The sequence below is a fragment of the Mytilus californianus genome, unplaced genomic scaffold, assembly GCF_021869535.1.
Source record: "Mytilus californianus isolate M0D057914Y unplaced genomic scaffold, xbMytCali1.0.p SCAF_50, whole genome shotgun sequence".
Lineage (NCBI taxonomy): Eukaryota > Metazoa > Mollusca > Bivalvia > Mytilida > Mytilidae > Mytilus > Mytilus californianus.
In genome coordinates, this window is record NW_026262702.1 from 486,508 (window position 1) to 558,596 (window position 72,089).

Genomic DNA, 72,089 nt, shown 5'->3' on the forward strand with positions numbered 1-72,089 from the left:
TTGCCGGCCAATAAATATGACAGTATTGATTGATTGTAATATTTCTTACTCTTTTATAGTCTATAATTTATTGATATCACCCCGATCTGTCTTTTTTCAATTTTCCACAAGTCTTCGACGTCTAGCATAAGCTTTTCTTACTTTTTATATTAAACGAGATCGGAAATTATTTAGTTCACTTTATTTTTCTATCCATAAAAGTGGCGTACATAAATAGCATGCCAGACTGGACAAAAATATTATCTGTTTACACTAAAAAGGGGATTTCTTTACCCAAATCAGTAAAATTGCTATTTTCTCACTACTACAATAAATGTCTTAAAAAGAAAAAAAAGATACCAAAGGAACAATCTCAAATCATGAATGAAGGAAAGTAAGACAACAACATGAACAGTTCAAAATAGTCAAACAGTAGTCCACTAATTATATACCGAAATGTACAAAATGAGACGACCGGTTAAACATTTGAATGAATTAAATTGTTTTCACCTGAAGCTGTTAAAACACAAATGCAGGTAATGGTGTATGAAACAACATTATTAGTAGTTATTTTATTAAATATGACTTCAAATCAATATAGTGAAAAAATTGAACAACCGAGTAGATGGGATCATTCCAGGCTTTAGAACATATCAAATATTTAACGGCAATAAACACGTCTTTCAAGTCCATACTTTTTTAATTGAAAAAGCAGCAGTATTATTTCTAACTCGTTGATATCGTGCGAAAGCTAAACGAATGTATTTAAATTTTACTACCGATTTAGGAGCAAGGTTATGTTGGCATTTTCAAAATGCCATCAAAAGGTAAAAAAAATGTACTTCGATGTTGACAATAATCAATGTGCATTGTAAACATAGAAATGCAAAATGATCGCTATTCGCCTAGACGGTATTTTGCGCAACTGCAGAACAAGATACATAAGTTGCATCTTAAAACTATAGAAAAAAAATTCCTTGACCTAAAAACCATACATTTATTTTGTTTTTGGGCATTTAGATATCGATCCCCTAGGATATATTTTCCTTGTAAAGAATTTTTTTTCAGTTTTGGATTTTTTTTAAATTGAAAAATATTGTGCAACTAACGTCTTGGTTTTTTTTATGATTTAGAATAAGTGTATCATGTTCTTTCAGATACATATGATAATCTATAATTTGTTATCCTAAAAGAACCAGAAAATAACATTTTGTTAAAATCTGGCAAAATTTTTGCAATGTTTATTTTTAACCTTTAAGTCTGGTTTATAAGAAATTGTACCGTACGATTTTTGTACGACCGGGCAAAACAGAAAATACAGATCAACAGCTTTTGAATGGTATTTAACATAGCTGTATGTTCGGTGCATGCATTATAGTTCCTAACTAATAGTCTTTATGAAAAAATGTCACTCGCCTATTAAACAATGAAAACAACACGTTACAAATGTATACGTCTGAAGCGCTTTTCTGGATTCACCTTCATCGGGAACCCTCAAAGCCGAAAATTTGAAAGCCAAGGATGTATAAGAACCGAAACAGTTGAAGAGCTATATTACAAAAAAGGACCTTAACAAATAGCCAAATCCATCTAAGGTCAACTTTGCCCGAGGGAGTTAAAATCTTAGTTACTTATAATTTCAAAATTTATTAATGGACTATAGAAAGGTTTGTGATAAATTATGTCAGTACCGAAGTATTGACTAATGAGCTAATGATACCCTCGGTGTAACTAGTCAAAAACATTAGGAACTAAAAAGACAACCACTGTTGAGGTGTCTGACTTTAAACAGACAAATTATCATGCGACTGGGTTAGACTAGTACTTTATAGATCACATTATTTCCATTGTAATATCGATTAGTATTCTTATTTACCAACCTCTCGTGTTATATGCACGCTCGATAGACAAACTTTTGACTACTATTTTTCTAAAGAAGGCAATTCTAGAACTGCAAATATTATCGTCATCATATATAAGAGTTTCGTGTATTGCTATTTCTATAAAAAGTCCAAGAAAGTCGGCTAGAGGCTGTTACACCAGCCCAATGGGAAATGGAGAATTTCAATTTCCACACAGTAGTATCCACCTAATCACCTACAAATTGAAACCGTCTTAATGTTTTTAGCTATACTGTTGTTCACGTGAGTTTATAAATGTTTTATATGTGCATTTAAAGACAAATTCTTAATGATATTTAAAGAATATTATTACCAAAGAATTCTTATGTAGCGTTCAAAATGCCACTGAACAACAACCTTCCCCTCTTTTAATAGCTTTGATATTTATTCCGCGATTGCTCACCTCTGTGGCGGTTCCAACTCTAAAACAATGCGATTTAGGGTTAGGAATGTTGCAAATCTTTAGTGATTTTCTCAACATAGCTGACACTTGATATCGGGTAAGCAATGACCTGTCTAAATCTATAACTAAATGATTACAATCTGAAACCGAAGGACTTTCATGAAAAACTCATTGAACATACCAGGCTTATGTTGAGTACTTTTTTCAAAGTGACATAGTTGCATTATCTGTATATTTATTTATGAGGATGCACCTTGAATGACCTGTCTGATCTGTTTTACTTTTCTTAATGTTAATTTTGATTTGATGATCCTAGCAATTGCAGTGTTACGGTACTAGAATCAGAATTATGTTTTGCTGAAAACTCACTCACACGTAAAATAGCGAAGAATGCTAGAATAAATGAAGATTTGAAATAATAAAGATTCATAGATAAATGTACAAAAACTAGGAAGTGCTGTCGTAGTAATGATAATGTTATCGGGACTGTCTTGTGTCTCTGTGGGATTCGTCCATATTAACTTTTAAGCATTTTAGATAAAGCAAGGTTCTAAGAAGTATCCTCTAAATTACGCGACTAGTGAGAACAAGATATGCCACTTATATATATAATCGACATGTAGGTGCAGAGAGATGCTTCAAAAATAAATAAGCTATGATTTGTACTAACTGTTTAAAAGGAACTTGCCATATTTTCAAAGTGTATATTGAAGTTGGAATGAGACAAGAACAGATCTTGTAGCTTTTTAACTGCCTTTCCGTGTATTTCCGAATAAAGAATTGGAAAATAGTCGAGGAGATTTTTCTGTTATATATTCCATACTTGCTTCGGAACAGGAGTTGGTGTCATAAATGCATTTGGTGCTAGGAACCGGAAGCTGGACCACTTGGTGAAATTCAATCTTATACTTTTTGCAAATATTTAACAAGGATACGTTTGTCTTCACACCTTGAAACTGCTTGTTATGCTGGTAGTAATAGGAATGAAAGAAATTGTATTATTCGTGATTTGATAGTGACAAAAGATGAATCTCATTTCTACAATGTAGCAGATAAACTGATTTACATCAAATTGTATAAAGAAAACTATTACTGGTCTTGGCCGTCAATTTTTAAGTTAATATTATTATTGTTGTGTTTGTGAAAACACAAAACAGCTTTGTTACTTAGGAAAATATATATAATTCTCTTTTAAGTCAAGAAAAAATTTATTGTAAAGATATTTTGTGAACTTGAAATTTCTGACGTCACATATTGTTATTTAAACATATTGTTAATATTGTTTGTAATATGCCATATCTATATAGTATCATAATATTTGAATACACTGATGAGCATAATTTGGAATATGAAATTGTTAGAAAGCAAGAATAAAACATGATACGATGATTACATTGATAACTGATATATATACCTAGATCTTTTTATTATCGGTTATAACTTATAAGAACGGAAAAACGAAACTTTCAGATAGTAGAAACTTATGTGTTTTAAGAAATAAATGAAAACGTCACCTGTTTCCATTTTATTGTGGTCATGCAACAAAAGAGGCGTGTTTGTTTCAGACTTCACCCTTGTATGGTCAATCCCATTACTTGACCTTATGCAGCAAACAAACTTGCATACGGTTTAAAAAAAAGGAAGTAATGGCAATTATATGCTATATGTCAATGAGGTGGAAACCCTTCGAGACATAAACCGAGCCGCACATTGCCGCTAGCATTAAGAGGTTATAGAAATTGAAGTTGATTTGTATATTTATAATTGGCAAGTCAAACTTCGAGTTACAATCTCTTTGATGTGTTGATTCATTGTAAATTTTTAATGCACAATTTTGCCTAGTATTTCCACAAGTTGGTAATAGGAAAACGTGCCTTTCATCTCAACTACAATTAACATAGACAAGTAATGTAAATATTTGAATATGATACATTACAGATGTTAGTATGAACTAAAGCTGACAAGTTCGAGTATTTCTACGGAAAATTCATAGCATGTTTCAGTGCGGGTTGGAAAGTCTCAAGAAGTAAAGTTGGATGCTGGGTTTCGGTTATTTTTTTTTAGATCAATTCAATGTAAAATGAAATTGCATGAAACAACTCATCCAATATACACCACCCAATAAGCCAGACGCACGTTTTGTCTATATATGACTCATCAGAGACGATTGAATTAAAAAGTTTGGAGCCAAATCAAAAACTAATATGAAGAGCCTTAAAAACCGAAATTCGAAAAAAATGTTGTGCCAATTATGGCTAAAGCAATGTTAACCTGGGGATAGAAAATCTTCAGTGTTTCGAATAATGCAACATTATATATATAGCCAATTTTCAGAACATATAAACATTTTCGAAGTCTATTGAAATCTTCAAGCTATTCCATGACAGTGCTTGTACCAAGTCATGAATATGGCAGTTGTTTTTCACTTGTTCTGTTGATTGATAGCGTTTGAATTTGTCAGTTTTTATGGATTTCCTCTTTTTGATTTTGCTTTAGAGTCTAGTATTTTTGTTATACTTTTTTTGCAAGCTTTGGTGTTTAAGGTAAATAGATTCAAAAACAGTTCGATTCGGAAACTATTCAAGTACCCATTCAAAATGAATGAAACATATGTTTTTGCCTCTTTGATGAGATTTTGTTTGTGCGGTTTTTGGGAGGTATTTTGATGGCAATCTTTTGACTAGTTATCAATTGTCTGGTTTTTTGGAATTAAGTCTATGAGAGATATTTGAATAAAAGTTAACTTCTCACTCTTTTAGAATCAGAGTGACCATGATATTTACAGTTCAGTGTTATTCTGACAAGTAAATTGCAGTTGAAATTTCAGTGCGAAACCAATGCATACTTGAAATATATAAGAACTCCTACTTTAATCTGGACTGAGTGACGTGTAACCCCTTTTTATTGCATTAGCTAAATCACTTGTTATCTGCAATCCTAAACCACAAAATAATGTGTTTAGTTTTAATTAAGTTTGCATGGTCTCCTGTCAGATTACGTGTGGCAGGATGAATATAATTGGACAATGCATTCTTTACGGCCCATCAGCAACCTAGTGGAGTACAAATGTTACTTCATGTGATTTAGAAAGGCGAAGGGACATAAAACTCATAAGTTGAAAAAAAACTGACAACGCCATGGCTAAAAAAGAAAAAGACAAACAGACAAACAACAGTAAATAAAACAACATAGAAAACCAAAGACTGAGCAACACGAACCCCACCAAAAACTGGCGGTGATCTCAGGTGCTCCGGAAGGGTAAGCAGATCCTGCTGCACATGTGGCACCCGTCGTGTTGCTCATGTAAGTACAAACCCGGTGATATGTCTAATTCGGTAGGTCACATTCGGGGGAATGGTGACGAGATTGTAGTTACAACAATTGGAACATATCTACACTAAGAGTAGATGTGAATGCAGACACAGGACTTTAAATATTTCAATCCTTTATGGGTTGATTTAAAATACATATATAAGTAAGCAATGAATGTGGTTGTTAAATTTGATAGATGCTTTTTGTGCTTCTTTGTTAATTGTTTGTTTGTTTTGAGATTGTGACACAGTGATGACTGCTGTACCCATATTTTGACGATGTTACCTATTATGTCTGTTTTGTTCACGCATCGTTGTAAATATAATAGAATTTGATGCGACTGTCATACAAGTTATAGGTTAAGCGCTATAAAACCAGGTTCAATCTACAATTTTCTACATTTGAAAATGCCTGTACCAAGTCAGGAATATGACAGTTGTTGTCCATTCATTTGATGTGTTTTATCATTTGATTTTGCCATTTGATTAGGGACTTTCCGTTTTGAATTTTCCTCATAGTTCAGTATTTTTGTGATTTTACTTTTTATCCGTCATCATCTGTGAAATAGATATTCCATAACGATCAACCAACTCATGATGGCGTTCGTAAAATTTACGAATAAATGAATTCAACTTCACCACTTAGAACTCTTGTTTTAATAGCTTCCTTGTGAGCAGCAACCCTCTATCAAGGAAATCATGATAGAAAACACAAGCACTGAAATATCGTATCAACTGGGATATATATACTACGTATGCAGGTGCTGCTGGAATGTTGCTTCATAGAAATGGAAAGTTCACAATTGGGAAGCTGAAATCATTTCTTTTGTCGTGAAGTTTTGTTTTCAACTGACCCTCATTGTCGATAACCTATCAAAGCAAGTGTCATTTCTATGGTTAATTCTGCCTGACAGGTTTACATTTTTAGTTTTTGTGAACAGTGGCAGTAAATAAATCATACAAGTGAGATATTTAGCTAGTTATAAAACCAGGTTTAATCCACCATTTTCTACATTAGAAAATGCCTATACACAGGCAGAAATATGAAAGTTGTTTTCTAGTCGTTTGGTGTGGTTTAGATTCTGATTTTGCCATTTGATAAGGGACTTTCCATTTTGAATTTTCCTTGGAGTTCGGTATTTTTGTTATATTACTTTTGAACAATGCAACGTGCCAACTGTTGTTCGTTTAATATCTCTTTCTTATTTAATTGATCAGAACCCCAAATAAAGTACATTTTGAAATGTTATCCGTGCTGGAGTTTTATATGTTGAATTTAAGAAAAAAAAGTAAACAATCACTGCTGCTAAATAATTTATTTGAAATCATTATCAAGTGTTGAGTGGACTTTTTGATGTTCTCTTCGACAAACTGTCAATATAGGCTCGACCTTTAGTAACCTGTAAAATGAATAAAAAATCATAGACGTATAACAAAATGTATCGAATTGTCTATCATGACAACCATGTCCATTTCTTTTGAAATATAAAAAAATGCCAGTAAATGAAAATGTCATGGCTTTTTTTTTTCTTCCACATTTTGATAGTCTCTTTTGTGTCTTCCCCTCTTATATGAAGATTGAGTGTTGTATTTAATGCAACTGATATTAAAAAAAAAACTTTTTCATATACACTTTTATTTCAATGACTTATTATCAATCAGTGTACATTTTGGAAATTTCTTGCAGTTAGGTTTACTGAATTGAAATCAACATTATTCAGTTGTTGTCTTGGTTTATATCGGTTTAGTTATACTGCTTAAATGAATGGTCCAAAATTTCAACATTAATATTACAAATGTCCAACGAGTAAGATTGTGTTTAAAGTATATGGCTAAATTTAATTTCATTAGGTGTTCTTTCTTAAGTTTTGCTGTTCTTTTTTTTCTGTTTTTATTGTTCTGAGATGTTTCCATGTAATCAAGATCGAGAAATATCAAAAGTGTTCCTGTACAAGCCAAATATTTAATGTTGGCAAAATTGGAAAGCTTGACAATTTATTTTATTTAAATTAACCCTTTTTTCAATTAGTGAATTGTTTTAATATCAGAACTGAAATATCTCTATATGTAATTCATCTTTACGATCACAATTTAACATGCATAACCAGCAGTTGTTTAGTTAATTTCGGAAGTGCACACTAACGTTGCAAATGATTTTTGAATAGATTTCATCAGTGGATTGTATATGTCAAAAGGTGCAAAAGTTTATTCATTTCAAACCATGGATTACAATAATTTGTGATGTTTAAATGATATGCTTATAAGGGTTTTTAGGATTTCGTGAAAGCAACTTTACATAACAGTTTTTTAAGTATTGTACGTTTCATGAACGAGTATTTTAAGGTCAAGTCAAACAGGTTGATTTGGTGATCAAAAATTAGTCAAAGACTAAAAAGCTGGGTTGTGCAGATCGTTTCGTAAACAATATAGAATGGTCTTATGGACATTTAAATTTATGGAAAAGGTAAGATGTGAAAATGGGGAATATAATCTTTACACAACTCCATAATGGAATATCCACAACCTCAATAAGTGTGTAAACTCTCAGTGAAGTTCCAAAGATCTGGATTAAAAACAAAGATTATTATCATCTTTTGAAAATGTTGGCTGAAAATCACTGATTAAGCGCTCAAAAAATATGTTTAACTCCGACAAATTCTCTATGTGTCTGTCCCAAGTCAGGAGCCTGTAATTTGATAGGGCTTTTTTGTTGCTTGCTATTATATATCTGATTTTCATTTGTTTTTTGTCAATAATGAGGCCAAAGTGTTTGTGTTTTTTTATTATTGGTTCACATTTTGTCATGTGGGTGCATTTAATAGATGACTGTGCTGTATGGATTTTTTCATTGTTGAATGCCGTTTTATCATTATTGCTTATATCGATCTTATTTAGACTTTGGTAGATAGATGTCTAGCTACATCTCCTTATTTAATATTACTACTTACCACTACGAAGACAACATCCATTGTAAGAACCACAATTGTAGTAATCTTTCTTATTATAATAATAGTAGCCTTTGTTGTTATAATAATAAAAATCGTCAGGACAGCTGTATTTGTTTGTGCAGTAATATTTTACTCTGCCGTATGGGTTACCTATGGGACAAAAATAAATGATAAAAGAAAAGTTGAAAAAGATTACTGTTTAAATTACGCAAATAAAACCAAAACCATTATTTATACCTTCAATACAAAAGGAAATGAATTACTAGATAAAAATAGTAATCGTCAGGACATCCGTATTTGTTGGTGCAGTAATATTTTACTGTGCCGTATGGGTTACCTATGGGACAAAAAAAAGATAAAAGAAAAAGTTGAAAAAGATTACTGTTTAAACTTCGCAAATAAAATCTAAATCATTATTTATACCTTCAATGCATAAACAAATGAGATACAAGATATATATTGTGGATGAATAAAACGGTAACCTATATTATAAACTTTTTCATCATTCGGTCTCTAATAACAAGTTGTCTCATTGGCAATCATACCACATCTTTTCTTATTTTTATACACACACGTTTTCATTTGCATTTGTATTTTTATTTTTTTAATTATATATGTTAAACAAAACCACGATAGATAGCAGTCTATAATGTTGTACACCAGACGCGCGTTTCGTCCACAAAAGACTCATCATTGAGATTTGGATCAAATGATTGGAAGGCCAAATTAAATTGTAGAGGTGTAAGGAATGGGATTTCAAAGAAGGAGCAAAAAACCATATACAAAGCTTTAAAAGGCCCCGATATGAAATGCACAAGTTTCAAATAAACGAACATTTTGAATAAAAAGATTGATTCTGATGTGATTTGATGCAATGATTTATTGTTGTACTGTAACAGTTTATTTTTTATCAATTTGCAGATTTTCCTTGTAGTCGTTCAACAAAATAGTAAGAAAAGGGGGGACAACGATCTGAAACTTAATCCATCACCACTATGAAAAAAGCAATTTTAAGAAAATGATATTAATATATATATGAATAATGATCGTGTTGTTTTTCTCGTACTTCGCCCGTGTATTGCGGTATAAATTGTTATTATTTCATTTTGTCAAAAAATATTCTCAGCTGTATCAAACACTCCCAAACAGGTAACTATAATGACTGATTAACTTTGTCTTTTGAGATGGTCACCACTATAGGCTGCAGTAGTATTGGTAGTTACCATCGTATTGACTTTTCTAACACGTCTTATAAGTTGAATAGCAGTGACGATCCAAAATTCCGAAAGGTTTGACAAATACAGCAAAGTAAATACAACTCAGAAATCTTTTTTAAAAAACACATCAGGTGAATACATCAAGCATTGAACACAGGTACGATCAAAAGACATCAACTGCAACATATCAAATATATCTTGGCATAGTTGACAAGTCAAATATTTTAATTTCAATCTCTTGAGGTAATGTATTGACTAAAGCAAATACATTTTCTATGTTCACGATTTAGAGTTTTTATCGCTTCGAAATGATTGAAATGAAGTTTATCATTCATGCAGTCGAACAAGCTTTTATTGTTGGTGTGTCTTGCATCTGTTCTTTAAGTTTTCTATTTCAGTTTGAATGAGGTCTTGGATACAAGCACTGCGGTAGTATCTATTATTGTCATTGCTGTTGGTAAACAGGTGATATCTAAAGATGGTTATACTCACGCGGAAGACAGCATCCAGCATAAGAGTTGCAATCATACTTGTAAGACCTAGTGCCATAATTACAATATCCTGTGTTGCCATAAAAAAAATATCCTGATCGACAACCCTTATTAGAGCAATATCCTCTGTAATCATAATCACCGCGTCCAGATTTAACTACAAGCAGACATTTAAGACATTTGTAAAAAAAAAAGGAAATGAAAATGAAATTGCATTTTTATACAAAAACAATACACTTCTTTTTTACAGACACCAGGTGTGTAATAAGTACATTTGTATAATGTGCAAATGTTCGTACCGCTACGTACAACGGAGACAACATTTGCTTCTCCTGAACAAGCTCAAAGAAATATGTGTAAAGATAGAGGGATAGACGATTTTAATTTCTTATGCCTTCCAAATCATTTTATTGCATGGTCATTTTTTTGGACTGTTTTCTGGCAATAATGAGACCTTACTTTATATCTCAAGATAGTAAAGAAAAAAATATGTAGACTATAGACTTACGAACTCTAAGACACTGTATTAAGAATGTGTTGTCACCAATACTATTAAAATGGAATCCGCTTGTATTTAGGCTGCGTTATGAACAAAGTGTAGTAGTCAGCCGAGAACCAGCTTACAATACAATAATCATTAATCATTTTTCTTGTCTGCAATAACGTTAATTTTTCTACACTAGAGACGGATTTCGGCAATAAATATCTTCTTCATTGATCATCGAATCGAACATATTTGAAAATACAACACTTAGGAATGAAATGCAAATTATGAAACTTCTGCGAAATAGGAAATAAAATTATGAAATTTAAACAGTGAACGATTTTTTTTGCCTTTACAATTTTTTCAGATTCGTTCATCGGAATCATAGGCCCTTATCAAAGGTCAAAATTTTTAAAACCATTCCTTTTAGAACTCTACAGAATAGATATATGAACAAACATGAAAAACTACTTGAATAATAAATACAGAAAATGTGAAAACTAAAGCTCTCTTACCTATTCCGCACAGAGCGGTGATCACAAAGACTGCGAGTATCATCTGGATTGACTTCATCTTGCAATTGGGTGAACTTGCATGTTGATGCTGCTTTAAATATGAAATAAAAGTCTTTTTTTTTTCAAACAGATGTTTCGCTTATCATATGCAAGAATTAGCATGACATAATTAAAAATTGGATTTAGCTATGAAACAACTACACATGCATGTCAAAACTTAAATGAGAAATTCCTGTAATAATAAAAAAAAATTAAATCTTTCTTTGTTAGTATATAAATCGTGTCTGGACACAATTTTAGTGTTGATGTATTTACATATTGAAACAGGGTGATAGCATATTACATGTATAAGTAATTTTATTTTACAATACATTAACAATACAAGCAATTACAATTATGATATTGGATTAAATCGGCTTTTAAAGCGCATACTCAATCTGCAGTTTCTGCAGTTATGAAAATATGAATACACAGAGATTAAACATGACATTCAGGGAGAAATCTAATGAAAGCTAATTTTAAACACTACATTATCTGGGTTACCGGCAGAAGACATGTGAATATTTACTAAACCAGGCTTAAAAATAAACTTTGACTCTCTGACGATTTCATATTTTTTGGAATGAGAAAGTCATACCTGTTTTAAAAAAGTCTTATTTGATTATGCCGTTTTTATGAGGATTTGTTTCCATTCAAACTAACAGGATTTTTCTGTTTGGAGGACCCTTTTTTTCCTTTGAATTTGGTAATTATCATGTTTTTGGTTGTTGATCTTTAATTACTTCTATATTGGATACCAAGTACAAAAAGAAAACGAACTTTAAAAAATGCATTGTTTTCTCGTTTACATTATTTCCTATTTTTAATGTCGGGGCCTTTTATAGCGGATGATACGGTATTCGTTTCTCTCATTGTTGAAGGCCATGTGGTGACCTATCATTGCTTTCATCGACATAATTTGAACCCATTGGATGGTTATCTCATTGGGAATCATTCCATATCTTCTTTTTATTTTTTATATTGATGGCGATTTAAACGCGACATATTGAATAAACACTTTTTTATAGTTGAAAATGATATGTCGACCCTCTCATGTCCTTTAGATTTATGGATCGTATTGTTGCTGTCTATTTTGCGTATAATCAGTCTCTTCTTTTATTCAAAAACACACAGTACATTCCATAATGCAAAAACATCTTCAAATTGGTATATAGCCAGTCAACACTGAGGTTGTGAGTTCGAATCTCGCACGGGGCAGGTGCACTCGACTCAAATCTTAATTGACTAGGATTGTCAGTTTTCGATGGTCGATGGTTCTCTCCGGGCACCCCGGGCTTCCTCCACCAATAAAAACTGACCGCCACGAAATAGCACAATAGTGTTGAAAGTGGCGTTAAACACCAATCAATCAATCAATCACCATATTTTATATTGTATTTAAAGTCTTAGTCATAATTTTGATTATATTTCTGAAATTCTAACAGTATTCTTTTTCGGGTTTTCTTTGTGTTTTATTTTATTATATAGGTAACCCATGCAGCAAATTCAGTTATTACTGCACCATCGATTTCGGATGTCCGAAAGATTACTATTTTGATAAAATCAAATGGTACGATTATGATGATACCAATAAGTACTACAATTGTCGTTTCTACAATGAATATTGTATTTGTTTGATGTTGTTTTATCTTCATTAGTCCGTTTTCTCAGATAAAATTACAAGCAATCGTCACAGGCCGTATTAAAGCCTTTTTACGCTGATACGGAGTAAAGTAAACACCAATCCATCACAGAGACTAGCATGTTTTTTATGTATACACATGTTATTTGTCAAGTTATCAAGCATATCAGGACGCCTTCCGTATTTTGTTTTATTTTTGAAAGGTTTATTAATCTTAACGCTTAGATTGTCGGCCAATGAATATGACAGTATTGATTGTTTGTAATATTTCTAACTCTGTTATAGTCTATAATTTATTGTTATCACCCCGATCTTGTTTTTTTTTTTAATTTTCCACAAGAGTAGCGTATTCGACGTATAGCATAAGATTTTCTTACTTTTTATATTAAACGAGAGCGGAGATTATTTAGTTCGCTTTATTTTTTTACCCATAAAAGTGGCGTACATAAATATCATGCCAGATTGGATAGAAATATCATCTTTTTACACTATGAAGAAATCCCCTAAAACTTTACCCAAAACAGTTAAATTAATGAATTAAAGAATGAAGGAAAGTAAGACAACAACATGAACAAATCAAAATAGTCAAACAGACAAACAGTAGTCCACTAATTCTATACCGAAATGTGCAAAATAACACGACCGGTTCAACATTCGAATGAATTAAATTGTTTTCACCTGAAGCTGTTATTAAACTAATGCAGGTAATGGTGTATGAAAGAACATTATAAGTAGTTATTTCATTAAACATGACTTCAAATCAATATAGTGAAAAATTGAACAACTGAGTAGATGAGATCATTCCAGGCTTTAGAACATATCAAATCGAATATTTAACGGCAATAAACACGTCTTTCAAGTCCACACTGTTTTAATTGAAAAAAACAGCAGTATTATTTCTAGCTCATTGATATCATGCGAAAGCTAAAGGAATGTATTTAAATTTTACTACCGATTTAGGCGCAAGGTTTTGTTGGCATTTCAAGATGCCATCAAAAGGTAAAAAAATTGTATTTTGATATTGACAATAATTAATGTGCATTGTAAACATAGAAAAGCAAAATGAACGCTATTCGCCTAGACGGTATTTTGTGCAACTGCAGAACAAGATACATAAGTTGCATCTTAAAACTATGGGAAAAAAAATTCCTTGACCTAAAAAACATACATTTATTTTGTTTTTCGGCATTTAGATATCGATCCTCTAGGTTATATTTTCCTTTTCAAGCATTTTTTTTAGTTTTGGATTTTTTTTTAATTGAAAAATATTGTGCAACTAACGTCTTGTTTTTTTTCTTTATGATTTAGAATAAGTGTATCATGTTCTTTCAGATACATATGATAATCTATAATTTGTTATCGTAAAAGAATCAGAAAATAACATTTTGTTAAAATCTGGCAAATTTTTTGCAATGTTTATTTTTAACCTTTAAGTCTGGTTTATCAGAAATTGTACCGTACGATTTTTTTTACGACCGGGCAAAACAGAAAATACAGATAAATAGCTTTTGAATGGTATTTAATATAGCCGTATGTTCGGTGGATGCATTATAGTCCTTAACTAAGTCTTTATGAAAAATGTCACTCGCCTATAAAAAAAAAAATGAAAACAGCACGTTACAAATGTATGCGTCCGAAGCGCTTTTCTGGGTGTTTGACTTTAAACAGACACATGATCATGCGACTGGGTTATACTAGTACTTTATAGATCACATTCTTTCCATTGTAATATCGATCAGTATTCTTATTTCCCACCCCTAGTGTTATATGCACGTTTTGATAGACAAACTTTCGACTACGATTTTTCTAAAGAAGGCTATTCTAGAACTGCAAATATTATCGTCATCAGATTTGCAGAGTTTTGTGTATTGCTATTTCTACAAAAAGTCCAAGCAAGTCGGCTAGCAGCTGTTACACCAGCCCAATGGAAAATGGAGGATTTCAATTTCCACACAGTAGTATCCACCTAATCACCTACAAATTGAACCTGTCTTAATGTTTTTAGCTACACTGTTGTTCACATGAGTTTATAAATGTTCTTTATGTGCATTTAAAGGAAAATTCTTAATGATATTTAAAGAAAATTATCACCAATGAATTCTTACGTTGCGTTCAAAATGCGACTGAACAACAACCTTCCCCTCTTTTTAATAGCTTCGACATTTATTCCGCGATTACTCACCTCCGTGGCGGCTTTAATTCTAAAACAATGCGATTTAGGGTTAGGAATGTTGCAAATCTTTAGTGATTTTCTCTACATAGCTGACACTTGATATCGGGTAAGCAATGACCTGTCCAAATCTATAACTAAATTATTATCTGAAACCGTATACGTTCATGAAAAACTCATCTAACATACCAGGCTTATATTAAGTACTTTTTTTCAAAGTGAAAACTGTGCACATAGTTGCATTATCTGTATATTTATTTATGAGGATGCACCTTGAATGACCTGTCTGATCTGTTTTACTTTTCTTAATGTTAATTTTGATTTGATAATCCTGGCAATTGCAGTGCTACGGTACTAGAATCAGAATTATTTTTTGCTGTAAACTCGCTCACACGTAAAATAGCGAAGGATACTAGAATAAATGCAGATTTGAAATAATAAAGATTCATAGATAAATGTACAAAAACTAGGAAGAGCTGTCGTAGTAATGATAATGTTATCGGGACTGTCTTGTGTCGTTGTGGGATTCGTTTATATTAACTATTAAAAATTTTAGATATAGCAAAGTTCTAAGTAGTATCCTCTAAATTACGCGACTAGTGAGACCAAGTTATGCCACTAATATATATATATATATATATATATATATATATAATCGACCTGTAGCTGCAGATAGATGCTTCAAATATAAATAAGCTATGAAATGTACTTACTGTTCAACAGGAACTTGCCATATTTTTTTTAGTGTATATTGAAGTTGGAACAGGAACATATCTTGTAGCTATTGAACAGCTTTTCCGTGTATTTCCGAATAAATAATCGGAAAATAGTCGAGCATATTTCTCCGTTATATATTCCATACTTGGTTCGGAACAGGAGTTGGTGTCATTAATGTATTTGGTGCTAGGATTTTTTTATCTGATTTGATAGTGACAAAAGATGAATTTCACTTCTACAATGTAGAAGATATACTGATTTGCATAAAGTTGTATAAAGAAAACTATTACTGGTATAGGCCGTTAATTTTTCAGTTAATATAAGTATTGTCTGGCGAAAACACAAATCAGCTTTGTAACCTAGGAAAATATAAACAATACTATTTTAAATCAAGAAAAAGTTTATTGCAAAGATATTTCGTAAACATGATACTTCTGACGTCACATATTGTTATTTAAACATATTGTTAATATTGTTTGTAATATGCCATATCTATATAGTATCATAATATTTGAATACACTGATGAGCCTAATTTGGAATATGAAATTGTTAGAAAGCAAGAACAAAACATGATACGATGATTACATTGATAACTAATATATATACCTGGATCTTTTTATTATCGGTTATAACTTATAAGAACGAAACTTGCAGATAGTAGAAACTTTTGTGTTTTAAGGAATAAATGAAAATGTCACGTGTTTCCAATTTATAGTGGTCATGCAACGAAAGAGGCGTGTTGGTTTCAGACTTCACCCTTGTATGGTCAATCCCATTATTTGACCTTATGCAGCTAACCAATTTGCATACGGTTTGAAAAAAGGAAGTAATGGGAATTACATGTTATATGTCAATGAGGTGGAAACCCTAATAGACATGAACCGAGCCGCACATTGCCACTAGGATCAAGAGTTTATAGGAATTGAAGTTGATTTGTATATTTATAATCTGCCAGTCAAACTTCAAGTTACAATGTCTTTGATGTGTTGATGCATTGTAAATTTTTAATGCACAATTTTGCCTAGTATTTCCACTAGTTGGTAATAGGAACACGTGCCTTTCATTTCTAATACAATTAGCATAGACAATTAATGTAAATATTTGAATATGATACATTACAGATGTTTGTATGAAATAAAGCTGACAAATTCGAGTATTTCTACGGAAAATTCATAACATGTTTCAGTGCGGGTTTGAAAGTTTCAAGAAGAAGCAAAGTTGTATGCTGGGGTTTGGTTATTTTTTTTTAAGATCAATTCAAATTGCATGAAAAACACTCATCCAATATACCTCATTGAATAAGCCAGACGCGCGTTTTTATCTACATAAGACCCATCAGAGACGATCGAATCAAAAAGTTGGGGGCCAAATCAAAAACGAATATGAAGAGCCTTAAAAACCGAAAATTCAAAAAAAAAGTTGGTCCAATTAAGGCTAAAGCAATGTTAACCTGGGGATAGAAAATCTTCAGTGTTTCGAATAATGCAACATTATATATATAGCCAATTTTCAGAACATATAAACATTTTCGAAGTCTAGTGAAATCGTAAAGCTATTCCACGACAGTGCTTGTACCAAGTCATGAATATGGCAGTTGTTTTTCACTTATTCCGTTGATTGATTGCGTTTGAATTTGTCAGTTTTTATGGATTTCCCCTTTTTGATTTTGCTTTAGACTTCAGTATTTTTGTTATACTTTTTTTGCAAGCTTTGGTGTTTTAGGTAAATAGATTCAAAAACAGTTCGATTCGGAAACTATTCAAATACCCATTCAAAATGAATGAAACATATGTTTTTGCCTCTTTGATGAGATTTTTTTTGTGCGGTTTTTTGGGAAGTATTTTGATGGCAATCTTTTGACTAGTTATCAATTGTCTTTTTTTTTTGGAATTAAGTCTATGGCATATAGAGATATTTGAATAAAAGTTAACTTCTCACTCTTTTAGAATCAGAGTGACCATGATATTTACAGTTCAGTTTAATTCTGACAAGTAAATTGCAGTTGACATTTCAGTGCAAAACCAATGCATACTTGAAATATATAAGAACCCCTACTTTAATCTAGACTGAGTGACGTGTAACCCCTTTTTATTGCATTAGCTAAATCATTTGTTATCTGCAATCCTATACCACAAAATAATGTGTTCAGTTTTAAATAAGTTTGCGTGGTCTCCTGTCAGATTACGTGTGGCAGGATGAATATAATTGGAAAATGCATTCTTTAAGGCTCACCAGCAACCTAGTGGAGTAAAAATGTTACTTCATATGATTTAGAAAGGCAAAGGATACCAAAGGGACATAGAAACTCATAAGTTGAAAATAAACTGACAACGCCATGGCTAAAAAAGAAAAAGACAGACAAACAACAGTAAACAAAACAACATAGAAAACCAAAGACTGAGCAACACGAACCCCACCAAAAACTGGCGGTGATCTAAGGTGCTCCGGAAGGGTGAGCAGATCCTGCTGCACATGTGGCACCCGTCGTGTTGCTCATGTAAGTACAAACCCGGTGATATGTCTTATTCGGTAGGTCACATTCGGGGGAATAGTGACGAGATTGAAGTTACGACAATTGGAACATATCAATCGTCATCTGTGAAATAGATATTCCATAACGATCAACCAACTCATGATGGCGTTCGTAAAAATTACAAAGGGATGAATACAACTTCACCACTTAGAACTCTTGTTTTAATAGCTTCCTTGCGAGCAGCAATCTTCTATCAAGAAAATCATGATAGGAAACACAAGCACTGGAATATCGTATCAACTGGGATATATATACTCCGTATGCAGGTGCTGCTGGAATGTTGCTACATAGAAATGGAAAGTTCACAATTGGGAAGCTGAAATCATTTCTTTTGTCGACAAGTTTTGTTTTCAACTGACCCTCATTGTCGATTACCTATCAAAACAAGTGTCATTTCTATGGTTAATTCTGCCTGACAGGTTTACATTTTTAGTTTTTGTGAACACTGGCAGTAAATAAACCATACAAGTGAAAGCTTTAGCTAGTTATAAAACCAGGTTTAATCCACCACTTTCTACATTAGATAATGCCAAGGCAGAAATATGAAAGTTGTTTTCTAGTCGTTTGGTGTGGTTTAGCTTCTGATTTTGCCATTTGATAAGGGACTTTCCATTTTGAATTTTCCTTGGAGTTCGGTATTTTTGTTATTTTACTTTTGAACAATGCAACGTGCCAACTGTTGTTCGTTTAATATCTCTTTCTTATTTAATTGATGAGAACTCAAAATAAAGTACATTTTGAAATGTTATCCGTGCTGGAGTTTCAAATGTTGAATTTAAGAAAAAAAGTATACAATCAATGTTGCTAAATAATTTATTTGAAATCATTATCAAGTATCGAGTGCACTCTTTGATGTTCTCTTTACCAACTGTCAATATAGGCTCGACCTTTAGTAACCTGTAAAATGAATAAATAGTCATAGACGTATAACATAATGTATCGAATATTGTCTATCATGACAACCATGTCCATTTCTTCTGAAATATAACAAAATACCAGTTAATGAAAATGTCGTGGCTTTTTTTTTTTTCTTTTTTTTTCTTCCACATTTTGATAGTCTCTTTTGTGTCTTCCCCTCTTATATGAAGATTGAGTGTTGTATTTAATGCAACTGATATTAAAAAATATGCTTTTACATATACACTTTGATTTCATTGTCTTATTACCAATCAGTGTACATTTTGGAAATTCCTTGCAGTTACGTTTACTGAATTGAAATCAACATTATTCAGTTGTTGTCTTGGTTTATATCGGTTTAGTTAGACTGCTTAAATGAATGGTCCAAAATTTCAACATTAATATTACAAATGTCCAACGAGTAAGACTGTGTTTAAAGTATATGATTAAATTCAATTTCATTATGTGTTCTTTCTTAAGTTTTGTTGTTCTTTTTTTCTGTTTTTATTGTTCTGAGATGTTTCCATGTAATCAAGATCGAGAAATATTAAAAGTAGTCCTGATACAAGCCAAATATTTAATGTTGGCAAAAATGGAAAGCTTGACATTTTATTTCATTTAAATCAAATAATCTGAAAAAAAAATGTAAAGGAAAAAAAATCCTTCACTGTTTAAATTTCATAATTCTATTTCCTAATTCGACTAAGTTTCATAATTTGCATTTCATTAAGTCTGGGATTTTCAAATATGTTGGCCTCTATGATGACTGCAGAAGATAATTATTGCTGAAATCCGTATCTAGTGCAGAACAATTGGTACCGTTAACGTTATTGCAGACATGGGAAAAGATTAATGATTATTGTATTGTAAGCTGGTTCTCGGCTGACTACTACACTTTGTTCATAACGTAGCGTAAATACAATCGGATTCCAGCTTAATAGTATTGGTGACAACACATTCTTAATACAGTGTCTAAGAGTTCGTAAGTCTATAATCTACATATTATTTTTCTATATTATCTAGAGATATAAAGTAAGGTCTCATTATTGCCAGAAAACAGTCCAAAAAATGACCATGCAATAAAATGGTTTGGAAGGCATACGAAATTAAAATCGTCTATCCCTCTATCTTTACACATATTTCTTTGCGGCTGTTCAGGAGACGCAAATGTTGTCTCCGTGGTACGAACATTTCCACATTTTACAAGTGTACTTATTAAACACCTGGTGTCTGTGAAAAAGAAGTGTATTGTTTTGTATAAAAATGCAATTTCATTTTCATTTACTTTTTTATTTACAAATGTCTTAAATGTCTGCTTGTAGTTAAATCTGGCCGCGGTGATTATGATTACAGAGGATATTGCTCTAATAAGGGTTGTCGATCAGGATATTTTTTTTATGGCAACACAGGATATTGTAATTATGGCACTAGGTCTTACAAGTATGATTGCAACTCTTATGCTGGATGCTGTCTTCCGCGTGAGTATAAACATCTTCAGATATCACATGTTTGCCAACAGCAATGACAATAATAGATACTATCGCAGTGCTTGTATCCAAGACCTCATTCAAACTGAAATAGAAAACTTAAAGAATAGATGCAAGACACACCATCAATAAAAGCTTGTTCGACTACATCAATGATAAACTTCATTTGAATCATTTCGAAGCGAAAAACTCTAAATCGTGAACATAGAAAATGTATTTGCTTTAGTCAATACATAACCTCAAGAGATTGAATTTAAATATTTGACTTGTCAACTATGCCAAGATATATTTAATATGTTGCAGTTGATGTCTTATGATCATACATGTGTTCAATGCTTTATGTATTCACCTTATGTGTTTTTTAAAAAAAAGATTTCTGAGTTGTATTTACTTTGCTGTATTTGTCAAAACCTTTCGGAATTTTGGATCGTCACTGCTATTCAACTTATTAGAGGTGTTAGAACAGTCAATACGATGGTAACTACCAATACTACTGCAGCCTATAGTGGCGACCATCTCAAAAGGCAAAAATAATCATTCATTAAAGCTACATTTTTGGGAGTGTTTGATACAGCTGAGAATATTTTTTGACAAAATGAAATAGTAACAATTTATTCCGCAATACACAAGCGAAGATCCAGAAAAACAACACGATCATTATTCATATATATATATATATCAATATCATTTTCTTAAAATTACTTTTTTCATAGTAGTGATGGATTAAGTTTCAGATCGTTGTTCCCCCTTTTCTTACTATTTTGTTGAACGACTACAAGGAAAATCTGCAAACTGATAAAAAATAAATGAACAATAAATCATTGCATCAAATCACATTTGAATCAATCTTTTTATTCAAAATGTTCGTTTATTTGAAACTTGTGCATTGCAAGTCGGGGCCTTTTAAAGATTTGTATATGTTTTTTGTTCTTTCTTTGAAATCCCATTCCTAACACCTCTATAATTTTATTTGGCCTTCCAATCATTTGATTCAAATTTCAATGATGAGTCTTTTGTAGACGAAACGCGCGTCTGGTGTACAACATTATAGACTGCTATCTATCGTGGTTTTGTTTAACATATATAATTAAACAAATGAAAATACAAATGCAAATGAAAACGTGTGTGTATAAAAATAAGAAAAGATGTGGTATGATTGCCGATGAGACAACTCGTTATTAGAGACCGAATGATGTAAAAGTTGATAATATAGGTCACCGTTTTATTCATCCACAATATATATCTTGTAACTCATTTGTTTATGTATTGAAGGTATAAATAATGATTTTGATTTTATTTGCGAAGTTTTAACAGTAATCTTTTTCAACTTTTCTTTTATCGTTTTTTCTTGTCCCATAGGTAACCCATACGGCACAGTAAAATATTACTGCAAAAAAAATACGGATGTCCTGACGATTACTATTTTACAACAAAGGCTACTATTATTATAATAACAAAGATTACTACAATTGTGGTTCTTACAGTGGATGTTGTCTTCGTAGTAGTAAGTAGTAGTATAAAATAACGAGATATAGCTAGACATCTATCTACCAAAGTCTAAATAACATCGATATAAGCAATTATGATAAAACGGCATTCAACAATGAAAAAATCACCAAATCAACCTGTTTGACTTGACCTTGAAATACACATTCATGAAACGTACACCACTTAAAAAACTGTTATGTAAAGTTGCTTTTACGAAATCCTAGAAAACCCTTAAAGGCATATCATTTAAACATCATAAATCATTGTAATCCATGGTTTTAAATAAATAAACTTTTGCATCTTTTGACATCTACAATCCACTGATGAATCTATTCAAAAATCATTTGCAACGTTAGTATGCACTTCCGAAATTAACTAAACAACATGCATGTTAAATTGTGATCGTAAAGATGAACTACAAGCAGAGATATTTCAGCTCTGATATTCAAACAATTCACAAATTATAAAAAGGGTTGATTTAAATGAAATAATATGTCAAGCTTTCCATTTTTGCCAACATTAAATATTTGGCTTGTATCAGGACTACTCTTGATTACATGGAAACATCTCAGAACAATAAAAACAGAAAAAAAGAACAACAAAACTTAAGAAAGAACACATAATGAAATTGAATTTAATCATATACTTTAAACACAGTCTTACTCGTTGGACATTTGTAATATTAATGTTGAAATTTTGGACCATTCATTTAAGCAGTCTAACTAAACCGATATAAACCAAGACAACAACTGAATAATGTTGATTTCAATTCAGTAAACGTAACTGCAAGGAATTTCCAAAATGTACACTGATTGGTAATAAGACAATGAAATCAAAGTGTATATGTAAAAGCATATTTTTTAATATCAGTTGCATTAAATACAACACTCAATCTTCATATAAGAGGGGAAGACACAAAGGAGACTATCAAAATGTGGAAGAAAAAAAAAGAAAAAAAAAAAAGCCACGACATTTTCATTAACTGGTATTTTGTTATATTTCAGAAGAAATGGACATGGTTGTCATGATAGACAATATTCGATACATTATGTTATACGTCTATGACTATTTATTCATTTTACAGGTTACTAAAGGTCGAGCCTATATTGACAGTTGGTAAAGAGAACATCAAAGAGTGCACTCGATACTTGATAATGATTTCAAATAAATTATTTAGCAACATTGATTGTATACTTTTTTTCTTAAATTCAACATATGAAACTCCAGCACGGATAACATTTCAAAATGTACTTTATTTTGAGTTCTCATCAATTGAATAAGAAAGAGATATTAAACGAACAACAGTTGGCACGTTGCATTGTTCAAAAGTAAAATAACAAAAATACCGAACTCCAAGGAAAATTCAAAATGGAAAGTCCCTTATCAAATGGCAACATCAGAAGCTAAACCACACCAAACGACTAGAAAACAACTTTCATATTTCTGCCTTGGCATTATCTAATGTAGAAAGTGGTGGATTAAACCTGGTTTTAAAACTAGCTAAAGCTTTCACTTGTATGGTTTATTTACTGCCAGTGTTCACAAAAACTAAAAATGTAAACCTGTCAGGCAGAATTAACCATAGAAATGACACTTGTTTTGATAGGTAATCGACAATGAGGGTCAGTTGAAAACAAAACTTGTCGACAAAAGAAATGATTTCAGCTTCCCAATTGTGAACTTTCCATTTCTATGTAGCAACATTCCAGCAGCACCTGCATACGGAGTATATATATCCCAGTTGATACGATATTCCAGTGCTTGTGTTTCCTATCATGATTTTCTTGATAGAAGATTGCTGCTCGCAAGGAAGCTATTAAAACAAGAGTTCTAAGTGGTGAAGTTGAATTCATCCCTTTGTAATTTTTACGAACGCCATCATGAGTTGGTTGATCGTTATGGAATATCTATTTCACAGATGACGATTGATATGTTCCAATTGTCGTAACTTCAATCTCGTCACTATTCCCCCGAATGTGACCTACCGAATAAGACATATCACCGGGTTTGTACTTACATGAGCAACACGACGGGTGCCACATGTGCAGCAGGATCTGCTTACCCTTCCGGAGCACCTTAGATCACCGCCAGTTTTTGGTGGGGTTCGTGTTGCTCAGTCTTTGGTTTTCTATGTTGTTTTGTTTACTGTTGTTTGTCTGTCTTTTTCTTTTTTAGCCATGGCGTTGTCAGTTTATTTTCAACTTATGAGTTTCTATGTCCCTTTGGTATCCTTTGCCTTTCTAAATCATATGAAGTAACATTTTTACTCCACTAGGTTGCTGGTGAGCCTTAAAGAATGCATTTTCCAATTATATTCATCCTGCCACACGTAATCTGACAGGAGACCACGCAAACTTATTTAAAACTGAACACATTATTTTGTGGTATAGGATTGCAGATAACAAATGATTTAGCTAATACAATAAAAAGGGGTTACACGTCACTCAGTCTAGATTAAAGTAGGGGTTCTTATATATTTCAAGTATGCATTGGTTTTGCACTGAAATGTCAACTGCAATTTACTTGTCAGAATTAAACTGAACTGTAAATATCATGGTCACTCTGATTCTAAAAGAGTGAGAAGTTAACTTTTATTCAAATATCTCTATATGCCATAGACTTAATTCCAAAAAAAAAAGACAATTGATAACTAGTCAAAAGATTGCCATCAAAATACTTCCCAAAAAACCGCACAAAAAAAATCTCATCAAAGAGGCAAAATCATATGTTTCATTCATTTTGAATGGGTATTTGAATAGTTTCCGAATCGAACTGTTTTTGAATCTATTTACCTAAAACACCAAAGCTTGCAAAAAAAGTATAACAAAAATACTGAAGTCTAAAGCAAAATCAAAAAGGGGAAATCCATAAAAACTGACAAATTCAAACGCAATCAATCAACGGAATAAGTGAAAAACAACTGCCATATTCATGACTTGGTACAAGCACTGTCGTGGAATAGCTTTACGATTTCACTAGACTTCGAAAATGTTTATATGTTCTGAAAATTGGCTATATATATTGTGTTTTCGCCAGACAATACTTATATTAACTGAAAAATTAACGGCCTATACCAGTAATAGTTTTCTTTATACAACTTTATGCAAATCAGTATATCTTCTACATTGTAGAAGTGAAATTCATATTTTGTCACTATCAAATCAGATAAAAAAATCCTAGCACCAAATACATTTATGACACCAACTCCTGTTCCGAACCAAGTATGGAATATATAACGGAGAAATATGCTCGACTATTTTCCGATTATTTATTCGGAAATACACGGAAAAGCTGTTCAATAGCTACAAGATATGTTCCTGTTCCAACTTCAATATACACTAAAAAAAAATATGGCAAGTTCCTGTTGAACAGTTAGTACATTTCATAGCTTATTTATATTTGAAGCATCTATCTCCAGCTACAGGTCGATTATATATATATATATATATATATATTAGTGGCATAACTTGGTCTCACTAGTCGCGTAATTTAGAGGATACTACTTAGAACTTTGCTATATCTAAATTTTTTAATAGTTAATATAAACGAATCCCACAAAGAAACAAGACAGTCCCGATAACATTATCATTACTACGACAGCTCTTCCTAGTTTTTGTACATTTATCTATGAATCTTTATTATTTCAAATCTGCATTTATTCTAGTATCCTTCGCTATTTTACGTGTGAGTGAGTTTACAGCAAAAAAAAAATTCTGATTCTAGTACCGTAGCACTGCAATTGCCAGGATTATCAAATCAAAATTAACATTAAGAAAAGTAAAACAGATCAGACAGGTCATTCAAGGTGCATCCTCATAAATAAATATACAGATAATGCAACTATGTGCACAGTTTTCACTTTGAAAAAAAGTACTTAATATAAGCCTGGTATGTTAGATGAGTTTTTCATGAACGTATACGGTTTCAGATAATAATTTAGTTATAGATTTGGACAGGTCATTGCTTACCCGATATCAAGTGTCAGCTATGTAGAGAAAATCACTAAAGATTTGCAACATTCCTAAACCTAAATCGCATTGTTTTAGAATTAAAGCCGCCACGGAGGTGAGTAATCGCGGAATAAATGTCGAAGCTATTAAAAAGAGGGGAAGGTTGTTGTTCAGTCGCATTTTGAACGCAACGTAAGAATTTATTGGTGATAATTTTCTTTAAATATCATTAAGAATTTTCCTTTAAATGCACATAAAGAACATTTATAAACTCATGTGAACAACAGTGTAGCTAAAAACATTAAGACAGGTTCAATTTGTAGGTGATTAGGTGGATACTACTGTGTGGAAATTGAAATCCTCCATTTTCCATTGGGCTGGTGTAACAGCTGCTAGCCGACTTGCTTGGACTTTTTGTAGAAATAGCAATACACAAAACTCTGCAAATCTGATGACGATAATATTTGCAGTTCTAGAATAGCCTTCTTTAGAAAAATCGTAGTCGAAAGTTTGTCTATCAAAACGTGCATATAACACTAGGGGTGGGAAATAAGAATACTGATCGATAATACAATGGAAAGAATGTGATCTATAAAGTACTAGTATAACCCAGTCGCATGATCATGTGTCTGTTTAAAGTCAAACACCCAGAAAAGCGCTTCGGACGCATACATTTGTAACGTGCTGTTTTCATTTTTTTTTATAGGCGAGTGACATTTTTCATAAAGACTATTAGTTAAGGACTATAATGCATCCACCGAACATACGGCTATATTAAATACCATTCAAAAGCTATTTATCTGTATTTTCTGTTTTGCCCGGTCGTAAAAAAAATCGTACGGTACAATTTCTGATAAACCAGAATTAAAGGTTAAAAATAAACATTGCAAAAAATTTGCCAGATTTTAACAAAATGTTATTTTCTGATTCTTTTACGATAACAAATTATAGATTATCATATGTATCTGAAAGAACATGATACACTTATTCTAAATCATAAAGAAAAAAAACAAGACGTTAGTTGCACAATATTTTTCAATTAAAAAAAAATCCATAACTAAAAAAAATGCTTGAAAAGGAAAATATAACCTAGAGGATCGATATCTAAATGCCGAAAAACAAAATAAATGTATGTTTTTTAGGTCAAGGAATTTTTTTTCCCATAGTTTTAAGATGCAACTTATGTATCTTGTTCTGCAGTTGCACAAAATACCGTCTAGGCGAATAGCGATCATTTTGCTTTTCTATGTTTACAATGCACATTAATTATTGTCAATATCAAAATACAATTTTTTTACCTTTTGATGGCATCTTGAAATGCCAACAAAACCTTGCGCCTAAATCGGTAGTAAAATTTAAATACATTCCTTTAGCTTTCGCATGATATCAATGAGCTAGAAATAATACTGCTGTTTTTTTCAATTAAAACAGTGTGGACTTGAAAGACGTGTTTATTGCCGTTAAATATTCGATTTGATATGTTCTAAAGCCTGGAATGATCTCATCTACTCAGTTGTTCAATTTTTCACTATATTGATTTGAAGTCATGTTTAATGAAATAACTACTTATAATGTTCTTTCATACACCATTACCTGCATTAGTTTAATAACAGCTTCAGGTGAAAACAATTTAATTCATTCGAATGTTGAACCGGTCGTGTTATTTTGCACATTTCGGTATAGAATTAGTGGACTACTGTTTGTCTGTTTGACTATTTTGATTTGTTCATGTTGTTGTCTTACTTTCCTTCATTCATGATTTGAGATTGTTCCCTTGGTATCTTTTTTTTTCTTTTTAAAACATTTATTGTAGTATTGAGAAAATAGCAATTTAACTGTTTTGGGTAAAGTTTTAGGGGATTTCTTCATAGTGTAAAAAGATGATATTTCTATCCAATCTGGCATGATATTTATGTACGCCACTTTTATGGGTAAAAAAATAAAGCGAACTAAATAATCTCCGCTCTCGTTTAATATAAAAAGTAAGAAAATCTTATGCTATACGTCGAATACGCTACTCTTGTGGAAAATAAAAAAAAAAAACAAGATCGGGGTGATAACAATAAATTAAAGACTATAACAGAGTTAGAAATATTACAAACAATCAATACTGTCATATTCATTGGCCGACAATCTAAGCGTTAAGATTAATAAACCTTTCAAAAATAAAACAAAATACGGAAGGCGTCCTGATATGCTTGATAACTTGACAAATAACATGTGTATACATAAAAAACATGCTAGTCTCTGTGATGGATTGGTGTTTACTTTACTCCGTATCAGCGTAAAAAGGCTTTAATACGGCCTGTGACGATTGCTTGTAATTTTATCTGAGAAAACGGACTAATGAAGATAAAACAACATCAAACAAATACAATATTCATTGTAGAAACGACAATTGTAGTACTTATTGGTATCATCATAATCGTACCATTTGATTTTATCAAAATAGTAATCTTTCGGACATCCGAAATTGATGGTGCAGTAATCACTGAATTTGCTGCATGGGTTACCTATATAATAAAATAAAACACAAAGAAAACCCGAAAAAGAATACTGTTAGAATTACAGAAATATAATCAAAATTATGACTAAGACTTTAAATACAATATAAAATATGGTGATTGATTGATTGATTGGTGTTTAACGCCACTTTCAACACTATTGTGCTATTTCGTGGCGGTCAGTTTTTATTGGTGGAGGAAGCCCGGGGTGCCCGGAGAGAACCATCGACCATCGAAAACTGACAATCCTAGTCAATTAAGATTTGAGTCGAGTGCACCTGCCCCGTGCGAGATTCGAACTCACAACCTCAGTGTTGACTGGCTATATACCAATTTGAAGATGTTTTTGCATTATGGAATGTACTGTGTGTTTTTGAATAAAAGAAGAGACTGATTATACGCAAAATAGACAGCAACAATACGATCCATAAATCTAAAGGACATGAGAGGGTCGACATATCATTTTCAACTATAAAAAAGTGTTTATTCAAATGTCGCGTTTAAATCGCCATCAATATAAAAAATAAAAAGAAGATATGGAATGATTCCCAATGAGATAACCATCCAATGGGTTCAAATTATGTCGATGAAAGCAATGATAGGTCACCACATGGCCTTCAACAATGAGAGAAACGAATACCGTATCATCCGCTATAAAAGGCCCCGACATTAAAAATAGGAAATAATGTAAACGAGAAAACAATGCATTTTTTAAAGTTCGTTTTCTTTTTGTACTTGGTATCCAATATAGAAGTAATTAAAGATCAACAACCAAAAACATGATAATTACCAAATTCAAAGGAAAAAAAGGGTCCTCCAAACAGAAAAATCCTGTTAGTTTGAATGGAAACAAATCCTCATAAAAACGGCATAATCAAATAAGACTTTTTTAAAACAGGTATGACTTTCTCATTCCAAAAAATATGAAATCGTCAGAGAGTCAAAGTTTATTTTTAAGCCTGGTTTAGTAAATATTCACATGTCTTCTGCCGGTGACCCAGATAATGTAGTGTTTAAAATTAGATTTCATTAGATTTCTCCCTGAATGTCATGTTTAATCTCTGTGTATTCATATTTTCATAACTGCAGAAACTGCAGATTGAGTATGCGCTTTAAAAGCAGATTTAATCCAATATCATAATTGTAATTGCTTGTATTGTTAATGTATTGTAAAATAAAATTACTTATACATGTAATATGCTATCACCCTGTTTCAATATGTAAATACATCAACACTAAAATTGTGTCCAGACACGATTTATATACTAACAAAGAAAGATTTAATTTTTTTTATTATTACAGGAATTTCTCATTTAAGTTTTGACATGCATGTGTAGTTGTTTCATAGCTAAATCCAATTTTTAAGTATGTCATGCTAATTCTTGCATATGATAAGCGAAACATCTGTTTGAAAAAAAAAGACTTTTATTTCATATTTAAAGCAGCATCAACATGCAAGTTCACCCAATTGCAAGATGAAGTCAATCCAGATGATACTCGCAGTCTTTGTGATCACCGCTCTGTGCGGAATAGGTAAGAGAGCTTTAGTTTTCACATTTTCTGTATTTATTATTCAAGTAGTTTTTCATGTTTGTTCATATATCTATTCTGTAGAGTTCTAAAAGGAATGGTTTTAAAAATTTTGACCTTTGATAAGGGCCTATGATTCCGATGAACGAATCTGAAAAAATTGTAAAGGCAAAAAAAATCGTTCACTGTTTAAATTTCATAATTTTATTTCCTATTTCGCAGAAGTTTCATAATTTGCATTTCATTCCTAAGTGTTGTATTTTCAAATATGTTCGATTCGATGATCAATGAAGAAGATATTTATTGCCGAAATCCGTCTCTAGTGTAGAAAAATTAACGTTATTGCAGACAAGAAAAATGATTAATGATTATTGTATTGTAAGCTGGTTCTCGGCTGACTACTACACTTTGTTCATAACGCAGCCTAAATACAAGCGGATTCCATTTTAATAGTATTGGTGACAACACATTCTTAATACAGTGTCTTAGAGTTCGTAAGTCTATAGTCTACATATTTTTTTCTTTACTATCTTGAGATATAAAGTAAGGTCTCATTATTGCCAGAAAACAGTCCAAAAAAATGACCATGCAATAAAATGATTTGGAAGGCATAAGAAATTAAAATCGTCTATCCCTCTATCTTTACACATATTTCTTTGAGCTTGTTCAGGAGAAGCAAATGTTGTCTCCGTTGTACGTAGCGGTACGAACATTTGCACATTATACAAATGTACTTATTACACACCTGGTGTCTGTAAAAAAGAAGTGTATTGTTTTTGTATAAAAATGCAATTTCATTTTCATTTCCTTTTTTTTTTTACAAATGTCTTAAATGTCTGCTTGTAGTTAAATCTGGACGCGGTGATTATGATTACAGAGGATATTGCTCTAATAAGGGTTGTCGATCAGGATATTTTTTTTATGGCAACACAGGATATTGTAATTATGGCACTAGGTCTTACAAGTATGATTGCAACTCTTATGCTGGATGCTGTCTTCCGCGTGAGTATAACCATCTTTAGATATCACCTGTTTACCAACAGCAATGACAATAATAGATACTACCGCAGTGCTTGTATCCAAGACCTCATTCAAACTGAAATAGAAAACTTAAAGAACAGATGCAAGACACACCAACAATAAAAGCTTGTTCGACTGCATGAATGATAAACTTCATTTCAATCATTTCGAAGCGATAAAAACTCTAAATCGTGAACATAGAAAATGTATTTGCTTTAGTCAATACATTACCTCAAGAGATTGAAATTAAAATATTTGACTTGTCAACTATGCCAAGATATATTTGATATGTTGCAGTTGATGTCTTTTGATCGTACCTGTGTTCAATGCTTGATGTATTCACCTGATGTGTTTTTTAAAAAAGATTTTTTGAGTTGTATTTACTTTGCTGTATTTGTCAAACCTTTCGGAATTTTGGATCGTCACTGCTATTCAACTTATAAGACGTGTTAGAAAAGTCAATACGATGGTAACTACCAATACTACTGCAGCCTATAGTGGTGACCATCTCAAAAGACAAAGTTAATCAGTCATTATAGTTACCTGTTTGGGAGTGTTTGATACAGCTGAGAATATTTTTTGACAAAATGAAATAATAACAATTTATACCGCAATACACGGGCGAAGTACGAGAAAAACAACACGATCATTATTCATATATATATTAATATAATTTTCTTAAAATTGCTTTTTTCATAGTAGTGATGGATTAAGTTTCAGATCGTTGTCCCCCCTTTTCTTACTATTTTGCTGAACGACTACAAGGAAAATCTGCAAATTGATAAAAAATAAACTGTTACAGTACAACAATAAATCATTGCATCAAATCACATCAGAATCAATCTTTTTATTCAAAATGTTCGTTTATTTGAAACTTGTGCATTTCATATCGGGGCCTTTTAAAGCTTTGTATATGGTTTTTTGCTCCTTCTTTGAAATCCCATTCCTTACACCTCTACAATTTAATTTGGCCTTCCAATCATTTGATCCAAATCTCAATGATGAGTCTTTTGTGGACGAAACGCGCGTCTGGTGTACAACATTATAGACTGCTATCTATCGTGGTTTTGTTAAACATATATAATTAAAAAAAAAAAAATACAAATGCAAATGAAAACGTGTGTGTATAAAAATAAGAAAAGATGTGGTATGATTGCCAATGAGACAACTTGTTATTAGAGACCGAATGATGAAAAAGTTTATAATATAGGTTACCGTTTTATTCATCCACAATATATATCTTGTATCTCATTTGTTTATGCATTGAAGGTATAAATAATGATTTAGATTTTATTTGCGAAGTTTAAACAGTAATCTTTTTCAACTTTTTCTTTTATCTTTTTTTTTGTCCCATAGGTAACCCATACGGCACAGTAAAATATTACTGCACCAACAAATACGGATGTCCTGACGATTACTATTTTTATCTAGTAATTCATTTCCTTTTGTATTGAAGGTATAAATAATGGTTTTGGTTTTATTTGCGTAATTTAAACAGTTATCTTTTTCAACTTTTCTTTTATCATTTATTTTTGTCCCATAGGTAACCCATACGGCAGAGTAAAATATTACTGCACAAACAAATACAGCTGTCCTGACGATTTTTATTATTATAACAACAAAGGCTACTATTATTATAATAAGAAAGATTACTACAATTGTCGTTCTTACAATGGATGTTGTCTTCGTAGTGGTAAGTAGTAATATTAAATAAGGAGATGTAGCTAGACATCTATCTACCAAAGTCTAAATAAGATCGATATAAGCAATAATGATAAAACGGCATTCAACAATGAAAAAATCCATACAGCACAGTCATCTATTAAATGCACCCACATGACAAAATGTGAACCAATAATAAAAAAACACAAACACTTTGGCCTCATTATTGACAAAAAACAAATGAAAATCAGATATATAATAGCAAGCAACAAAAAAGCCCTATCAAATTACAGGCTCCTGACTTGGGACAGACACATAGAGAATTTGTCGGAGTTAAACATATTTTTTGAGCGCTTAATCAGTGATTTTCAGCCAACATTTTCAAAAGATGATAATAATCTTTGTTTTTAATCCAGATCTTTGGAACTTCACTGAGAGTTTACACACTTATTGAGGTTGTGGATATTCCATTATGGAGTTGTGTAAAGATTATATTCCCCATTTTCACATCTTACCTTTTCCATAAATTTAAATGTCCATTAAAGACCATTCTATATTGTTTACGAAACGATCTGAACAACCCAGCTTTTTAGTCTTTGACTAATTTTTGATCACCAAATCAACCTGTTTGACTTGACCTTAAAATACTCGTTCATGAAACGTACAATACTTAAAAAACTGTTATGTAAAGTTGCTTTCACGAAATCCTAAAAACCCTTATAAGCATATCATTTAAACATCACAAATCATTGTAATCCATGGTTTGAAATGAATAAACTTTTGCACCTTTTGACATATACAATCCACTGATGAAATCTATTCAAAAATCATTTGCAACGTTAGTGTGCACTTCCGAAATTAACTAAACAACTGCTGGTTATGCATGTTAAATTGTGATCGTAAAGATGAATTACATATAGAGATATTTCAGTTCTGATATTAAAACAATTCACTAATTGAAAAAAGGGTTGATTTAAATAAAATAAATTGTCAAGCTTTCCAATTTTGCCAACATTAAATATTTGGCTTGTACAGGAACACTTTTGATATTTCTCGATCTTGATTACATGGAAACATCTAAGAACAATAAAAACAGAAAAAAAAGAACAGCAAAACTTAAGAAAGAACACCTAATGAAATTAAATTTAACCATATACTTTAAACACAATCTTACTCGTTGGACATTTGTAATATTAATGTTGAAATTTTGGACCATTCATTTAAGCAGTATAACTAAACCGATATAAACCAAGACAACAACTGAATAATGTTGATTTCAATTCAGTAAACCTAACTGCAAGAAATTTCCAAAATGTACACTGATTGATAATAAGTCATTGAAATAAAAGTGTATATGAAAAAGTTTTTTTTTTAATATCAGTTGCATTAAATACAACACTCAATCTTCATATAAGAGGGGAAGACACAAAAGAGACTATCAAAATGTGGAAGAAAAAAAAAAGCCATGACATTTTCATTTACTGGCATTTTTTTATATTTCAAAAGAAATGGACATGGTTGTCATGATAGACAATTCGATACATTTTGTTATACGTCTATGATTTTTTATTCATTTTACAGGTTACTAAAGGTCGAGCCTATATTGACAGTTTGTCGAAGAGAACATCAAAAAGTCCACTCAACACTTGATAATGATTTCAAATAAATTATTTAGCAGCAGTGATTGTTTACTTTTTTTTCTTAAATTCAACATATAAAACTCCAGCACGGATAACATTTCAAAATGTACTTTATTTGGGGTTCTGATCAATTAAATAAGAAAGAGATATTAAACGACCAACAGTTGGCACGTTGCATTGTTCAAAAGTAAAATAACAAAAATACCGAACTCCAAGGAAAATTCAAAATGGAAAGTCCCTTATCAAATGGCAAAATCAGAATCTAAACCACACCAAACGACTAGAAAACAACTTTCATATTTCTGCCTTTGTATAGGCATTTTCTTATGTAGAAAATGGTGGATTAAACCTGGTTTTATAACTAGCTAAATATCTCACTTGTATGATTTATTTACTGCCACTGTTCACAAAAACTAAAAATGTAAACCTGTCAGGCAGAATTAACCATAGAAATGACACTTGCTTTGATAGGTTATCGACAATGAGGGTCAGTTGAAAACAAAACTTCACGACAAAAAAAATGATTTCAGCTTCCCAATTGTGAACTTTCCATTTCTATGAAGCAACATTCCAGCAGCACCTGCATACGTAGTATATATATCCCAGTTGATACGATATTTCAGTGCTTGTGTTTTCTATCATGATTTCCTTGATAGAGGGTTGCTGCTCGCAAGGAAGCTGTTAAAACAAGAGTTCTAAGTGGTGAAGTTGAATTCATCCCTTTGTAATTTTTACGAACGCCATCATGAGTTGGTTGATCGTTATGGAATATCTATTTCACAGATGATGACGGATAAAAAGTAAAATCACAAAAATACTGAACTATGAAGAAAATTCAAAACGAAAAGTCCCTAATCAAATGGCAAAATCAAATGATAAAACACATCAAATGAATGGACAACAACTGTCATATTCCTGACTTGGTACAGGCATTTTCAAATGTAGAAAATTGTAGATTGAACCTGGTTTTATAGCGCTTAACCTATAACTTGTATGACAGTCGCATCAAATTCTATTATATTTACAACGATGCGTGAACAAAACAGACATAATAGGTAACATCGTCAAAATATGGGTACAGCAGTCATCACTGTGTCACAATCTCAAAACAAACAAACAATTAACAAAGAAGCACAAAAAGCATCTATCAAATTTAACAACCACATTCATTGCTTACTTATATATGTATTTTAAATCAACCCATAAAGGATTGAAATATTTAAAGTCCTGTGTCTGCATTCACATCTACTCTTAGTGTAGATATGTTCCAATTGTTGTAACTACAATCTCGTCACCATTCCCCCGAATGTGACCTACCGAATTAGACATATCACCGGGTTTGTACTTACATGAGCAACACGACGGGTGCCACATGTGCAGCAGGATCTGCTTACCTTTCCGGAGCACCTGAGATCACCGCCAGTTTTTGGTGGGGTTCGTGTTGCTCAGTCTTTGGTTTTCTATGTTGTTTTATTTACTGTTGTTTGTCTGTTTGTCTTTTTCTTTTTTAGCCATGGCGTTGTCAGTTTTTTTTCAACTTATGAGTTTTATGTCCCTTCGCCTTTCTAAATCACATGAAGTAACATTTGTACTCCACTAGGTTGCTGATGGGCCGTAAAGAATGCATCGTCCAATTATATTCATCCTGCCACACGTAATCTGACAGGAGACCATGCAAACTTAATTAAAACTAAACACATTATTTTGTGGTTTAGGATTGCAGATAACAAGTGATTTAGCTAATGCAATAAAAAGGGGTTACACGTCACTCAGTCCAGATTAAAGTAGGAGTTCTTATATATTTCAAGTATGCATTGGTTTCGCACTGAAATTTCAACTGCAATTTACTTGTCAGAATAACACTGAACTGTAAATATCATGGTCACTCTGATTCTAAAAGAGTGAGAAGTTAACTTTTATTCAAATATCTCTCATAAACTTAATTCCAAAAAACCAGACAATTGATAACTAGTCAAAAGATTGCCATCAAAATACCTCCCAAAAACCGCACAAACAAAATCTCATCAAAGAGGCAAAAACATATGTTTCATTCATTTTGAATGGGTACTTGAATAGTTTCCGAATCGAACTGTTTTTGAATCTATTTACCTTAAACACCAAAGCTTGCAAAAAAAGTATAACAAAAATACTGAACTCTAAAGCAAAATCAAAAAGAGGAAATCCATAAAAACTGACAAATTCAAACGCTATCAATCAACAGAACAAGTGGAAAACAACTGCCATATTCATGACTTGGTACAAGCACTGTCATGGAATAGCTTGAAGATTTCAATAGACTTCGAAAATGTTTATGTTCTGAAAATTGGCTATATATATAATGTTGCATTATTCGAAACACTGAAGATTTTCTATCCCCAGGTTAACATTGCTTTAGCCTTAATTGGCACAACATTTTTTTCGAATTTCGGTTTTTAAGGCTCTTCATATTAGTTTTTGATTTGGCCCCAAACTTTTTAATTCAATCGTCTCTGATGAGTCATATATAGACAAAACGTGCGTCTGGCTTATTGGGTGGGGTATATTGGATGAGTTGTTTCATGCAATTTCATTTTACTTTGAATTGATCTAAAAAAAATTAACCGAAACCCAGCATCCAACTTTGCTTCTTGAGACTTTCCAACCCGCACTGAAACATGCTATGAATTTTCCGTAGAAATACTCGAACTTGTCAGCTTTAGTTCATACTAACATCTGTAATGTATCATATTCAAATATTTACATTACTTGTCTATGTTAATTGTAGTTGAGATGAAAGGCACGTTTTCCTATTACCAACTAGTGGAAATACTAGGCAAAATTGTGCATTAAAAATTTACAATGAATCAACACATCAAAGAGATTGTAACTCGAAGTTTGACTTGCCAATTATAAATATACAAATCAACTTCAATTTCTATAACCTCTTAATGCTAGCGGCAATGTGCGGCTCGGTTTATGTCTCGAAGGGTTTCCACCTCATCGACATATAGCATATAATTGCCATTACTTCCTTTTTTTTAAACCGTATGCAAGTTTGTTTGCTGCATAAGGTCAAGTAATGGGATTGACCATACAAGGATAAGTCTGAAACAAACACGCCTCTTTTGTTGCATGACCACAATAAAATGGAAACAGGTGACGTTTTCATTTATTTCTTAAAACACATAAGTTTCTACTATCTGAAAGTTTCGTTTTTCCGTTCTTATAAGTTATAACCGATAATAAAAAGATCCAGGTATATATATCAGTTATCAATGTAATCATCGTATCATGTTTTATTCTTGCTTTCTAACAATTTCATATTCCAAATTATGCTCATCAGTGTATTCAAATATTATGATACTATATAGATATGGCATATTACAAACAATATTAACAATATGTTTAAATAACAATATGTGACGTCAGAAATTTCAAGTTCACAAAATATCTTTACAATAAATTTTTTCTTGACTTAAAAGAGAATTATATATATTTTCCTAAGTAACAAAGCTGTTTTGTGTTTTCACAAACACAACAATAATAATATTAACTTAAAAATTGACGGCCAAGACCAGTAATAGTTTTCTTTATACAATTTGATGTAAATCAGTTTATCTGCTACATTGTAGAAATGAGATTCATCTTTTGTCACTATCAAATCACGAATAATACAATTTCTTTCATTCCTATTACTACCAGCATAACAAGCAGTTTCAAGGTGTGAAGACAAACGTATCCTTGTTAAATATTTGCAAAAAGTATAAGATTGAATTTCACCAAGTGGTCCAGCTTCCGGTTCCTAGCACCAAATGCATTTATGACACCAACTCCTGTTCCGAAGCAAGTATGGAATATATAACAGAAAAATCTCCTCGACTATTTTCCAATTCTTTATTCGGAAATACACGGAAAGGCAGTTAAAAAGCTACAAGATCTGTTCTTGTCTCATTCCAACTTCAATATACACTTTGAAAGTATGGCAAGTTCCTTTTAAACAGTTAGTACAAATCATAGCTTATTTATTTTTGAAGCATCTCTCTGCACCTACATGTCGATTATATATATAAGTGGCATATCTTGTTCTCACTAGTCGCGTAATTTAGAGGATACTTCTTAGAACCTTGCTATATCTAAAATGCTTAAAAGTTAATATGGACGAATCCCACAGAGACACAAGACAGTCCCGATAACATTATCATTACTACGACAGCACTTCCTAGTTTTTGTACATTTATCTATGAATCTTTATTATTTCAAATCTTCATTTATTCTAGCATTCTTCGCTATTTTACGTGTGAGTGAGTTTTCAGCAAAACATAATTCTGATTCTAGTACCGTAACACTGCAATTGCTAGGATCATCAAATCAAAATTAACATTAAGAAAAGTAAAACAGATCAGACAGGTCATTCAAGGTGCATCCTCATAAATAAATATACAGATAATGCAACTATGTCACTTTGAAAAAAGTACTTAACATAAGCCTGGTATGTTCAATGAGTTTTTCATGAAAGTCCTTCGGTTTCAGATTGTAATCATTTAGTTATAGATTTAGACAGGTCATTGCTTACCCGATATCAAGTGTCAGCTATGTTGAGAAAATCACTAAAGATTTGCAACATTCCTAACCCTAAATCGCATTGTTTTAGAGTTGGAACCGCCACAGAGGTGAGCAATCGCGGAATAAATGTCAAAGCTATTAAAAGAGGGGAAGGTTGTTGTTCAGTGGCATTTTGAACGCTACATAAGAATTCTTTGGTAATAATTTTCTTTAAATATCATTAAGAATTTGTCTTTAAATGCACATATAAAACATTTATAAACTCACGTGAACAACAGTATAGCTAAAAACATTAAGACGGTTTCAATTTGTAGGTGATTAGGTGGATACTACTGTGTGGAAATTGAAATTCTCCATTTCCCATTGGGCTGGTGTAACAGCCTCTAGCCGACTTTCTTGGACTTTTTGTAGAAATAGCAATACACGAAACTCTTATATATGATGACGATAATATTTGCAGTTCTAGAATTGCCTTCTTTAGAAAAATAGGTGTCTGGACATAAAGTGATCATGAAACATGGTTAGAATAGTCCCTTATAGAACACAATCATCCTTTTAGAATTACGATCAGCGTAGCTTTGTGTTTAGCTCTCTGAGTATTTATACATTTTAAAGTGTCAAAATTTTTTTTAACACTATTTTGATTCTAAACTAAGGTAATTCAAAAATTGGACTAATAATCGACATCATATTTATACTGTTTGGTGCAGGGTTTCCCCTGGTTCAATTTTCTTTTTCGCCACCTCTTTCACAAAAACAATATTTTTTCGCCACTTTTAAATTTTTTTCGCCAACTAACATATACATATTTCTCGTTCAAAACTTAAGTTCTTTCTAACAATGAAAATTCAGTGTTTATCTACCTCATATTTTTTTTATCTACATAATAATAAATAAACTCTTATTAATATCAAACATTTACTTTTTTAAAGATACTGTAAATTGCAATATAAATCGATGAAATCATCATATTTGACTCTGGGAACACGGGATTCATCTTCAGTAAGTTTATCAGTTACTTCCCGTCTAGTTGGAGGATAAAAATTAAAGTCAGAGATTTATTGTTTGTTACTTTTGAACATTTTTCTTCGTAACAACAGTTTCATCCGGACCATCGATAAAAGAAACAAATAAAGACGTAAAGCTATGCTTTACTGAAACATGTGCGTCGCGAAAACGATTGTGAAGTACCCACTTCAAAACAATTATTTCTATACAAAAAAAAATCCTTTAGGTGACATGTGAAGCCATTAAACTACACAATCGATATCTTTATCAATTAGTCCATTGTTGGCGATAGCTATAAAATGCAATCAGCGGTATATTGATTTTCTGTCAAAATCGTATGATCAAAGATGAAATCCCAGTATTGTCTGATCAGGGAAAAAAAAAACAAGATGGACGAAGTCGAACTGTTATATTTTTTTCGCCACAGTCTTTCGCCAATAATGAACTTTAGTCGCAACAATATTTATTTTTTCTCAAAATGCGAAAATTGCGACCGCCAGCGCAAACCCTGGTTTGGTGTAAAGATTTTTATAAAGAAAGTTGGTGTTCGAATGTGTGCTGATTCTGATCCCTGACTTGTCGACTTGTCATTGAAATCATATGATGTTTTTACACAACTCCATAACGAAACATGCACAACCTTAATGAGTGTGTAAACTCTCTGTGAAGTTCTAAAGATCTGGGTTAAAATCAAAGATTATAATAATCTTTTGAAAGTTTTGGCTGAAAATCACTAAGCTAAAAAATGTAAGTTGTACTGTGACACCATACCATAGTCCCAGGTAAGGTGGAGGGGTGAGCGCTCACAAACATGTTTATCTCCGACAAATTTTTTATGTGTTTGTCCCAAGTCAAGAGCCTGTGATTTGATAGGTATCTTTTATTGGTGTCTATTATATATCTGTTTTTCATTTGTTTTTTGTTATAAATAAGGTCAATATATTTTTCGTTTAAATTGTTTCACAGTTTTTCGTGTCGGTGTATTTTAAAAATTGAAATATAAGATATACTAGAACACACCGGCGACATCGCGGGTCCGGTGACTGAATTAAAGTACCTACGCCTTATTTTTAGCCTGGATGTTTAGTATTTGTATCGTCATCTGATGAAGTCATGCTGATTATAAGGTGCACAGTTTTCTCTACATTCAAAATCTTTCTGTTTGAACCCGTCCTGCTTTTCCTACTAGAACCGGAAATTACATGTGACATATACTATTGGTATCGGTATCGAATTCGACCCGGAACTTGTTAATCATTGGGAATATTAATTATGTGGAAAAAAAAGTGCCTGAAATGGTACAATTTTTAATCAACACCATTGTCCTATATTAATTTTATATAAAGTTGAATTCTTTGATTCATCGTTTTTACGTCATGCCGACTAACTGAACCTCGTTATTTTAGTAGTATAGATGTTGTGGATGAATAAAATACTGTGTCCTATATTTATCAACTTCTACGTAGTTCGGTCTCTGTCTCATTGGCAATCATACCACATCTTCTTGATTTTAAACATACTTGTTTTCACTACATTTGTATAATGTTTTATTTGTTTTATTATATATATACAACAAACTCATGATAGACAACAGTCTTATAATGCTGTACACCAGACGCGCGTTTCGTCTACAAAAGACTGATTGGAATATAAATCAAATAATTGGAAGGCTTAAAAAAAATGATAGACGTGTTAGGAAAGGGATTTTAATACTGCGATGTTGTTAAATACCAATACCGATACAAGATTTAAGCTAGGGTTTTCTCAAAATACAATTGCATTGCAAGGTAACCATGCGTAGCATAGTTTACTTCTGTGGGAAAAATTATGCAGACCTTTCAACAGGTGAAAATGAATATTCCGTTTGAAACATATCCTCCTGACTCAAAGATAATAAAACGAACTTGTATTACTGATGACATCTTAGCGCCACTTTCAACAATATTTCAGTTATATTGTGGTGTTCAGTGTAGTTGGTGGAGGAAACCGTGATACTCTAGTTTTTTATTAGAATTTAAAGCTACATATTTCTCTATTCTGGAAACAAGTTATGAAATAAGGAAAAGGTGTATTATTGCCAAATTAGACAATTATCCATCATATACCAAATGACGTAAACATTTGCAACCATATAAGTCACTGTATGGCCTTCAAAAAGGAACAAAACCATACCACATCAAAAGATTTAAAAGGCCCGACATGAAAAGCACAAAATAAACGAACATTTTCAACAAAAAGATTGATTCGGATGTGATTTGATTGCAGTGATTTATCATCCATTTATTTTGACCAGTTTGAGGATTTTTATTGCAGTCGTTCAACAAAATAGTAAGAAGATCTTAAACTTAATCGATCACTACTATGAAAAAATGCAATTTGATAAGAATAATATAAATATATATATATATGTATATATGGAAAAAAAATAAGGCTGAAAATGCACCAAATATTATTATTCAATATGAATATTCACATTTTGTCTATTATAACAACAAATTGTTCAAAAATAGTCAACCAAAGGTACAAAAATGTGGACGACCAAACTGTGAATCTTGTTTATACTTATCCGAAGGAACAGAATTCGTTTTTAAATCAGGACACATTTTTAAAATCAAGAACAGTTTTACATGTGCATCGGAAAATCTTCTATACATCATCACTTGCAGTGGTTGTCAAGAAAATTATATTGGACAAACCGGCAATACCATTAAAAAACAAATGACAGTACATAGACAGCAAATTCGTGTCCCGAGCACAAGAAAAATCCCACTTAGCGAGCAAATTGATAGATGTGCTGGATCAAATCATCCAAATTTCTTCATTTTTCCATTTTATCAGTGTTCAGATAATACAACGGAACCAATAAGAATTAATAAAGAAAATTATTTTATTAAGAAATACCGTCCTGAATTAAATAGATGAAATGAGAATCTGGAAGGCATTTCTTTATAATTATGTACTTTCACTTTCGTTTTAAGTACCTACGTTGTGCTATATTATGACGTTCAGGACTAACTAATAATGTCGCTAATAGACGTTACCCCTGACGACGTCGCCAGCAACCATATCCTTGAAGATCTGTTAAACAGTGAAACCGGTAGGATTCTATGGAGAACATTTTTGAACAATTTGTTGTATTAATAGACAAAATGTGAATATTCATATTGAATATAAATATTTGGTGCATTTTCAGCCTCATAATTTTTTTCCCTATTTTATGCACAGCGTCGACAAAACTTAAAACTTTTTAATATATAGATATATATATACATATATATATATGAATAATGATCGTGTTGTTTTTCTGGATCTTCGTCCGTGTATTGCCTAATAGATTGTTATTATTCTATTGTTTAAAAATCATCTCAGCTGTATCAAAAAAAAAGTAAAATCACAAAAATACTGAACTCCGAGGAAAATTCAATCGGAAAGTCCCTAATCACATGGCAAACACATCCATACAGGTAACTATAATGAATGATTATCTGTTCTTTTTCAGATGTCCCCACTATAGCCTGTAGAAATATTGGTAGTTCACATCAGCGCTAGAATCGTATTGACTTTTTTAACATGTCTTATAAGTTGAAGAGCAACGACTACCCAAAATTCCGAAAGGTTTTCCCAAATACAGCTGAGACAATTACAACTCAGAAATCTTTAAATAACACATCAAGTGTATACATCAAACATTGAACACAAGAACGTTCATAAGACATCAGACACACAAAATTTAATTATATCTCGGCGTAGTTGACAAGACTATATTTTAAATGTAATTCGTTGGATATTATAACTCTCTTTATCAATTTGATTCAAGTTCAGTTTTTCTCTTGTGGTGATGAATTGACTAAAGCAAACACAATAATATTTTCTCTTTTCACCGTTCAAAGTTTTAATGCTTCGATGTGATAGAGAGGAAGTTTATCATTCACGTAGTCGAACAAGATTTTATTGAAGGTGTGTCTTGCATCTGTACTTAAGGTTTAATTCTCTAGGTTGAACAAGGTCTTGGATACAAGTACCTCGGTAGTAGCTATTATGTTTGTAAACAGCTGATATCTAAGGATGTTTATACTAACGCGGAAGACAGCTTCCAGCATAAGATTTGCAATTATACCTGTAATGCCTATTGCCATATTTACACTTTCCTGTGTTTTCAAAATAAATATATCCTAATCGACAACCCTTATTAGTGCAGTATCCTTTGTAATCATAATCACTATCGTTAGAGTCGGTAAATTTAACTAAAAGAAGACTTTTAAGACATTTGTAAATCAAAAAGTACATGAAAATGAAATTTCATTTTTATAGGAAAATCAATGCGCATCATTTTACATACACCAGGTGTAAAATAAGTACACTTGTAAAATGTACAAACGTTCGTATCGCTACTTACCACTAAAAAAATTTGAGTCTCTTGAACAGCCGTATGAGCACTTCTTCTCACTAGCGTACTCTTTGCGACGACTGTAACTTTTGCAATATCCTCCTTTTGCGTAGCATTATGACTGATAATCGTCACGGATAAAATTTAGTAAAAAATAAGTATATGAAGATGGTGACACAAAATATGAGCATAGACTAGAAGTAATATCAGTATCAATAAAATAAGATAATATTATATAAAAGAAAACCAGATGATATGGTATACCAAAAAGCCATTAAGCACAAAGAAGACTGTATGTAAATTACTATATATTCTCAAAACCGTGATTAACATCAGTAATCACAGAATGATAGGCTTTTTCTCCTTGCCAATTGGCATAAAAAAAAGAAGTGAAAATATTCCAAATAATTATACACCTCTTCTTAATTTACGTTTTTTATGTAACAATCACATTGGTTTTTGATATATTATCACATGTAACAAGGCACGTCTGACATAAATTTTCCATTGTACATGTTATATCCGTTTCGTGTCTTTATTGAACTCCTACTTCTTGCACATTTTGTGTATCACCTTTTAGAGATATTCAGGATTGCAAGCTGGTATTCACAGATTTTGTTTGTTTACTTCTAGAGAACGATACTAGTGAGCTGGAACATTTGTGTTTGTATTCGAAACGACAGAGAATTATAAATGTTTTAATACTATTTCAGAAGAAAAGAGGCTTTGATTGTATGCGATCTAACAAACCATTGATATCTTTAGAACTGCATTTGATTCAAATTTCGTGTGAGTCGGTAGCTTCCAAACAACTCATTATATTGATTTTATTGCTGATACAGTATATTTAGAAGAGACGTCACAGTGAGTATTTGCTGAACCGAAATGTTAACCTAGTGTGTACGGACACTCCTGTAGTATGGGGATACATTATATTTATATTGAGGCACGATCAAGATCTTAATCTACAGTGGTGTTCGTAGTATTTTTTTTAATTGTAGCCGCTTTATACTAAATAAAAGTGACTATACATTCTTCACTTTCAATCAAATCATATTTTGAGTAAAAAATAAATAATCTTTACCTTATGGTACGGAAGTAAGATTTAAGCCTAATGGTTTTTTTCTAAGTGACGCATGAATAGAGTCATCAAACTTATGTGCTAATCGCTCGACAGAGATAAGATACGAGAGAGCGAGAGAGGGATAGAAGATTTCAATTTATTACACATTTTAAATCATTTTATTTCATGGTCAATATTTTGGACTGTTTGCTTGCGATAATGAGATATTACTTGATATCTCTAGATGATATATAAAAATAATATGTAGACTATAGACTCTAAGACACTATATTAAGAATGTGTTTCCACCAATACTATAAAACTGGAATCCGCTTGTATTTACGCTACGTTATGAACAAAGTGTAGTAGTCAGCCGAGAACCAGCTTACAATACAATAATCATTGATCTTATTCCTTGTCTGTAATAACGTTAACGGTACTAGTTTTCCTCTTAAGTGATGATCGAGGCCAACATCTTAGAAAATCCAAAACTTTCTAAATAAATAAAATTAAATTATGAAATTTCATTAAAATAGGAAATAAAATTATAAAATTTAAATATTTTTCAGTTCGTGTTGCTCCGTCTTTAGTTTTTTATGTTGTGTTATGTGTACTATTGTTTGTCTGTTTGATTTTTTTTTTGTTAGCCATGGCGTTGTTAGTTCATTTTCAACTGATGAGTTTGAATGTCCCTTTGGTATCGTTCGCCTCCCTTTGAATATATTTTTTTCCTTTACAAGCATTTTCAGATTCGTTTATCGAAATCATAGGCCCTTATCAAAGGTTAAACTTTTCAAAACCCATTCTTATTAGACATCTACAGAGTAGATATATATATATATATATATATATATATTAGACTCAGATCGACGTCCGGTCTCTAATCGACGTCCGTTCCTCAAATCGACGTCCAATGTAAAGTAACGTTCTAAAATCAGTGTCCAATATTTTTACCCTCTAATCGACGTCCGATGTGACGCCTTGTATTTCCAAAACGACGTCATAATGATTGGAGTCTCCTCTCATCGATGTCATATATCATTAAATTATTTGTTCTAAGTTTGATCCTTTTTTTTATATTATCTTTATCGTTTTGGCTTTGTTAAAAGCTGCTTAAAGAAACTAATTGTTTTCTTATATCTATAAACTTTACAAATTATAATGACTTAGTTCACGTATATGAGAAGGGGCAACAAAGAAGGCAACCTCGGGTCCAAAATAATCAACTGAATAAACATAAAAGAACGCACATTAGTAAATGACAAAAAGACAAACACCGACATCATTTTACATGTACATGCATATCAATATTTTGCTTAAAATCATCAATCCACTCAATCTACGTTGTCTTATTCCTTTCATATTCATATAAATAAATGACAGGTAGATATAAGACAATGAGATAATAACCCAACGATAAAGATAACCGAAAGGCATCTAGGGGGCAATATACAGTCTCAAACAATAGACAGAATTAAAAAGTAAGGTCAATTGTTGAAAAGTATCATTATTTGGAATCTGCAAGATTTAAAACCTTTTTTAACAACTTTTGAGTTTTAGGTTAAACTAACCATTTGTATTCGGAAAATGCCTATATCAAATCAGGAATATGGCAGTTGTTTTCTTTGAATTAAGTTGTGACGTCATTGTGGCAAGTCCGTAAAAATGACGTCGATTAGAGAAGTCAACTGTTGGACGTCGATTTCAGAACAACAGTAGACGTCGATTAGAGGGTCATATAATTGGCCGTCAATTTGGTATCTGGTTTCATTATGACGTCACAATGGACCTCAATTTGAGACCAGACGTCGATTGAGTCTTATATATATACAAACATGAAAAACTGCTTTTTAACCTAGAAATATATATATACATTTCTCTTTCAAATTTAGAAAAAGTTTATTGTAAAGATATTTTGTTAACATGAAACTTCTCACGTCACATATTGTTATTTATACATATTGTTAATATTATTTGTAATATGCCATGATTATGTGTAAATGTGCAGATAATAGAAACTTTTGCGTTTTAAGGAAAAAATGAAAATGTCACGTGTTTCCATTTCAAAGTAGTCATGCTACGAAAGAGGCGTGTTGGTTTCAGACTCCACCCTTGTATAATCAATCCCATATCTTGACCTTATGCAGCTGAGCAATTTGCAAACGGTCTAGGAATAGGGGAGGTAATAGGAAATACATGTTATATGTCAATGAGGCAGAAACCATACGAGACATGAACCGAGCCGCACATTACCTCTAACATTGAGATGTTATAGGAATTCATGTCGATTCGTTTATGTATAATTTGCAAGTCAAACTTCAAGTTACAATGTCTTTGATGTGTTGATGTTTTGTTAATTCTGAATGCACAATTTAGCCTTGTATTATCACATGTAAGAACTGGGAACACGTGCCTTTCATTTCTACTGCAATTAACATAGACAATTAATGTAAATATCTGAGTATGATACATTACAGATGGTACTATGAACTAAAGCTGACAAATTGGAGCATTGTTGCGAAGAATTCTTAACATGCTACAGTGCGGGATGAAAAGTTTCAAAAAAAGGCAAAGTTGGGAATCGGTTTTTGTTTTTTAAGATCAATTCAATGTGGAATGTAACTTGCATGAAAAAAGCTCATCTGAGATACCAGACTAATTAATTTTGTAAGCCAGACGCGCGTTTTGTCTACATAAGACCTATCAGTGACGCTCGAATCAAAACGTTGGGAGCCGAATCAAATTCCACAAAGTTGTGTCAAATAAGGCTAAAGCAATGTAAACCTGGGGGTAGAAAAACCTTATTGTTTCGAATAATGAAACAATATATAAACAGCCAATCTATTGAAAATATAAACATTTTCGGAGTCTAGTGAAAGCTTAACGCTGTTAACTGACAATACACATCTGAATACCGACTTTTTGTTGAAAAATCATTCCAACAAGTCAGGAATATGACAGTTGTTTTTTCACTTGCTCCGTTGATTGATAGCGTTTGATTTTGTCAGTTTTTATGGACTTCCCGTTTTTGAATTTACCCTTTTAACCATGTTTTATGATCATTTTATGTCCAAAGTTAGACACCTCGTCAGTGGTTGTCATTTATATTCACTTTTATTTGTTTGACAACATTGAAGCCTGATGTTAATTAAATATCTTTGATGCTCTCTGTAAAAGTTATCTAATTTTTTTGACTGAAAACTGACATATTGTGTTGACACCGGTCTTCAGGTCTCGTGTTGTCATTAAGATTTCTAGTCCTTTCTTTTGTTGGTTTGCTGTCCCATTCATTGTACAAAAATACGTATCCTTTTATTCATATTAAAACAAGTGTAATTTCTATGGTAAATTTTGCCTGACATGTTTACATTTTTAGTATTTGTGAACAAACATTGGCGGCTAATAACAATGCAACGTGCCAACTGTTGTTCGTTCAATGTGTCTTTCTTTATTTAATTAATGAAGAACATGTAATGAGGCATATTTTGAACTTTTAACCATGTTGTAGTTCCATATGTTGAACTTAAAAAAAATGTATACATTCAGACAAATCAATGTTGCTAAATAATTTATTTGAAATCATCAACAAATATTGAGTGCACTTTTTTAAGTTCTCTTAGATCAACTGTTTTCAATATAGACTCGCAGTTAGTAACCTAAAAATAAGAATAGAAAATCATAGATGTATTACATTATGTACCGAATATTGATTATTATGACAATCATATCGCTTTTTTTTCTGAAATAAAACGAAATACCAATTAATGGAAATGCCATGTAATTTTCAGTTTGTCTTCTACAGTTTGGATATTCCTTTGGTATCTTTCTCTCTCTTTTCTGAAGATTTAACAGTTGTTTTGAATTCATCTCATATAAATAAAAAAAACTAATGCCTATATATTTACTTTATTTAGTTATTTTGATTTCAATATCTTATTACCAATTAGTGTACATTTTGGAAATTTCTTGCAGTTACGTGTACTAAATTGAAATCGACATTATTCAGTTATTGTCTGGGTTTATATCGGTTTAGTTTAGTTGTTTAAATGAAAGGTAAAAAATTTCAACAATAAAACAATTGTCCAAAGAGCCAAAGTGTGTTTATTGTATATGTAAAATTTGACTTCTTTATGTTATAATTATTGACCACGCAAGTCGGTATATGTCATTTAATCTGCACGGCTCGGATGACCCTACTTGACCCGAACGACGTAGGAGTTTGGGTTAATGGGTCATCCCGACCGTTCAGATTGAATGATATATACCGATTTGATTGGGCAATAACTATTTTAACACATGACGCCATCAATTTACATGAATTTTTTTGAACAGTTCGGACGATATTCAATCCAAGAGTCCTGGGAAATTATTTTTTTAGGGTAAAGAAAAGGGAAATACGCATTTAAGTAGTAAAAGGTAGGTAAGTTTTAGATTATAACCTTCTTGATATTCAGGCTTTCTCCTTAATTGTATCAGTATTTAGAGAATTGTGTTTTAATTGCAGATCTTTGATTGTTTCTGTTAAATTAATTCACAATTTTTATATACCAGTAAATTCGTGACGATTAAATCAAATCAAATAAGTTTTCTTTCAGGTCGTGAGCATTTGAACCAATTTAAAACTTGACATATTGTTTAGACACTTATCTATTGCTGAACACCATATGTTGCCTTTTCAATGCGCTTAGTTGGTTTTTGACGTTAGTTTGCTGTCTTATTGGCGCATAACCCACAATTTCAGTTTGGTGTACTTTTAAATCAATCTAGGACAAATCATAAATGAAAGGATTATTGAGTATAGATTAATTACTTTTCTTTCCCCTAAGAATATTCCCAGAGGCAGATAAATCGAAGAGAGATGTACTTAAGTTTATAGTGCAAAGTAAACAAAACAAAAAGCCGTTTCACTTTTCAATCTTTAACTCCCCCTTTCCCATAATTTTTCATCTTTATTCTTTCTGAAGTCTTGTCCCATCTATATGAGGTATGATTGATCTCCATCTTACTGTATTTTTTTTTTTCTGTTTTGGCACATACTTGAATATACAACTCATTAGAGTCGATTCAAAAATAGTCGCAGGAATTAATATTTAAAAAGTCGGAATAAATTCCACTGAAAACAAAGCTAATCCAAATCAGGTTTCAGGTTTTTGGATATTTTAAGAAATTCGATAAAAAAATTATTTTGTTTAACTTTGAAACACACAATATCATGATAATGTGTTCTCAGAAATGAGTAGCATTTTTTTATTTCATAATCTGAAAAGTTTTGCTATTGATTTATCTGTTTTAACTGTTTTGAGATATTTCTATGTAATAACGATCCTGATTTAATACAATGGTGCTGATACAAGCCAAATATTTATTGTTGGCAAGAATGGAAAGCTTGATAATTTTTTATTTACATCAACCTATTTTCATTTAGTGAATTGCTTGAATCTCAGAGCAGAAATATGTACTTCATCTTAAAAATAACAATTTAACGTGCATAACCAGCAGTTGTTAAATTAATTTCGGAAGTGCACACTAACGTTGCTAATGATTTTTTAATACATTTCATCAGTGGACTGTAGATGTCAAAAGATGCAAAAGTCTATTCATTTCATACCATGGATTACATGATTTACAACGGTTAAATTATATGCTTATAAGTGTGAAAGCAATTTCTAATAACTGTTTAAAGTGGTGTACGTTTCATGAACGAGTATTTTAAGGTCAAATCAAACAGGTTGATTTTGTGATAAAAAAATTAGTCATAGACAAAAAAGACTGGGTTGTGCAGATCGTTACGTTAACAATGGAGAATGGTCTTTAATAGACATTTAAGTTTATGGAAAATGTAAGATGTAAAAATGAGAAATGAAATGTTAACATAACTCCATGATGGAATATGCACAACCTCAAAAATTATGTAAACTCTCGGTAAAGTTCCAAATTTCTGGATTAAAAACAAAGATTATTATCATCTTTTGAACATTTTGGCTGAAAATCACTAACTTACAAAGTCTAAGTTGAACTGTAACACCTTAGTCCAAGGTATTGGGAGGGTTGACCGCTCACAAACTTGTTTAACTCCGACAAATTCTTTATGTGTCTGTCCCAAGTCAGGAGCCTGTAACTTGATATGTATCTTTTGTTGCTGTCTATTATATATCTGATTTTCGTTTGTTTTTGTCATAAATTAGGCCAATAGCTTTTTTTGTTTGAATGGTTTCACAATTTGTCACGTAGATGCATTTTATAGATGACTGTGCGGTATGGATTTTTGCATTGTTGATTGCCGTTTTATTATTATTGCTTATATCGACGTTATTTAGACTTTGGTAGATAGATGTCTAGCTACATTTCCCTATTTCATATTACTACTTACCACTACGAAGACAACATCCATTGTAAGAACCACAATTGAAGTAGTCCTTGTCATTATAATAATAGTAGCCTTTGTTGTTATAATAATAAAAATCGTCAGGACAGCTGTATTTCTTTGTGCAGTAATATTTTACTCTGCCGTATGGGTTACCTATGGGACAAAAATAAATGATAAAAGAAAAGTTGAAAAAGATTACTGTTTAAATTACGCAAATAAAACCAAAACCATTATTTATACCTTCAATACATAAAGAAATGAATTACTAGATATATATTGTGGATGTTTAAAATACGGTGACCTATATTATCAACTTTTACATAATTCGGTCTCTAATAACGAGTTGTCTCATTGACAATCATGCCACATCTTCTTATTTTTATACACACACGTTTTCATTTCCATTTGTATTTTTGATTTTTGTAATTTGTTTAATTATATATATAAAACAAAAGCACGATAAATAGCAGTCTATAATGTTGTACACCAGACGCGCGTTTCGTTCACAAAAGACATAATTGAAATTTGAATAAAATAATTCGAAGGACAAATAAAATTATAGAGGTGTTAGGAATGGAATTTCAAAAAAAGAGCAAAAACCATATCCAAAGCTTTAAAAGGCCCCGACATGAAATGCACAAATTTCAAATAAACGAACATTTTGAATAAAAAGATTGATTCGGATGTGGTTTGATGCAGTGATTTATTGTTCATTTATTTTTTATCAGTTTGCAGATTTTCCTTGTAGTCGTTCAACAAAATAGTAAGAAAAAGGGGGGACAACGATCTGAAACTTAATCCATCACTACTATGAAAAAAGCAATTTTATGAAAATGATATTAATACATATATGAATAATGATCGTGTTGTTTTTTCTGGATCTTCGCCCGTGTATTGCGGAATAAATTTTTATTATTTCATTTTGTCAAAAAATATTCTCAGCTGAATCAAACACTCCCAAACAGGTAACTTTAATGAATGATTATTTTTGCCTTTTGAGATGGTCGTCACTATAGGCTGCAGTAGTATTGGTAGTTACCATCGTATTGACTTTTCTAACACGTCTAATAAGTTGAATAGCAGTGACGATCCAAAATTCCGAAAGGTTTTGACAAATACAGCAAAGTAAATACAACTCAGAAATTTAAAAAAAAAAAACACATCAAGTGAATACATCAAGCATTGAACACATGTACGATCATAAGACATCAACCGCAACATATTGAATATATTTTGGCATAGTTGACAAGTCAAATATTTTAATTTCAATCTCTTCAGGTAATGTATTGACTAAAACAAATACATTTTCTATATTCACGATTCAGAGTTTTTGTTGCTTTGAAATGATTGAAATGAAGTTTATCATTCATGTAGTCAAACAAGTTTTTATTGATGGCGTGTCTTGCATCTGTTCTTAAAGTTTTCTATTTCAGTTTGAATGAGGTTTTGGATACAAGCACATCGGTAGTATCTATTATGGTCATTGATGTTGGTAAACAAGTGATATCTAAAGATGTTTGTACTCACGCGGAAGACAGCATCCAGCATAATTGCCGCAATCATACTTGTAAGAACTAGAGCCATATTTGCAAAATCCTCTGTTGTCATAAAAAATATATCCTGATCGACAACCCTTATTAGAGCAATATCCTCTGTAATTACCGCCGCCAGATTTAACTACAAGCAGACATTTAAGACACTTGTAAATAAAAAAGTAAATGAAAATGAACTTACATTTTTATACAAAAACAATACACTTCTTTTTTACAAACACCAGGTGTGAAAAAAGTACACTTGTAAAATGTGCAATTGTTCGTATCACGGAGACAACATTTGCGTCTCCAGAACAGCGGCTAAGAAATATGTGTAAAGATAGAGGGATAGACGATTTTTAATTTTTTGGCATTCCAAATCATTTTATTGCATGGTAATTTTTGGACTGTTTTCTGGCAATAATGAGACCTTACTTTATATCTCTAGATAATATAGAAAAATAATATGTAGGCTATAGACTTACAAACTCTTAGACACTGTATTAAGAATGTGTTCTCACCAATACTATTAAGCTGGAATCCGCTTGTATTTACGCTACGTTATGAACAAAGTGTAGTAGTCAGCCGAGAACCAGTTTACAATACAATAATTATTAATCTTTTCCCTTGTCTGCAATAACGTTAACGGTACCAATTTTTCTGCACTAGATACGGATTTCGGCAATAAATATCTTCTGCAGTGATCATCGAGACCAACATATTCGAAAATCCAAGATTTAATAAAACTCAAATTATGAAACTTCAGCAAAATAGGAAATAAAATTATGAAATTTTAAACAGTGAACTTTTTTTTCCCTTACACAATTTTTTTTTCAGATTCGTTCATCGGAATCATTGGCCCTTATCTAAGGTCAGAATGTTTAAAAAAAAAAGTTAAATCACAAAAATACTAAACTCCGAGGAAAATTCAAAACGGAAAGTCCCTAATCATATGGCAAAATCAAATGATAAAAAACATCAAACGAATAGACAACAACTGTCATATTCCTGACTTGGTACCATTAAAACCATTCTTATTAGACCTCCACAGAGAAGATATATGAACCAACATGAAAAACTACTTGAATAATAAATACAAAAAATGAGAAAACCAAAGATCTCTTACCTATTCCACACAGAGCGGTGATCACAAAGACTGCGAGTATCATCTGGATTGACTTCATCTTGCAATTGGGTGAACTTCCATGTTGATGCTGCTTTAAATATAAAAACAAAAGTGATTTTTATCAAACAGATGTTTCGCTTATCATATGCAAGAATTAGCAAGACATACTTAAAAATTGGATTTTGCCTTAAAACAACGACACATTCATGCTAAAACTTAAATACAAAATTCCTGTAATTATAAAAAAAAATAAATCTTTCTTTGTTAGCATATAAATCGACATGTATTATGAAGTTTATTTTACAATACATTAATTATACAAGCAATTTCTATTTTGACATCGAATGAAGTCTGTTTGTAATGCGCATAATAAATCTGCAGTTTCTGTACTTTCTGTGATTAAAGAGATTAAAAATAACATTCATGTAGGAATCTTCTGAAAGCTAATTTTAAAAACTCCATTATCTAGGTTTCAGGCAATAGACATGTGAATATTTACCAAACCAGGTTTCATTAGTTTAAAATAAACTTTGACTCTTTGATATTTTTTTTTTTACATTAGTAATATTTGATTATGCCGTTTTCCATTTCCTGTTTAAAGAACCTTTTTTCTTTCTTCGGATTCGGTTATTGTCAATGTTTTTGTTGTTGATGTATCATTTTTAAATACTTCAGTATTGGATACCAAGTACAAAAAGAAAACGGACGTTTAAAAATGCATAGTTTTCTCTTTTGAATTGTTTTACATTATTCATGTCGATGCCTTTTATAGCAGACGATACGGTATTCGTTTTTCTCATTGTTCAAGGCCATATTGTGACCTCTCATTGCTTACATCTATCTAATATGAACCTGTTGGATAGGTTTCTCATTGATAAACATACCATAATTTATGGTATTGGCGTTTTCAAGCAGCTTGACATTGAATAAACACTTTTCTATTGTTGAAGAACGTATGTCGACCCTCTCATGTCTTTTGGATTTATGTATCGTATTTGTTGCTGCAAATTTGACGTATAAAACCGTCTCTCCTTTTATTCAAAAACACACAGTACATACCATAATGCAAAACCATCTTTAAATTGGTAAGCTGCGTTTGGTCAAAATAAAGGGGAGATGACCATTTGTATATTTGCAAGGACAGTATCACTGAAACAAACTCGTTTCGCAAATATTTTCCATTGGAAACGATTGACATTTTCATAATTCCTTAAAACCCCCCAAATTTTTTTATAACAATTAAATGTTCATTTTTTTTTTTTTTTTTTTTTTTTTTTTTTTTTTTATTAGTTGTTACTGAAAATAAGGAGAACGAGGTGTTATTGGGTGCTGTTTAAGTTTTACAATTCACAAGTGTCATGCTATATACAAGTCATTTATTTAAAACGTAATTATCTTATCAAATGTTTCTTCTTACAACGTTCTTTTATCTATTTGTTATTCGAATCATACATGCTCTTGCTTGTGTTGAAAACTTTATGAATTTAGTGAAAATTACATAGTATGATTTAACCTGTCTCTCAAAAGCATACATGATAATTACATTCACAAAGGAAAATATTTTACAGGAAAGTTCTTTATTATGCTACAAAGCGGAGAACCAACTAGCTTATATCAAATAAAAGAAAGTTATAAAAGCGAATGAATTGAATTTGCTAAATATTATAAACATTTAAGACCAAAAGTTTATGTGTTGACTTTATTCATCGAACACATATCTTCTTCACCATTTTTGATATTCTGTTTAAAGTCTTAGTAATAATTTTGATTATATTTCTGTAATTTTAACAGTATTCTTTTTAGGGTTTTTTTTGTGTTTTATTTTGTCTGATAGGTAATCCATGCAGCAAATTCATTGATTACTGCACCAGCGATTTCGAATGTCCGAAAGATTACTATTTTGATAAAAACAAAGGGTACGATTATGATGATACCGATAACTACTACATTTGTCGTTTCTACAATGAATGTTGTATCCATTTGATGTAGTTTTATCTTCCGTTTTCTCAGATAACTTTACAAGCAATCGTCACATGCCGCAATATAGACTTTTTGCGCTGATCTGATGCGGAGTAAAACAAACACTAATCAATCACAGAAATTAGCCCGTTCTGTATGAAAACACATTTTATTTGTCAAGTTATCAAACGAATATCATGACTTCCGTATTTTTTTTTTCTATTTTTGAAAGATTTATTAATCTTAACGCTTAGAGTGTCGGCCAATAGGTATGACAGTATTGATTGATTGTAAAATTTCGTACTCCTTTATAGTCTATAATTTGTGGTGATATCAAATAAATTAACAGAGGAATTGATTTCATCAACTTATCGAGAATATTTAATGACTCTACCATTCAAAACTTTATACCTCCCTATTTTGATAACACAGAACCACCTATTAATTCGTCTACAAACAAAAAAAACCAACAGAAGTTTAATTTTTAATTATACGTCAGTAAAATCAGACGTCAATGTAGAAAATAATACTCCTCTAACTTGATACTGTGACTAGTCGAATTTTAGATATGTTCCCTATAGCCATGTTAATACGGGGGACCTCAATATCGTTCAAGACAAAGGAGGTTAAAAACGTTTAGTGAAAGGACCAAAATATCGTCCTCAATCTAAAATAGATTGGAAACAGTGTCGTCAGGTCACAAAAGACGCTTTTTCATTGTATTGTAAAAATTGGTGTAAACGGGAAAATATATGTATAAATAATGTGGATATTCGAATATCACATTCTGAAAATAAAGTAGATATGAATAAAAGAGAACATAATACGTCTATTTCTAGAATAAGATACGAACTTCAAGTACCAAGCGGTTTGTGTTTGTGCCGGCCGATAAAGCAGCCAACGATGTGGTGGTGGTATGCCGTAAATACTACACGGACGTTCTGAAGAATGAAATTTTCAATTCATCTACATTCAAGTCCGTGCGCTCCATAGAGAGTTATAAAGTTAACAAACATATCATAACCACATCACAGCTTAAGGCCTCTTCTGAACATTTGAAGGTCCTTACTCTGTATTGGTTACCTAAACTACACAAAAAAACAGTAAAATATCGTTTCATCTAGGCCTCTAGTAGGTGTTCTACAACTAATCTGTCGGTGCTTTTAACTAGTTCCTTGACTACTATCAAAGAACTTATCATTAACTTTTGTAATAAAAAATATGAAAAAAAATGGAAAAAACTATATTTGGAATATAAAAATTCTTTAGATGTTTTAGATGAATTACGTGCTTTTGGTGGTCCTTTTGATTCTGTTGACAGTTTTGACTTTTCAACTCTTTACACTATTCTTCCACACAATCTTATCAAACAAAAGTTTTCCTATTTAATTAAATGGTCGTTTGGTAAATTTGAATGCAACTATATTTGCTGCAATTCATTTAACGCCTTCTTTTCTAATGAGAAAGGTAAATTTGCTAGATATACTTACTCTAGGTGTGATGAGATGATTGAAGCTGCTTATTTATGGGATTTTATGTTTTCAGCTATAAAATAATTTCGGTTTCAAAATTCTATGCTTAAATGGATTAAAACTTTATATACTGATATTAAAAGCGCAGTGATAAATAACGGATGGATATCTGAGCCCATTAGCATTCATCGCGGGATCCGACAAGGATGTCAGTGCAGTGATAATTTTTATTATTGCTGTAGATATATTAGCCTGTAAGATATGATAGATAGAAAAACACATTCATTAAAAATCAGTAAACTTGCATATGTCATCACACTTTTTCTAAAAACACAAAAAGACATTTCAAAAGTTTTAAATATGATTGAAATATTTGGCACATTATGAGGGCTTAAATTAAACAGATCAGAAACAGAAGGCATTTGTTTGGGAAAACATAAACACTGCAAAGAAAAATATGAAAACATCAACTGGACAGATAAACTAGTGAAATGTTTAGGTGTTTTTGTTTTTTTTTTGGTTGTAATAAAAATGTGTGTCAAAAACTCAATGCTGAAAAAACAATAAGAAAAATCTGAGAAGATTATTAAAAATTGTGAGAAAAGAAATCTAACAATGTTTGGAAAAATAACAGTTATCAAATCACTGATTATACCCACTATTACTTTTTTAGCATCTGTTGCGCACATAGGAAAAGAATACATTGATAAATCTAAAATATTTATTTATCTGTTTTTATGGAAAAGCAAAATAGAAAAAGTTTAACGTAAAGTATTAAGCTATGATCTGCTAGATGGTGGTCTAAAATGATTAACATATATAAATACAAAGAATCTACCAAAATTGGGTGGATTAAAAGATTGATATATGGAGAATTAGCCCAACTGGAAAGTTATACTATTATTTTATTTTAATAAATTGGCAAGAAGTAACAGTCTGTTTATTATATCAAAATTGTTTCCAGTTAGGCACTTGAAAGATAAAAAGAAGCATGGGCTAAAGGGGGTACAGGAAAGGTAAAGTTAACCAATTTTGAAATGGATTTAAAATGTAAAGCATGAGCAGTTTTAATGTCATATTTTAATTCAAACTATAATGTTGACATGAAATATTATTTCTTGTTACTTATTACTGAGACATATAATACATATGTCTCTGCTAATTACGTGAAATTTTGGACTTTAAACTACTGTTTATATTCTACAAGAAAAAAATAACTTCAGATCACTTTGTTGAAAACTGTTTGAGAAATCAGTGGCTCGCAATGCTCTAAGGGTCAATGCAGTAGTAGTAATAAAGGGAATCTGACCATCAATATTATAAAGGCACTCTTCGACAAATACAATAATTAAATATTTACTAACTTTTAATTAATATAAAAAAAGTAAAATTATTTGCCGACAGCAGTTGATATTTTTTTGGGGTGTAGCATTTTTATAGGTAGAAAGATAAAGTGGAAACAGTTAACAGTTCAAATTTATTTTTTATAATTCTACAAAAAAAGCAGAAATAACTAAATAAAAACCACACAAAACTTAAAGAAAATTATCAATGCTCATGCAGTAATATCTCTTTTATCTTTTCGTGTAAATTTTATTGATAATATAAGAAATTAAAAGTATCTATATTAAACATGATGATAAATGATCAAGTTTCATCTTCCAGTATTAAGAATAAAGCAATTGCGTGCAGAAAACTTTTTATTGTCATATCAAATAAAAACAATCTAACCATCAAATCTTGCTTTACTGTAAAAATTGTATTGTTATTAATAAGTTTTCAAAATTGGTTTACATTTAGCTAACTGTTCTTTTTTCTGTATACCCTTTAAGTGCCTGACTGGAAACAATATGCTATTCATTGTCCAATCAAATCTTTTTATATAGTAAACAGACTGTTACTCCGCCTATCCATTGAATTTAGGTATCAATCTTGATAACAAAGTCTGAGCAAATAACCAAACAAAGTTTGCAAGCAAGGCATTTAAACTCTTGATTTGCATGCTAAATTGTTTCAACTCTTACCGCTGGAAAACAGTGTTAAAGATTGAGTATATTAAGAGTTCAACATGTAATATATTAAAAAAATTTTCATCATTATTTGAAAGAAAATAAGTATAAAGTATTTCGTTGGAAATTGTTACACTATTTTTCTACCTTGTAAAACTTTATTAAAACAGTGGAATATCTGCAATACTTCAAACTGTCATTATTGCAATACCACTGATGATTATGATCACATGTTTCTGAAATGTCACTTTCTTGATGATTTCTTGAGTAAAATAAAAAATCTTCTTGAAAAACTGAATATTAATTATAATTCTCTAACATTGAAGAATTTAGTATGGGGTTATATCATGAATGATGAACAATATTATGTAACTAATTATTTGATTACAATAATGATGTTTTGTATATATATATAGCAAATCACATGTCTGAACTGAAAACATGATCTATCAATGTATATGCTGTATTTAAAGCAGAGTTCATGTATAGTTACAAACTGCAGGCAAACTGTAAGAATACAAAATACAAATGTTTACTAGATAAACTGCCAAATTGTTAAAATAATTTCTTTGTTTGAAAGGTATATGATCTAGCAAAAATAAATGAATTAATAAATTAATAAAAGAGATTAATTTTACAAATTACACATCTGGAACTGATTAAGTGATACAAATTTTACCTTTCACCGCTACATGTGATGATTGATAACGAGACTCTTTGCCGTTAAAAAATAAATTACAAAATGAAATATTTATATAATCTTAACTTTCTTTAAACTACAAATAAGATTTGATACAGACATACCTGTGAATAGGCTATAGCACTTTCATTTTTAAAGTCATAGCCGGTGTGACAATTTCTGTTTCAAAACCAGGAAGATATTTGATAGAAAAAACAATTAACAAGTTCATGGAAGAAATATGAAAATTTTCCCGAAACAATACTCAAAAATAATTGCTAGATGACATATATAGTAAATTGTTAGATAAATAAGTCTCATTGATATATACTTGTTTATTTCATTGCTGATAATGTTATAATTTAGCTGCGATTAAAACTAATGTAAATTTAATATAATGATGCTTACCAGAAAACAACCCTGGATTTCTGGTATCAACAGGGACTCTTTACTGGAATGCTGGACTAGTGAAGAACATTGTTAACCGCAGAATTGAATTTGTTGTTGAATGAAATAAAAAAAAATAAAATGAAATAAAACAAATTTGATTTTAACAAAATTCTGAACTTTTAAATAAATTTGAAACACATTTCTTTGTCTTTGAACATAACCAAACCTCTTAACACAGATGCTTAATGCATTATCATGCTATTCAAATAATACATGAAAAATGTAACACATGCAAAAATTAGATCTTAAAAGTTTAATGCTTTAATTAGGTGTACATATGTAATATATATAAGTATATATTTTTTATAAGTTCTTACTGTAAACAGGACGGGACCAACAGGACAAGTCACCAATTTGAGTATAACACTCTGTTTTGGATATGGGATTTTGTATTTCATATAATGAGCAAAGTAAATATTGAATTGTGAGTTTGGAAGATTACCCTTAAACTCATATGTATGTGGTATTAGGCAAATTAACTGAGTTTTATGTTTGTATCTAGAACCTGAGGACGTTTTTGCCAAAAAAATAGAGGGGGTGGGGTTAACTGTTCAAGTGTTGACAAATTATGATCAAGACGTATTGACAAATAAAATATATTGCCTTATACTGTAGGGGTTCTCATTCACAATGAGGCTATTTAAATTCTTGCCAAAAAATTCAACAATCATACTTTTCGGCAACCATATTTTATCACCAGGTTCCATATAAACAAGAAGAAGTGGTATGAGTGCCAATGAGACAACTCTCCAGCCAAGTCACAATGTGTAAATAGTAAACAATTATAGGTCAAATTAGGGACTTCAACACGGAGCCTTGCCTCAAACCGAATGGCAAGCTATAAAGGGCCCCAAAATGACTAGTGTAAAACAATTGAAACATGAAAACCATCAGTCTAATCTATATAAAAAACGAGAAACGAGAAACACTGATGAAACACACCAACAAAGGACAACACCTGAACAACAGGTTCCTGACTTAGGACAGGTGCATACAAATTCAGCGGGTTTAAACGTTTTAACAGGCGCAAACCTTCAATCTAACCTGAAACAGAAGTGTAACATTACAACATGAAAAGACACACTATAAAATATCAATTGAAATGGCTTAATTTGTTCGAAAAATAGATACACAAAAACAAGTAAACATACACTGAACGAATAAGTTTGATCTATGGCACAATATATATACAATATTGATAAAAAAATAAAGATGTAGAACAATGTCAAAAAGACAACTCTAACCTGGGACTAAATGGCGTTAAATAAAGTAACGTACACAGGTTATTTAAATATAATAATTTTGTTGTTAGGAGTATGAAAACATTTTTTACAAAATAGATAAATTTGTTGTTCACAGAACGAGTACAGAAGTAAAAATTTATCGTCATACCAAAGGCGGTATATATTAAAAACAGTGAGACGAGATATAACATAAAATAAGTAAACATTGAATAACAGAAATGTATTACAAATAGTGTCAACAGGTCAAATTAACTCGAAAGTACGAGTACTCGCAGTTACTGAAAGCTAGTTAAAAGCCAAAAACAATTAATAATAAAAAATCATGCATCAGAGACTAAAATCAATTACAACCCATCCCAGGGATTAAGTGTTTAGACACCATGGACAGTCAAAGAAGACATGACTTGTGCAAAGCCAAAATAAAAGTATCGACAGGCAGTAAGATAGTTAGGATTTAACCTAATAATAAATATGTATCATGTTATATATAGATAAAAAAAATCTCTAAATAGAAAACAAACGTGGATGTGTATTTATACATTTCAAAAAAAAACATTCGAAAAAAATACAAATTTAGTTATGGTTTAATTTGTTGATGACAAAATCGATGCTAGTCCCAATGTAAACAATATTCAAAGATCTTATTACGACATTAATAAGATAACCTTTACTCATAAGTTTGTTTGAAGGTTCGATGAGTTTACATGGATCAAATCGTCATTTCTGCGCTTTTAGTACAATATCATCGTAAAATTTAGGATGTGAAGTACCGTTTTCTACAGGTACAGTCAAATTTACTAATCAAATCTTTGTATCTATTAAAGAATTTAGTAGACGTTTTTAATTAAAAGTAACGAAATCCCTGACTTAATAATTTACCAGTGATGTATTGATTACGTTCGTTCAAATCTATTACATCACTACACACACGGGCATAACAAGCGAGTTGGGATATATAAACACCGTATAATGGAGCCAAAGGAACATCGCCGTCTATAAAAGGAAAAATTGACAATAGGGAATGCAAAATCGTCTCTTGTCGTAAATTTTAGTATGGAGTTTCCCTTTCGAAATTGAAATGTCTAAATCTAGAAAGGACAACTACTGCTGTATATGTTAGATTTATTTAAAGTAAGTTCCTTTGGGTAAATTTCGGTAGTATATTTAGAGAAGTCTGGATTATTTACGAAAAAATATCATCAAGATATCGGTAGGCATTGTTGAATGTGTCAACCAAATGTTACAATGACGTGTCTTTACTGAGTTTGGCCATAAATTGTGATTCATAGCAATACAGGAATAAATCTGTTATTAAAGGGGCGCCATTAGTGCCCATAAGAATACCTATTACCTGTCGATACACTTTATCGCCGAAACGTACATATATGTTGTCCTGGAGAAAAATTTAAAGCTTCAATCATATCTTCACATTTCCAGAATGTGTATCTGGCATACTTTCATTTTTCGTTACAGAAAATGGCTTTAAACGAGTTACAGCTTATAAATTTGCAATTACATTTTTCAAAAGACCATTTAATTTGTTATCCATTCGTTTGATGTGTTTGAGCTTTTGATTTTGCCATTTGATTATGACTTATATCTAGAAATTGACTATGAGGGTCGGTTGAAAACAAAACTTTACGACAAAAGAGATGATTTCAGCTTCCCAATTGTGAATTTTCATTTTTAAACCAAGAGTTCCAAATGGTGAAGTTGAAATCATCACTTTGTAAATTTTACGGACGCCATCACGAGTTGGTTGACCGTTATGGAATATCCGTTTCACAGATGATATCGGATATGTTCCTGATGTCGTAACTACAATCCCGTTCCCTTTTCACGAATGTGACCTACCGAATTAGACTATTTACCCCTATTTGTGACATTTTTACCTATTGTTTTTGTTTGTTTTGTTCACACATCGTTGTCAATAAAATGGAATTTGATGCGACTGTCATACAAGTGAGAGGTTTGGCTAGCTTTAAAACCAGGTTAAATTCACCTCTTTCTACATAAGAAAATGCCTATACCTAGTCAGGAGTATGACAGTTGTTATCCATTCGTTTGATGTGTTTGAGCTTTTGATTTTGCCATTTGATTAGGAACTTTTCTTTTTGAATTTTCCTCGGAGTTAATTTTTTTTGTGATTTTACTTTTTAATTAAATATGAAAACTTTTTCTTGATAAGATTGTGTGGAAGTCATGGAAGTGTAGTGTAGAGAGTAGAAAAATCACAACGGTCAACAGAATCAAAAGGACCATCAACAGCACGTATTATATCTAAAACCTGTAAAGAGTTTTTAACACTTTAAAAATAAATAATACCATAATTTTCATGAACTTTTTTGCAAAAGTTAATAACAAGTTATTTGATAGTAGTAAGGTGGGTAATTAGAACCACTGACAGATTAGTAGTAGAACACTTACTAGATGCGGTAATGAAACGAAATTTAAATGGTTGTTTGTGTAATTTAGGTAACCAGTACATAGTCGGGTCTTTCAAATGTTCGGAAGAGGCTTTAAGCTGGGTAGTGGCAGTGATATGCTTGTTTACAATTTGACTCTCTGTGGAGCGTACGAGCCTGAATGTAGAATGTTCACAATTTGTCGGTTTAAGATCAAAGAACACAGAAGGATAGCCAGCCATTACGAATATATCATGTAAATATAAAGACAACAGTAGTATACCGGCGTTCAAAAGTCATAAATCGATTAAGAGAAAACACAAATCCGGGTTACAAACTAAAACCGAGGGAAACACATCAACTATAAGAAGAAAACAACGGAACAACAGAACCACTGAACTGCAACAAAAACAAATGCCAACATACAAAGAAACGGACTATTAGATAACAACTGCCATTTTCCTGACTTGGTACAGGACATTTTAAGAACAAATGGTGGGTTGAACCTAGTTTTATGGCTAGCCAAACCTCCCGCTTAAATGCCAATGTCAAAAAATATCGCTATAATGACAACACTACGTGATAGAAATACAGTACAAACAAACGCAAGAACACACAGCCCAGAGAAATGCATAAATAAATAATATAATAGTAAATTACAACATGTAAACCGCAGAATAACAACGGACATCTCCCATGAATTAATGACAGCACAGGACACCACAACCTGCGCGTCACATGAATGGATCAACGCCACAAAAAGTGACGAATTTTTGTGACGTATAAATAATCTTGAAATTCATACAATTATATTGAACGAGATTCAAAAATTCACAATTATTTTCACTATACTATTCCAAATAATTATCATGATTATGACGGTCTTGGAAGTATATTTTAATTAATGCTGTGACGACGTCATAATTATTTGGACTAACACAATACTTTATCCATGGAAAATGGAAATTAAATCGACTCTACTGACGAATAAGACATATGTGAAATGTACCGAAAATGCAGAATTCAAACCACAAAAGATAAGACATTATTAGTTACATAGTGTGCTAGTGACCTAAAATGATATGTATGGGGTCAGTAAATTCTATATGGGATGATAGCGAACCATATCGAACTTACTGACCCCATATATATCGTATTAGGTCACTAGCACACTATGTAACGAATTTATCTTACCGACTATCTTAACATGTGGCATTTAGACTAGGTGCCAATCGAAGTGATCAAGTCTTCAATACCGTTAGTATTAAGAACCTACTTCCATTGGTCTATACATGTACAAAAACAAATGCCAACAATAACAACTTGTTTGCCTTAAATGTGTTTTATGAATTTATTTCAATCGTTCATCATCAATTTCTTCGTCTGTTGAAATTTTTAAGATTTTTCCTCAACACCGTGTTGTTATTATAAAGGGAATTGCTTTTATTTCAATCGTTCATCATCAATTTCTTCATCTGTTGAAATTTTTAAGATTTTTCTTCAACACAGTGTTGTTTTTATAAAGGGACGTAACATCACTACTAACCGTGTATTGAAATAAGCCCTGCCTACTAACCAATATGGAATATACACGTCCTCCGCGTGGTTGGTTTTAACCAATCGTATTCCTAGAAATGTATTGGAGGTAAGATAAAACACAATAAAAAAAATCACCGGGGAAATTTTACGAAAAATCGATTTTACCAAAATTTTTAGCCTTAAACTGAAACTGAAATTAGAAATTGGCAAAACTTGGACATAAATCTAAAAATAACAGAAATTTTAAGTCTAAAACAACCAGGGAAAATGTTTAGATTTAGAATTTTAATGTTTTTTCACATGATAATCATACTGACTTAGTTCTCAAATTCTTTGAATTTGATGAAGCGCTTATTAATGACAGGCTGTAAATGCTTGAAAAAAGGGTCAAAATTACACATTTCGCTCCATTTTGAGGAAAAGACGAGCCTGGTGACCCTCTGTTATCTTTGCATTTTTGGAATATGTGAAATTAAAAATTTTCTACCGGGGATCCCTATTGGGGTGATCCACCTTAGTGTTTTAAATCTTATGCCTGAAGAAATGTTCTTTTAAAAATTGCTGACATTTATTGAACTACCTCGCAATAACGAACTCACAAAGACGTACGACGCACAAAAATTGGTTCATTTGATAATTAAAAGGTATTTAAAAACTCAAACATGGGTACACGGAATATTTTTTCTATTTTCCTGAAAGTTTAGAATCAAAGCTATAACTTATTCGTTTTTACGAAGGCTATTAAATATGTTTATTATTTTCATCAATATACCAGGATTTTTGCCTACAACATGTACAAAATTTCTTATCACATGCCGAATAAAATAAAATTTCTTAGGGCATTTTTTGACCTATAATTGTTTACTTTTTACACATTTGACTTGGATGGTTAGTTGTCTCATTGGCACTCATGCCACACCTTCTCATTTATATTTGTTACGTTGACTCAACCTGTAGTACATGTCCCTGCTTCACAATTGATAATTTGACGACATTATTGTTATTCAAACTGATATCGAAACATACACAGAATTATAACCAAACTGAGTCCATACGATATCGCACACAATTAATGGTTCATAAGACTTGTGTATCGTTTGTTTTAAATGTAGTTTTAATAGGATGATAAAAGTATATGCTCAAATTAATTATTTAGTTTTAAAGGTTTAAAAACAAACAAACAAAACCTTTGAAAACAGTTTCCTTCAATAAAGTTGCTAATGACGGGAAAAGGACGTAGCACAACTTTTACACAAACTCCCTTCATGCGCTAAAGTCATAAACCTGAAAATCACAATGACACCTTTAATATAGAGGAAAATCTAAAGCCGTACTAGAAATTCAATCCCGTTTTTAGCAAAATCCTATGCTAGACGTCGAAGATGTAAAATAACAAAAATACCGAACTCCAAGGGAAATTCAAAACGGAAAGATCTTTATAAATTGGCAAAATCAAAAGCTCAAACACATCTAACGAATGGAAAACATCTGTCATATTCCTGACTTGGTACAGGCATTTGCTCATGTAGAAAATGGTGGATTAAACTTTGTTTTATAGCTAGCTAAACCTCACACTTGGTTAACAGTCGCATTGAATCTGAAAAAGACAGATCGTATATATAAAAAGAAGACGGGGTATGATTGTCAATGAGACAACTCTTCACAAGAGACCAAATGACACAGAAATTAACAACTATAGGTCACCGTACGGCTTTCAACAATGAGCAAAGCCCATACTGCATAGTCAGCTATGAAACGGCCCCGAAATGACAAATGTAAAACAATTCAAACTAATGTATGTACAATATAATGAACGAACAACAAATATGTAACACAGCAACAAACGACAACCACTGAATTACAGGCTCCTGACTTGGGACAGGCACATACATAATGTGGCGGGTTTAAACTAGTTTGAAGGCGCCAACCCTATCCCTAACCTGGGACAGTGGTGTAACAGTACAACATCAGAACAAACTATAAAAATCAGTTGAAAAAGGCTTAACTCATCAGATGGATACAAATAGAAATACATCTAACAAAAAAACAGAGTGGACGTTGACGGGTACTTATATTTTCCCACAACAAAAAGACACTAAGTACAGATCTGAGAGTACTCGCAGTTACTGACAGCTAATTCAAAGTCAATAACAACTAATAAAAAATCATGCATTCAAGACTAAATTATCCATCAGTACACATCCAACATCCATTGCATTAAGTGTACAGACGTCATAAACAGTCAGAGAAAAACATGACCTTGTGCAGTGCCAAGATACAGGTATCGACAGATTGTAGAGCCAGGAATGTTCATATGTATATAACAATAATATTTAGTGTGATTTTAATTTACTAATAACAAAATCAATATTAATACCAATAAAAACAATATTCAAAGATCTAATAACAGTGTTGAATTGGTAACATTTTAGAATAAGTTTATGTAATTTTAAAGGTTTAAAAACAAACAAACAAAATCTTTGAAAACAGTTTCCTTCAATAAAGTAGCTAATGACGGGAAAAGGACGTGGCACATATTTTACACAAACTCCATTCATGCGCTAATTTAAACTGAAATCCAAGAAATAGTGCCTTTTAAAGTGACCACCTGAAAATCACAATGACACCTTTAATATAGAGGAAAAGCTAAACCCTCACTGGAAATTCAATCCCGTTTTTAGCAAAATCCTATGCTAGACGTCGAAGAAGTAAAATAACAAAACCATCGAACTCCAAGGGAAATTCAAAACGGAAAGATCTTTATAAAATGGCAAAATCAAAAGCTCAAACACATCTAACGAATGGAAAACATCTGTCATATTCCTGACTTGGTACAGGCATTTGCTCATGTAGAAATTGGTAGATTAAACCTGGTTTTAAAGCTCGCGATAAGGATCGATAAGTTTACCCGGGTCGTTTCTAAATTTCCGGGCTTGGTAAACAGCATCTCCGTAAAAATGAGAATGTGCTATCACGTTTGAAAAAAGTTTTCTACAGGTACAACCAAACTTCAAAAGTAAATTTTTATATCTATGGAATATTAAGTAAAGGTTTTAAGTAATTTGTGGTAACGAAATCCCTTGATTATTTAACGAAAATAAAGTTGGTGCCCATAGGAATACCTACAACCTGTCGATAAACGTTATTGCCGAAACGTACATAAATATATTCAAGGAGAAAATAAACAGCTTCAATCATCTCATCACACCTCCAGTAAGTATATCTAGCATATGAACCTTTCTCATTAGAGAAGAAGGCTTTGAATGAGTTTCAGCATATTTGCATTCAGATTTACCAAACGACCATTTAATTAAATAGGAAAAGTTTTGTTTGTCAGATTGTGTGGAAGTGTAGTGTAAAGAGTTGAAAAGTCAAAACTGTCAACAGAATCAAAACGACCATTAAAAGCACGCAATTCATCTAAAACATCTAAAGAATTTTTTACACTCCAAATATAGTTAATTCCACGTTTTTTCATATTTATTTTATTTCAAAAGTTAATGATAAGTTCTTTGATCGTAGTTAAGGAACTAGTTAAAAGCACTGAAAGATTAGTTGTAGAACACTTACTAGAGACCGAGATGAAACGATATTTTACTGTTTTTTTTGTGTAGTTTATGTGACCAATACATAGTAGGGACCTTCAAATGTTCAGAAGAGGCCTTAAGCTGTGATGTGGTTATGATATGTTTGTTTACTATATAACACTCTATGGAGCCCACGGACTTGAATGTAGAAGAATTTCAAATTTCATTCTACAGAACGTCCGTGTAGTATTTACGGCATACCACCACCACATTGTTGGCTGCTTTGTCGGCCGGTACAAACACAAACCGCTTTGAAAGTACTTGAAGTTTGTATCTTATTCTAGACATAGGCGTATTATGTACTCTTTTTTTTATATCTGATTTATTTTCAAAATGTGATTTTCGAATATCCACAACATTTATACATTTATTTAAATAAGAATGCAGAGATTTTTTATCATATTTTTTCCCGTTTACACCAATTTTTACAATCCGATGAAAGAGCGTCTTTTGTGACCTGACGACACTGTTTCTAATCTTATTTAGATGGAAGACGATATTTTGGTCCTTTTACTGAACGTTTTTAACCTCCTTTGTCTTGAACGATATTGAGGTTCCCTGTAATAACATGGCCATAGGTATGATATCTAAAATTCGACGATTCACAGTCAAAGGTTAGAGGAGTATCATTATCTACATTGGCATCTGATGTTACTGACGCATAATTAAAAACTAAACTTCTGCTGGGTTATTGGTTTGTATACAAAATAATAGGTGGTTCTGTGTTATCAAAATAGGGAGGTATAAAGTTTTGAATGGAAGAGTCATTAAATATACTTGATAAGTTGTTGAAATCAATTCGTCTGTTAATATATTTGGTATCACCACAAATTATAGACTATAAAGGAGTAAGAAATATTACAATCAATCAATACTGTCATATTTATTGGCCGACAATCTAAGCGTTAAGATTAATAAACCTTTCAAAAATAAAGCAAATACGGAAGGCGTCATGATATTTGTTTGATAACTTGACAAATAAAATGTGTTTTCATACAGAACATGCTGGTCTGTGATTGATTGGTGTTTTTTACTCAGCATCAGATCAGCGCAAAAAGTCTATATTCCGACATGTGACGATTGCTTGTAAAGTTATCTGAGAAAACGGAAGATAAATCTACATCAAATGAATACAACATCCATTGTAGAAACGACAAATGTAGTAGTTATCGGTATCACCATAATCGTACCCTTTGTTTTTATCAAAATAGTTATCTTTCGGACATTCGAAATCGCTGGTGCAGTAATCACTAAATTTGCTGCATGGGTTACCTATCAGACAAAATAGAACACAAAGAAAACCCGAAAGAGAATACTGTTACAGAAATATAATCAAAATTATTACTAAGACTTTCAATAGAATATCAAAAATGGTGAAGAAGATATATTTGATTGATGAATAAAGTCAACACATAAACTTTTGGTTTTATGATATATAGCAAATTCAATCATTCGCTGTTATAACTTTCTTTTATTTGATATAAGCTAATTGGTTCGATGCTTTGTAGCATAATGAAGCACTTTCCTATTAAATATTTCCCTTATGAATGTAGTTCTCATGTATGCTTTCGAGAGACGGGTTAAATCATATAATGTATTTTTCACTCAATTCATAAAGTTTTTAACACAACCAAAAGCACCTGTATGATTCGAATTAAAAAATAGATAAAAGAATGTTGTTAGAACAAACGTTTGATTAGATAATTACGTAATAAATATATTACTAGTATATGGCATGACACTTGTGAATTGTAAACCTAAAACAGCACCAAATAGCACCTCGTTCTCCTTATTTTCAGTAACTACTTATCAAAAAAAAAAATCCAAACATTTAATGGATATAGACAACTATATGGGTATTAAGAAATTATGAAAATATCAATCGTTTCCAATGGAAAGTATTCGCGCAACGAGTTCGTTTCAGTGATAATGTCCTTGCAAATATAAAAATAGTCATCTCCCCTATATTTTGACCGAACGCAGCTTAGCAATTTAAAGATTGTTTTGCATTATGGTATGTACTGTGTGTAGGAGAGACCGTTTTATACGCCAAATTGGCAGCAAGAAATACGATACATAAATCCAAAAGACATGAGAGAGTCGTCTGCTATATAAAAAATATCAACATGAATAATGTGAAACAATTGAAAAGATAAAACTAAGCTTTTTTAACGTTCGTTTTCTTCTTGTA

The 72,089-nt window shown here is 31.6% G+C and overlaps 2 long non-coding RNA genes across 2 annotated transcripts; one reads left to right on the forward strand and one right to left on the reverse strand.

The window, feature by feature from the left end:
* Nucleotides 1-8,583: 8,583 nt before the first annotated feature.
* LOC127703756 (uncharacterized) lies at nt 8,584-53,551 on the reverse strand. The gene is made up of 2 exons (XR_007983026.1): nt 53,424-53,551; nt 8,584-8,692 (listed from the first exon to the last, which is right to left on the reverse strand). It is a non-coding gene; the product is annotated as an uncharacterized LOC127703756 (long non-coding RNA).
* Nucleotides 20,574-32,879, forward strand: LOC127703755 (uncharacterized). Its single transcript, XR_007983025.1, has 2 exons — nt 20,574-20,726; nt 32,771-32,879. It is a non-coding gene; the product is annotated as an uncharacterized LOC127703755 (long non-coding RNA).
* Nucleotides 53,552-72,089: the final 18,538 nt, after the last annotated feature.